General features: G+C 40.7%; 4 protein-coding genes across 4 annotated transcripts; 3 read left to right on the top strand and 1 right to left on the bottom strand.

Moving 5' to 3' along the window:
- The first annotated feature begins 215 nt into the window (after nucleotides 1-215).
- On the top strand, nucleotides 216-13,439 carry LOC139453892 (fucolectin-1-like). The gene is made up of 5 exons (XM_071235341.1): nucleotides 216-267; nucleotides 1,109-1,329; nucleotides 8,467-8,476; nucleotides 12,303-12,548; nucleotides 13,192-13,439. The coding sequence occupies exons 1-5, from the start codon at nucleotides 216-218 to the stop codon at nucleotides 13,437-13,439; spliced, it is 777 nt and encodes a 258-aa protein (XP_071091442.1).
- Nucleotides 13,440-18,471: 5,032 nt separating this feature from the next.
- Nucleotides 18,472-41,204, top strand: LOC139452459 (fucolectin-3-like). Its single transcript, XM_071233951.1, has 4 exons — nucleotides 18,472-18,523; nucleotides 19,308-19,535; nucleotides 36,230-36,475; nucleotides 40,969-41,204. The coding sequence occupies exons 1-4, from the start codon at nucleotides 18,472-18,474 to the stop codon at nucleotides 41,202-41,204; spliced, it is 762 nt and encodes a 253-aa protein (XP_071090052.1).
- On the bottom strand, nucleotides 33,980-35,440 carry LOC139452450 (uncharacterized). The gene has a single exon (XM_071233939.1). It carries the CDS (start codon nucleotides 35,438-35,440, stop codon nucleotides 33,980-33,982), a length of 1,461 nt encoding a protein of 486 aa, XP_071090040.1.
- Nucleotides 41,205-47,877: 6,673 nt separating the features above from the next.
- LOC139452469 (fucolectin-3-like) lies at nucleotides 47,878-57,158 on the top strand. Its single transcript, XM_071233963.1, has 4 exons — nucleotides 47,878-47,929; nucleotides 48,509-48,733; nucleotides 56,191-56,436; nucleotides 56,917-57,158. The coding sequence occupies exons 1-4, from the start codon at nucleotides 47,878-47,880 to the stop codon at nucleotides 57,156-57,158; spliced, it is 765 nt and encodes a 254-aa protein (XP_071090064.1).
- Nucleotides 57,159-58,638: the final 1,480 nt, after the last annotated feature.

Consider the following 58,638-nt stretch of genomic DNA (forward strand, 5'->3'; position numbering starts at 1 on the left):
GACTGATTGGACACGAGATGTGTACGTTACAGTGTGTTCGAAGTATCGATTTAAACTATGTCATTATACTCACTCGTTATCCATTCAGTGTTTGTTGACATCCACCAGTGCATTGTCATTAGGAAACAAGGTCGTCATGGACAACCTCAGACAATTAACCTCAAGATTTGAATCACTTGATTGCAGCATAGTGAAGTAGTTGATTTTGGACGACGATGGCTAAAGCATCGGTGTGTGTGCTGATTGCTACTGTGCTCAGTGCTTCAGGTTTGTTTCTCTTTATGTTTATGTTTAGTGTGTTTATTTATACAGTAAACATCCACAACATGTTTCAGTTCATATGTCGTTATTCTATAAAGAAGGCGATCTGGGGATAGAAGGATAATTACAATGTCTCTTTAAGGTTTCTATCAGATTACCGGAAGTGAGTGAGTGAGTTGGGTTTAACGCCGCTCTTAACAATATTCCAGTTATATCACGGCGTGAGATTACCGGTAGTATCTCAAAACTATCTATATGTATATATCTATATCGCTTGTTTTAATGTCGAACAGATCACAGTTCGGTGTTTAGAAAAACTGAAAGAAATATTCGAAACCCTCGGTGCCACATGCATAGCTGCATTAGGGCTAAACTATAAGTTTCATCCAACTGTTTAACCATTTTCACTGATTGAGGTTTTCAAAACTTCATGCAAGTACGACCAATTTTGATACCATCCAACCTTATTTAACGGGCGGATTGATGGGTGGCTCAGTCGTCAAAGGCTCCGCAACTCGCCGTGCAGAGTTGCGTCCCTTGGGCGCACCAGAAACATCTGATTGTGGGTTCGAATCCCGGTTCGACCCGATAATGTTTCTAGGTTTGTCAGCACCATACCCGTGCTCGTGCGTTTCAACAAAGCGGTAAACTTCGAACTTTCCTCCCACATTATAACGGGAATACTCTTCGAAGCGGCGTTGAACCCAGCTTACTCACTAACTCATTATTTCACACACAGACAGAGAGATGAAAGGCGTCGTATAACACAAGTCACAGGCTTGTTTCGGGACCTTAAAGTCTAATATTTCTTAAAATAATTTTCAACAACCACATTCTCTCGATCCAGGTTTGGATCTGCCGAACCTTGCACTGAACAAGCCCACAGAACAAAGCTCAGTATATTATGGATGGACATCTGATCTGGCTGTTGACGGCCAAAACGGCACTGACAGTGGAGCCAGACAATGTGCCCATGTGGTGGAAGCAAAGGGTGTGGTAGAGTGGTGGCAAGTAGACCTCCAGCAGACCTTCTCGGTCCTAACTGTCTCCATCACCAACAGGGACCAAGTCCGTAAGTAAAATAAACAATAATATCCAGATCGCATGTATAGTGAGGCTGAAACACGAACTGAAACTCAAATTAAACACACACGCACACACACGCACGCACAGACACACACACACACACACACACACACACACTTAGCAATAATCGATGTATTTAATTCCGCGTCTGACATTTCTGAGCGCTAAGACGTTCTTTGAAGATGTTTCACCGTTTTTTGTACTTTTCTTTGAACATATGCCATCGTGAGGCAGAATACGCTCACCTTTACGCATGAATGTGTGTCTTGCATTGGGTGTTAGCAGGGTGTTAGTCTTTCTAATTTACTGTTTGGTTTTTAGATTCAATACTTAAAATTATCTTAATTATTGGAGTACCTGCAACGACTTTCCACAGACGCAGGGAACACAAATTGGTTACTGCTTATATTTTATGTCCGACTGATATACAATAATATCACTCTTTCATCACGTCATCAAGGAGGATGATCCGGCCAAATTGTTACATTTATCTATGGCTATCATACACAGCAAACCATTCGATCACTTGTAACTTCCAGGCAAACCAAACTAACTTCAGTCATTACTTTATATACATAATATAATATACTAGATTTGAAGGTGATATGAATAATAATACAGTTAATCTGAATTCGAAAGGTATGACGTTCAGTTAAATTCTGTCATAAGCATGCATCTAGAATGCGACAACAGAGTATTGATATAGGAAACATGTACTTTTCACTCATATAATAAACTTCATATATATCAACACTTGAAAGGGCAATATATTTAATAGAATCATTTCCATTTAGAACGAGGAACACAGACTAAAAGCATAACTATTGTCATAATAATAATCCATTACATCTTTACTGATATTGGTGTAGAAAAACTTATCAATACCAAATCTGCCTTTAACATTTCGTAATATGAATGACTGGACCGCGGTCCAGTGGAAAAAGCATCTGCCTGGAGAGCAGAAGGTCGGTGGGTCGAACCCGGACCGCGTCTTATCAAAAGATGGTGCTTGGTTTCGGGATGACATCTCAGTGGGCTAGCATTATAAAATCGGCATTAGTCCGGACGAGTACAAGCGGTTCTATCCCGTGAAGATCCGGGGTAGAATAGGTCTTTAACAACCCATGCTTGCCGTGAAAGTCGACCACGCTTGTCGTGAGAGGCGACTAACGGGATCGGGTGGTCAGGCTCGCTGGCTTGGTTGATGCATGTCATCGATCCCAATTGCGTGGATCGATGCTTATGATGTCAATCACTGGATTGTCTGGTCCAGACTCGATTATCTACAGACCGCCGTCATATAGCTGGAATATTGCTGAGTGCGGCGTTAAAGAACAAACCAACTCCGGAATGTGGTAAAGGAATGGCTACATAGACCATGTAAATTACTATTATTAGCAAGGTTCTATAATAACGATTGGAACTCAATAACAAAAGGTGAGATGAGGTTAGGTGAAATGGGGTTTAACGTCGCGTCCAAGATTATTGCACTTATATAGCGACGTCCATGTACGTGTGTGTGTTTGTGTGGCTGCTTGTACTTGTCCGGACTGATGCCGATTTATAGTGCTAGCTATGATGACACTTATACTGAGATACCATGCCGCAGTTTAACATGAATACCCCACTCAGACACAGTATATTGACTCCGAGCCGACCAGTCCTTGTTTTAGCCCCTTAATGCCGAGCGCCAGACAGGGTAACAACAACTACCATCTTTTAACGTCTTGACGCGGCCGGGAATCGAACCGCTCTCCGGGCGGACGCTCTACCACTAGACCACGGAGGCGGTTCAATAACAAAAGGATCTATTTTGTGCTCACATTGCTACCAACGCTATTGTCAATATTAGCCGCCCAGTAATAATATGCAACATCCTTATATACTGCTAAACAATGTTATAAGACAACTATATCAAAGAGTATAGTGATAGTGGTTCATTCCCAACTAAATCGGCTGGGCCAGCTATTGTAATCAGACGTCTATCAGAGAATGAACAATACATTTGAAGAGAGAGACCAGCACACACACCAGATCTTTTACGGTACGAGGGCCGTTCAATATATAACCAGCCTAACCTATTTGCTACTGCTCCTCACTTCTTCTTTTTCCACATAATCACCATCAAGGTCTATGCACTTTGTCCAGCGACAACTGCTGTCGTGAGTTCATCATCGGACCGGAAATGACTGCTTAGGCTGGTTATATATTGAATGGCCCTCGTACCCTCAAATCATAACTCTTTCAAACGCATGTTCGTTGTAATGTTATACATCTCTATCCACATGTAAGACGACCTCTGACATTTAAGTCTGACAGAAAACATTTCTTTCCATGTCTGCTTGATAAACTTGATGTATATGTGAAAATAGATATGCTTGACGATGATGGCACGCCTTTGTTGTTTCTCGGTGCAGATGTTCATGACTTAAATGACGAAATTGATTATGATACTTGGGGACACATCTTTCTGTCATTTTGCCACTTTATATGGAATTTCAAGAAATATCTTATGTATATCTACTAGACACATATACCCTACTCCTCACAAATTGTACATTGTAAATTGTGTATTCATAGCACTATATATATATATCAAGTAATCAAAATAATGTATTGTGAATAACGTATTTGCCTGTGTAAGATCTTCGGATTCAAATCTGGAGGATAAAAAGATATTCATTTATTCATCAGCAAAGAATATTTCTTGCTATGGGTACAATGTGTGAAGTCGTGATATTGCTGGAATATTGCCAAAAGCGGCGTTAAACAATACACACTCATTCCCATTTCTAGGTATAGGTTTCATATGATTTATTTAGTAAAACCTTTTCATGCACTGAAGTGAAGCGTAATTTATATAACGATTCTAGTTGACAACGCACATCTGTGGTTTGCTTGAGGAATTCCAGATGAATAAATTATATCGTCAACTTGAACACAAATGTGCAGTGGACAAACAATACAATGCTACATATTGGCCGTAAAGGGAATATTTGTTGTGACAGCTATATCTGTATCTACGTTCCAACCGGATACAAGTTTCCTGAAGTTGATTTGTAATTGTGAATAACCATGAAGATCGTTAAGTGCTAGCTTTTCTTACTCTGAATATTATAGTTGACAGCTGATATAGCGTTTGATTCCACCATCAGACGAGGCCATGCTACGTTGGTTGTTTGCCTCTCTGGGTTACACTTGTAGCGCGTGCGCTCGTGCATACGTGAATCAGTGGAATAAAACCTATGCATTTTATTATCATGTTGGTACACTCATATCAACCGAAGCATATATCGATTTATCATCACTTAATATATAATCGAAGTTATATTTACTAAGATGTTTCAGAACAGATAGGGGAAAAGTCACACACACACTTCATAATCAAAATACTTCAAATAGACAGCGTGTGTGTTTTGTGCATAAAAAAAACATATTTGACTGTTTGTAGCTTCATACACTGTAATTACAAAACATTTTCACGAAACCTATCTGTTCAATGAAGAACAAACAGATCTTTGTTTACTGGATAAACAGATGACCCTTGTTCAGTTATATAACTAATTAAAATAATGCAGCTACATGGCTGCCCATGGCTTCGAGGTTTTTGTTTTGTGCTTAACAAATATGTATGAATATATATTTGTATGCTGCTTATTTTGGTGTGTCTTTAATAATGCGCTTGGACAAACTAGATGTCTAACGAGTGATACATGACTACACAGGTGCGTGAGGACCTACTCACGCTTGCTGATGGGATACAAATTAACCCTGATCATGATGATTTGTTTTGTTTATATAAACTGACGTCCAAAAGAAACTTTACCAGAGTTTGAAATTACTCTTGCTCAAAAACAACAAAACATACATGTATGAAGTAAAGTGTATTGAGAAGATCAATATATCAACATAATCAACACTGAAAATGACAATTATACCGTGACCGAGAATGACGTCAGAGCCCCCCAAAGTTGGGTGTGGTACAAAACTCGAGCTTTCAGAATCATGGACAATAGGCAGAGTACATAAACAATCGCTCATTTTCAATAACAAGTCATTAGTAGCGTGTGTGACCACCAAATGCCTCAATACACGCAAAAACTCTTCGACGCACAGAAAAAGGCAGTCGTCTGAGGAGGTCACGTGGGATTTGACGCCATTCGTCTTGGAGGGCCAAGATCAGTTCTTGCCAGTTGGCTGGAGAGTGTGGTCGTTGTCGAACACGACGATCCATCAAGTCCCAGAGGTGTTCAATGGGGGACATTTCGGGTGAGCGTGCAGGCCACGGCAGGACGTTGACGTTGTTGGCGGCGAGGAAGTGACAATTCTGGCTGCATGGGCTCTGGCGTTGTGCCATGCTGATAAATGACACCACGTGGCTACTGTTGGAGAAATGGTAGGACAACTGGACGAAGAATGTTATCCATGTAACGCTGAGCTGTCAAGTTTCTGTCAACGATGACCAGCGGTGTCCTCTCCTGCCCACAGATCCCTCCCCACACCATGACACTCCCTCCACCATATGGTACGACCTCCTGCACCACTTCGGCGGTAAACACGTTGTCTTCCATCAGCCCTAAACATACAGAATCGACTTTCGTCAGTGAAGACAACCCTCTGCCAGATACGTCGTTGCCAACGTCGTACAGTCCGGGCCCATCTCAATCGCAGACGACGATGTTGCGCTGTCAATAGCTGTACTCTGTATGGCCTAAAAGCCCTGATTACATGAGCCCTGAGTCTCCTGGCCACTGTCTGTCGACTAACCCTGTGACCTAAGGCATTTGTCGCCGATGACGTCACTGTCAGGAAGCGATTTCGGAGGTGCAAGGTACGCAAGTACCGGTCATCATGGGGCGTGGTCACCCTGGGTCTGCCTGTTCTTGGCCTGTCAGCGGTCCGCCCTGTCTGTCTGTAACGTTGCATCAAGTTGGTAACGGCAACACGGGGAGCAACCGAAGGTTCCTGCAATTTGGGCGTGGGTGGCTCCCATCTGTACCATACCCAAGGCTCGTTCACGTTGTTCGACTGTGAGTCGTGGCATTTCTTTTATCACTGTGGATGTGCATTTGCAGTTGTCCGTGGTGCACGTGTTTTTAACTTTTTCGCGTTTTACCTCGCAAACATGTAACAGACGATTAACATTTTCTGCATACACTATTGTTGTATTTAGGTTATGTGTTTTAGATAGACTTCATCGAAAAAAATTATACTTTGTCTGAAATTTATATTTTCAGTTGGTAAAGTTAATTTTGGACGTCAGTTTACCAGCACTGTATCCATTTCACACACACCAAGACCATACACTTACTTTAATATTAACAATAGTACATGAATGTTCCTGGGTTATTTTTGTACTTACACTTAATCAGCAATATTGATGCTATTCACGTATATTGCAGTATTTTAAACAATAGAGTTAGCTTTCCTTTCTAGGACTATATTAAAGTGGCGATGTAGATGCAGTTTTTCCCCCAAGGGTGGACTAAAATCGACTTCGTTATTCCAAATGAAAGCTTTCATATTGTACGAGCCATATTCGCTCTGCACAGTTGGTTTTTTAGACATACCAGACATCAATAACCATGGGTCGAAACATGCCTCGGTTTCGCCTATTGGTTTGTCAGCACAAAACCCACAGTTGTGAATGTCTCCCACACGAGACAATAACTGTGACACTGACTGAGAAACCGTTAGCCCTTTATGAGCTTTTGCACTCTGTGTCACCATACACACTTTACTTTGGTTGTTGTGTATCGTTGCAGAATAAAACGATATATTTGTGACTACAACAGGAGTAGGTAATAGGCAATTCCCTATTTGGACTTGTACCATTATATTCCCGTTTACACCTGTTGTCACCTTTGTTTGTTTATTTTTTGTTTGTTTGTTTGTTTAACGGCGCACCCAACAATATTCCACCTAGCTGGCGACGGTCTGTAAATAATCGAGTCTGCACCAGATAATCCAGTGATTGACATCATGAGCATCGATCCACGCAATTGGGATACAATGACATGCATCAACCATGTCAGCGGGCCTGACCACCCGATCCCGTTAGTTGCCTCTTACGACAAGCATAGTCACCTTTTACAGCAAGCATGGGTTGCTGAAGACCTATTCTATCCCGGATCTTCACGAGTCGATAAAAGGGTATCAGCATATGTGAAAATATAGTAACGTGAACCCAATATTTCAAATGTTGGAAACATACATCTTGTTTTAGTACCGGTAATATGATCATGTCAAAACTATTCAAACACGTACCCGTGATATCTGGAATGAAACATAACATTCTGAGGCATGAAAACATTTGAAAATTAAACATTTACCAATGTTTTCCTACCAAGGGAAATGTCCATATTTTAAACCCTAGTAAACTTAGAAATGAGTCGGAAATTTCAGCTTTAAACCCTAGTAAACTTAGAAATGAGTCGGAAATTTCAGCACTCATTACAATTAAAAGGAATGCATTGCAAATACTCTATGATCAAGTATTTACTGCAGTAGCAACTTTTGAATTCATACTTTGAAATGTATGTAAATACGGTCGCAGCATTTATGACAATGGTGCTTGTGCATACGACAATACACGGTGATCATACATTTCTAAAGTATATATAGCTTCATATGAAATAAACGCCCAAAGACAGCTTATATCGGTGTAAAATCCGACTTTTGGTCCTGTTTTCTAGTTTCTTTATGATAGTAAATCCCTCAGTTCATTGAGTCTATACCGTGCACGATCTGAATTAAATACTATCGCGCGGACTCTACGTGATAATGAGTAAGGGACACTGTTTTTGTGTTTGAGGTATTTTTTAGAATCGGTTGATTTGTAAGATACATCTGTTCAATGTTACTGGATGATATTGTACCCATTACATCTAGTAACAAAATACTTTTATCTTTCATCGCTAAAGTAAACGTTGAACTTAGATGGAGTGTCTGTACAATATCTCTCAGACACTGTCAATCTTGTCCACTCCGATTCCAAGGATAAAAAAAACAATCATCTAAAAATCATTTTCCATATGTTTTGAAATCCCTGTCGAAATTCAATGCGAATTGTTCACCAAATGTGGAGTACAATTTTTCCTCCAAATAGCCAAGTACAAGTGTTGCATAAGTAATATAAAAGTATTATTGCTAAGAATAAATCGATAATGGATTCCAAGGTAATGTCATGCTTGAACGGTGTTTAATTATCCAGTATTCAATACCTTTTATGCCAAGATCATGAGGAATGTTTCAATATAAACTAACTGCGTCAACACTGACTTACTGAGTAACATTTTCGAATGAGGCGGGAAGCTGGTTCAGAAAGTCTTTGGTATCTTTTATGTATCTTTTGACACGTTTGGTGATTGGTGTTAGCGCTCTATCCATAAGGTCACTGATTCTGTGTGGGGGACAATTGGGTGCAGCAATTATTGGTCGTAATCTTAAATCATATACAGGGGGTATTCTTGCATAAGCAGAATTCAATATTTGACATTATTCTTGAATTTGTGCACTTATGAACTGGGAGGCCATAAAAATTACTTTCTTTTGATTCATAATTAACTAAATAATCCTCTTCGCTTTTAGTTAGGCATTAAGAATGTGAATGTAATTATCTTTTATGATTAAGTAATTCAGATTTCTCCGAACTGTCTGAAAGTTTCCTGTAACGAGATTCATCTTTTAAGACATCTAATTAGAGCGCTTGGTAATAATTGTTGTCCATATTGTAGCGCCTCCCTTATTAGCTTCTTTAATAACAATTTAATCATTTATTGAAAATATGTTCCGAGCCACTGGTTCATTTTTTTAAATGTTTGTTTGACCTCTTTATGGGTTTACAGTAAGGGTAATCTTGGAGGTGGTTAATTACTTTTCCAACACTTTGTTATTACCAGGTTTTGGAGTAAAGGTGCTTTTGTGTTTAATAATGATAATAATCTTAATTTCTGGGATCAATATCAAAATGACTTTGGCATCTCAATCCTCTCAGTCTATGGTCAGATATTGGCGCATACTCAAATTTATGGCATATTATCATACAATATTAAAAATTATCACATAATTATAACAATATCTATAGCGCTAAACGTCGCATATATTCGTGTATAGCGGCAGATCAATATTGTGATTTCTCTATTTTTACCATTTCCCCTTCCGGAACAGCATCGTCGGTGCAGGGACTGCATATCGGTACTTTTCTTGAAAACGTATATGACATATTTCCATCCGCACCATCATATCGTTTCCCGGAGTTGATAAAATCCTGAATATTTTCACTTCTTCCTCACTGGATTTTTGAAAATCATGAAAAATGATTCGGCATTGGGGGGTTTTGATAATGGTTTCTTCCTCTGTCTGCATGAATCCGCCAAAAGCAAACCATGCCTTATTTGTTAGGAGAATATTACTTAGGGACATGGGTACATTGGGATGAGTAATCGTTGAAGGACGTAAACAAAATTTGTGTCATGATATGTGTAAATACCTTGACACAGTTTCAGTGTAGGGAGATATTAGCACTTTTGGACAGTGTGACTAATTTATGTGTCAGGCTACAGGAGTAAACATGTTACCATTAGGGAGGTTAAATATAACAAACGCACTCACAACGTTGTGGGTTTCAGTTTTAGCAACATCTGCATGTCTCCACAGATCTACTTCATTTTAAAGTAATACTACAGCAATGTAGCTATTAATTATTATGAATCATGTATACCATTATGATTGTTTAACTTAAAACCCCAAATTCATTAAAGACAATAACAAATGTTTCAGGAAGACATTGTTATGAAAACATATTCCTAGTTTTGTTTTCATATATTTGTTTTCTACTTTTATATTACATAAATATTTAAATTGAATTGTGCCGTATTCCTATTCTGATTCGGAAGGTACCACATCCAATCCATTATATACTTCAGTGTGAAAGACTGAGTCGTCCAAAGTTGAGAAAAGTGATATTATCATAACACTTAATGTTTCACACCTAACACTTTGACGGTGCTATAGTCATACAAGAGTTACCTCCCCTCAACTTGTCTCCCTTTATCGTAAGTGTCTGGCCCGTACACAAAGTGTTGACCTTTTTACGTAATTCCAGGTTGATAAGGCAAAATAATGACAGATAGTAATTTATGGAGTTAATGTCGCTTCATGCCATTTGTTATTCTCTTGAAAATGTTTCGTTATAAACTGTAATTTTCGCAATTAACTCGTCAATCGAGGCTTTTCGTTTTGCAAAGCGCCATTTTTGTTACTTTACCAGCGTGTTTTCTTTCGCTTCCAACAGCTGTCTCGTACCTTTCAAGAATATTTTTGTTAAAGTTGATTTTGTATATAATCATATCTATTTGTATGATAAAGAATTTTCGTGACCCTAAAATATATTTTGTTACTTTTGTTTATATTGTTTACGATTTTGCAACCACGAAACTATTTCTTTAGTCGCAAATACCAGAGGTGGTGAACCGTCCCTATGATAGGTAGGGAGAATATACGATTCAAGGTTTTTCATTTGTAATGAAATAATTCAATTTTCCGCTAGACAATTACACAAAAGGTATATAATAAATAGGACATTCCATGTCTTTTGAAACATCATGTTTCTCTCATCTCGTCATGGGGGAAATAGAGAATATTTCACGTGTCGAGTGAAATACCATGTGAAAAAACATGATTATTATTGGGACTCATGGAAAATCCTATTTATTATATATTTTTGTTACTTTTTCATATATTGTTTAAGATTTTTCAACCACGAAACTACTTTTTTAGTCGCAAATACCAGTGGTGGTGAGCCGTCCCTATGTGATAGGTCGGGAGAATTAACGTTTCAAGGTTTCACATTTGCAATGAAATAATTTAATTTTCCGCTAGACAACTTCACAAAATGAAAATAATAAATAGCATATTCCATGTTTCTCTCATCTCGTGATCGGGGAAATAGTGGCTATTTCATGTCATATTACGCCACCCGTGAAAATATCTCGAAAGCAGAACCCTGTGTACGATTCCGACTGATGTGATGTTACTAGGTGTTCGCAGGAAGGTGAGCGTAAGCAGCACCACCAGTGGCATCCGTCACAAACACCTGCAAAGGCGAATCAATCAAATTGTCACCTAAGCAAACACAGGAACATATAGTACGAATAAAAGTAGGGAATTGCATCAGACCTTGTTCTTGTCACTGATGTGTCCAGTTTGGATATGTCCTCCACATGTCTACCATAGAGCTTTTTGAGAGCCTTATTGATCTTGAGTGTTGCAACCTTGTTCAAACAACTTTTGAGCAAGAGTCGTATGACGCTCTTTGAAAACTTAGTAGAAAGAGCATGTTACATTATACCATAGGATTGAGAAATGTAAACACCAAAGGCAGGAGGTGCTGGAATATTGCTCGACATAAAGGGAAATTTGATTTTTACATTGTTGAAATCATCCCTCTTGTTATACAGTCGGCATACTTGTCTTGTGGAAAGTGTTTCACTCTCAATCTCAATGTACAGATCGAGATTGAGATTGCTTGTCAGTATACATCATTTCTATTACCCTTTGAACCTCACCCTTTTTCGCGAACACCTGGTGTTATCTCGGATCTCAGTGATCCATTCTTATAGGTACTTGCCCTTTACGCCAAGTGGAATCTGTTTCGGCAGAAAATCTAGGATGTTTTTTCTCTTGCATTGACAATTTATATATAATATAGTTGGCTTGCGATGAACAGCAGTGAATTGTCTGTAGGCTACATTTTGATCACATTTGCTTTTCACCCAGACACCAGATTTGGAGTTAATGGTCCATCCTCATATGCACATTTAAAAACGTGTGTCTTGCCATGTTTTCCCAGTCCGTGGGTGTCTTTTTAATGCACAACATGCACCTCACGTTGAACAGGAGTGTGTATCTTAGACTTCAGACTATATTATTACCATATGCTTTCTTCCATCCAGCCGAAAGATTAACCAACTTCACTGTGGAAGTCCATACTTCTGACCCGATGACCTGCAACAACACCGGCCTACAAGTCTGCTATTTGCATGAAGGCACGGTGGGCAAGGGTCTGACGGTAGACTTGACCTGCGCCGTCAACACCATTGGACGTTACGTCAGAATCGTCAAGTACAACTCCGGTGATGCGCCCTTGACCTTGTGTGAAGTGGAGGTGAGGGGAGCCCCAGTTCGCAACACGGGCGGAGGTAAGGGAGTTCCGGTGACCTAACACAGTTGAGGGAAGTGGATTACCAACATTACAGCACCCCTGTCAAATTCTCTAGTCACTTCACTCCTCGAACACAGTTTCAGCTATCTGTCTGTAACTTGGCGTTATGTCATCACAGAGATGATGTTCTTCAGGAACCTGTTGATACCGCACATTACACAAAGCAATGTCTATGGTGCCACGAACTCTCTGAATTACCTTTGTAGAACAAAGTGTTGATAGGGATATGTTGGAACCTTAAGGTATGTCGTCTGAAAGAAAGTAATTCGAGTAAACGAGGTACAGTAAACTACGTTTATAACAAACATGCTTATAACGAACTGACGGATATAACGAACATATTTTTAGTTCCGGCCATTTGCTGTACATATGCTTTATATATGCTTATAACGAACTACGGTATTACGAACTAAAATTAGTGGCCCCTTTGATTTCGTCATAACCGTAGTATACTGTATCTGAATCGTGACTGTTATTATTGAGCATGCTCGTGAAACTGGAGGCGCCAATGTCACTTGAGTGTCACAGTAACACACACAATGGGAGTGTAACATGTTTTATGAAAAAAATATATATTTCAAACTGCACTCATATAGTATACATCCCTTAATATGTTTCAGTATCATATGCCGTGTTCGGTCGTCACTGCACAGGAGCCAGGGAGTCTCACAACATCATCGCCAGCCATGAAAACATCGGGAAGCCCGACTGTGCCAAGATGTGTCTCCGTAAGGCGACTTGCAACGCCTTCAACACCAGGTCTCCCTCAATGGGCGTGGTCAGTTGCGAGCTGCTGGCCGTGGCCCTTGACCCCGTCACTAATCCACCATGGGATGTATATGAGATCATCATGAAAAAAATAATGTGATAGAAAAAGTTATAGTCCTCGCACGATTATATTTAGCAGTGTGTGCATCTCCAACTAGATCAATAGCGCTTTTTAAATACATCATGTAAACCTTTATCTTCCAGTCGGTTCTGGTAATGAGCGTACGCTTACTTACTTACTTTAACGTGCGCTTTCCGACATTATGCGTATTTCGTACACGGCTGAACGTACGTTGCACACTCTGCTAAATATAGCCGCTCGCAGTCACCTGACTGTTGACCTTTGCCCGGATTGTAGTCACGTGATGAGAACTCAATGATAACAAAAAGGATATTTCTAGAAAAATCGCACAATGCGTTTTTTGTCATTACTGAAGGTAATATTTCTTGTCGCTTGAACGGCGTTTTTTCGCTTTAAATGTATTAACCCACATGCAGCTATCGTCTTTCATTAATAATAACGATATTCTATTTCAAGAGGCGAGGGCTATAGGTTCAACAGTTTGCCTTCAACTTAAGGTCTCCGTATTTGGGCGTGGTCAGAAGCGAGTTGCTAGCCATGGCCCCTCGTTCCGCCGCCAATGCAACATGGGATGTGTATACGATGAATGGTGTTGAGTGTATAGCAGAGTGAGTGAGTGAGTGAGTTGGGGTTTACCCCGCTGTTACCAGTTTACCAGCTCTATCACAGCAGTAGATACCACAAATGGTCTCCACTGCTCTCATGCAACGAATCAACCCCGGCCTTCTGCGTGACGAGCGAGCACTTTGATAATTAGGCTAGGCCTGGGAATCATTAGGCATACGCCTGGAAAGTTACTGACTGCGGCGGTGAACAACATTCACTTTGGTAAACTTTAAAATTCTGAAAAAGGGCAGTTTCTAAATTAATTAATATCATTATTATATAATAGGGGCGGTCGGGAAGCCTAGTGGTTAAAGCATTCAAGCGTCACGCTGAAGACCTGGGTTCGATTCCCCACATGGGCACAATGTGTGAAGCCCATTTCTGGTGTCCCCCGCCGTGATATTGCTGGAATATTTGCTAAAAGCGGCGCAAAACCATAATCACTCACTCACGATCATATAACAATATTACATTATAATTTAAATGGCGTATTTTTTAGCTTTCATAGATTTTTAAACGGAGAAAGTTTCACTTCTTTTTAAATAAGGGATATCATGGTATTTGATGTTCTAAAACAAATGTATGGAACCGTCAAGGATGTGTTTAGTGTAACAGCACCCTTTTTTGCAACTTCTTTCAGAGTACGCTGAGGGTGTATTTTGAGCTCTATTCTGTTTTGTTTCTTTACACTGAACTTGTAAATGGTGGGTATGCTGCATGTTGTTTGTTTGTTGTTTAACGCTATATTCAAGCTATATGACGGCGGTCTGTACCCTGACAATCCAATGATTGATATCATAAGCATTAGTCCAGGCAATTGGGATACGATTACATGCATCAACCAAATCAGCGAGCCTGATCACCGCCTCGAACGACAAGCATGGGTTTACTCGAATTTTGATGGGTTGTATGCTCCATTTAGTCATGACATTTTTGTTACTGGGGCAATTGAAGGTATATTTAGTGTGATGATGATGATGATGTTACATTTTCTTATTCTATTTTTTTTATCTTCAGAGACAACTTGATTGTATTTCACCTTATTGTGATCATTGGGATTAGAGCTATTTATTTAAGGAATGGTGGCATCATGTCACATAATGACTAAAATTGTTGTTTCCGGTTTGTTTTGGGACAGTTCGCCCAAACACACCTGTCGCTCAATGTTTTGCAACTTCTTTTGAGAATCTCGGGATTTTCTTGTTCAGTGTATGCAAACAGACTACGTCCAACAACTTCACATCAGGAGTCGACATATTCTCTGGTCGGGGATCCTGAAATATGAACGTTATGAAGAAAGATCAGCTTTGAAAAATAACAGCCAGAGACAGAATAGTTTCGGCACCAAGACCTAACGCCCGAACACACCCGAGCCATCACAATTGGACCTTGCAATTACCCCGTGCACGTGAATGGCAATTTTGACAGTTGAATGAAAGGCTGTCAAATTGCTCTGTTATAGTGCGCCATTTGCTCGAGTATTCCTTGAGGATGTGATATTTCATAAAATACCATATGTAATTATGCTTAACATATTTGGTCTGTAAATAATCGAGTCTGGGCCAATCAATCCAGCGGTCGATATCATGAGCATCGAATCATCGGGATATGATGACATGCATCAACCAAATCAGCGAGCCTGACCACCAGATCCCGTCAGTCGGCTCTTACAACAAGCATGGGTTGCTTACAGTCATGTCATGTCATGTCATGTCATGTCATGACATGTCTCATGTCTCATGTCATGTCATGTCATGTCACTAGGGTCTAACGGATTTCATTACTTAAGCAAATGGGCACCAAAATTAGAATAACCGGTGGCGCAATGCCCTTATGTTTCTTTGTACAATATGTGAAGCCCATTTCTGGTGTCCCCCGCCGTGATATTGCTAAAAGCGGCGTAAAACCATACTCACTCACTCTACCACGTCAAAAGTTTGGTTAATGTAACCGCAGGGCAGAGTCATCCAAATCACTCTGCCTCTGTTATAAATTTGGGGGGGCGGTGGGGTAGCCTAGTGGTTAAAGCGTTCGCTCGTCACGCTGAAGAGCTGGGTTCGATTCCCCACATGGGCACAATGTGTGAAGCCCATGAGGTTGGTGGGGGGAGAGCGTTGTCCAAGGGGTAGTATGTTGCAGGCAGTAAACTCTACACTGAGAGAAGATTTTGATAATTTGGACCCCTCCCTCTTCGCAATTCTGTGAGGTAAGCTCCTTTCAGGTGCTGTTACCTGAATAACATTTGAGTTTTTGTTGTAAATGTGGGATTCTTGCTACTGGTGACGCCAGATACTTGTAGTTGCTTCGTTTATATGTTGATGTATATGTAATCTCTGCAGACATGTTCCATTTACTTAAACCTATGTATGTTATTAATAGCTGCAATACTGTATTATTCCATCTGTGTACAACTTATCATTATCTATATAGGTATCACATATATACTCCGCTCCTGGAATAAACTCTATAACGCACAAGTTGCTTTTTGTCTTTTGTATCTGCATTATTCTTACTATAAGGACGAGAAAGCTTGAGACGAACGCGATCTCAGTTCTGGGCTAGTATTGTTGATTTTCATTATACATTTACACGCAAGTTCTCAACTCTTGCTTCAGACCGCCTCTGTGGTCTAGTGGTAGAGTATCTGCCTGGGAAGGGAAAGTCGAGGACCCCATCCCCCAAGAAAAGACGGTACTTGATGTTACCCTGCCTGGCGCTCGGGATTAAGGGGCTAAAACAAAGGCTGGCCGGCTCGGAGTCATTCTACTGTGTCAGAGTGGGGTATTCATGTTACATTGCAGCATGGTATCTCAGTGGGCTGCTATATAACAACACACGCACGCACGCACGCACGCACGCACGCACGCACGCACGCACACACACACACACACACAACAGGCTTTACGTAATCAAGCCCAAACAGCCAATCAAAAAGTTCTTCACTGTGCCAGGCCGTCGGAGTTCAAGTTCTTGACCAGACAATTAGACATCGCCTGCATGCTCGGCGACCACGTCTTGTACCACTGTTAACAAATTGGCACATTCTTGCCAGACTCCAGATGAGACCAGTGTCAGTCTGGACAGGCGTGGGCGTGTGTGGTGGCGTCCTGACAGACGTCGTGCGAGGGTCAACGTCTGGCATCATGTCAGATTTGGGGTGAGTGTGTAATGAAATGAGGCTTGATCTTCATGATAACCAGAAGGCCACTGTGTAGTGTCCACACACTTACACAGACACCTCCCCCTTGCCACCCTCCCCACGTGTACACACGTCCTGGGACTAGGAGACACACACACACACACACACACACACACACACACACACACACACACACACACACACACACACACACACACACACACACACACACACCTCACCCTTGCCACCCTCCCCACGTCCTGGGACTTGGAGACATACACTCATACAACCCACCCACTTGCCACCCTCCCACGTCCTGGGACTTGGAGACATACACTCATACAACCCACCCCCTTGCCACCCTCCCACGTCCTGGGACTTCGAGACATACATTCATACAACCCACCCCCTTGCCACCCTCTCCACGTCCTGGGACTAGGACACATACACTCATACAACCCTACCCCTTGCCACCCTCACAACGTCCTGGGACTAGGAGACATACACTCATACAACCCACCCCCTGGCCATCCTCCCCACGTCAACTTTCCCTTTATGTTGAGAAATATTCCTGCATCTAGAGCCTTTGGTGTTTATCACAAGATTTCAAAGAGCGTCATAAGACTCTTGCAGAGAATCAAGGTTACAACTTCCAAGGCTCAGTAAAGCTTTCAAAAAGTACAAAATTTGATGCTACAGTGACAAAAATGATGCCCGATGTTCTCGTGTGGTTTTCTTGGGGGTGATCAAATGACTTGCCTTTGCATGTGTTTGTGACGGTTGTCATCGTGGGGGCATGATACGATCACCTTGTCGCGAACATCTAGTATCACTATGGGTTAATGTTGAGGCGCGATTCCACGATACTATCGCATTGCTTTCGACTAAATAAAATAAAACAAAGGTGACAATTTAGTGTTTGCGCACTACGTCATACGGATCAAATACCAAGTTCATGGACAATAGAAAATGCTATAAAGTCTTGTTTACAATAACTTGTATTTCTAAGCTTTTGTGAACTAACTTCTCCATAACAAGACTTTCAAAAGAACTTCAGATGAGTGGGATTTTGAAAAAGGAGTGCGTCAGACTGATTGGACACGAGATGTGTATGTTACAGTGTGTTCGAAGTATCGATTAAAACGTTATCATTATACTCACTCGTTATCCATTCAGTGTTTGTTGACATCCACCAATGCATTGTCATCAGAAAACAGGGTCGTCATGGATACCCTCAGACAAATTACCTTGATTGCTTTGAATCACTTGATTGCAGTATAGTGAAGTAGTTGATTTAGGAGGACGATGGCTAAAGCATCGGTGTGTGTGCTGATTGCTACTGTGCTCGGTGCTTCAGGTTTGTTTCTCTTTATGTTTATGTTTAGAGTGTTTATTTATACAGTAAACATCCACTACATGTTTCAATTCATATGTCGTTATTCTATAAAGAAGGCGATCTAAGGATAATTTTAATGTCTCTTATTTTAAAGTTTTCTATCAGATTACCGGAAGTATTTCCAAACGATCTAAATGTATATATGTATCTATATGTATATATCTATATTGCTTGTTTTAATGTCGAACAGATCACAGTTTGGTGTTTAGAAAACCTGAAAGAAATATTCGAAACCCTCGGTGCCACATACATAGCTGCATTAAGGCTAAACTATAAGTTTCATCCAACTGTTTAACCATTTCCACTGATTGAGGTTTTCAAAACTTCATGCAAGTACGACCAATTTTGATACCATCCAACCTTATTTAACGGGCGGATTGATGGGTGGCTCAGTCGTCAAAGGCGCCGCAACTCGCCGTGCAGAGTTGCGTCCCTTGGGCGCACCAGAAACATCTGATTGTGGGTTCGAATCCCGGTTCGCCCCGATAATGTTTCTAGGTTTGTCAGCACCATGCCCGTGCTCGTGCGTTGCAACAAAGTGGTAAACATCGAACTTTCCTCCCACATTATAACGGGAATACTCTTCGAAGCGGTGTTGAACCCAGCTTACTCACTAACTCATTATTTAACACACAGACAGAGAGATGAAAGGCGCCATATAACACAAGTCACAGGCTTGTTTCGGGACGCTAAAGTCTAATATTTCTTAAAATTGTTTTTCAACAACCACATTCTCTCGATCCAGGTCGGGATCTGCCGAACCTTGCACTGAACAAGCCCACAGAACAAAGCTCATTATATAAAACATGGACATCTGATCTGGCTGTTGACGGCCAAAACGGCACAAACAGTGAAGCCAGACAATGTGCCCATGTGGCGGAAGCAAAGGGTGTGGTAGAGTGGTGGCAAGTAGACCTCCAGCAGACCTTCTCGGTCCTAACTGTCTCCATCACCAACAGGGGGGACTGTTGCCGTAAGTAAAATAAACAATAATATCTATTATCGTAGATCGCATGTATAGTGAGGCTGAAACACGAACTGAAACTCAAATTAAACACACACGCACACGCACACGCACACGCACACGCACACGCGCACGCTCGCACAGACAGACAGACACACACACTTAGCAATAATCGATGTATTTAATTCCGCGTCTGACATTTCTGAGTGCTAAGACGTCTTTGAAGATGTTTCACCGTTTTTTGTAGTTTTCTTTGAACATATGCCACCGTGAGGCAGAATACGCTCACCTTTACGCATGAATGTGTGTCTTGCATTGGGTGTTAGCAGGTTGTTAGTCTTTCTAATTTACTGTTTGGTTTTTATATTCAATACTTAGAATGATCTTAATTATTGAAGTACCTGTAACAACTTTCCACAGACGCAGGGAACACAAACTGGTTACTGCTTATATTTTATGTCCGACTGATATACAATAATATCACTCTTTCATCACGTCATCAAGGAGGATGATCCGGCCAAATTGTTACATTCATCTATGGCTATCATACACAGCAAACCATTCCGATCACATGTGACTTCCAGGCAAACCAAACTAACATTACCTTTAACATTTCGTAATATGAATGACTGGAATGATCCAGTGGAAAAAGCATCTGCCTGGAGAGCAGAAGGTCGGTGGGTCGAACCCGGGCCGCGTCTTATCAAAAGATGGTGCTTGGTTTCGGGATGACATCTCAGTGGGCTAGCATTATAAAATCGGCGTTAGTCCGGACGAGTACAAGCGGTTCTGGCCCGTGAAGATCCGGGGTAGAATAGGTCTTCAGCAACCCATGCTTGCTGCAAAAGGCGACTACGCTTGTCGTGAGAGGCGACTAACAGGATCGGGTGGTCAGGCTCGCTGGCTTGGTCGATGCATGTCATCGATCCCAATTGCGTGGATCGATGCTCAAAATGTCAATCACTGGATTGTCTGGTCCAGACTCGATTATTTACAGACCGCCGTCATATAGCTGGAATATTGCTTAGTGCGGCGTTAAAGAACAAACCAACTCCGGAATATGGTAAATGAATGGCTACATAGACCATGTAAATTACTTTTATTGGAACTCAATAACAAAAGGTGAGGTGAGGTTAGGTGAAATGGGGTTTAACGTCGCGTCCAAGATTATTGCACTTATATAGCGGCGTGCATGTACGTGTGTGTGTTTGTGTGGCTGCTTGTACTTGTCCGGACTGATGCCGATTAATAGTGCTAGCTCACTGAGATACCATGCAGCAGTTTAACATGAATACCCCACTCAGACAAAGTATATTGACTCCGAGCCGACCAGTCCTTGTTTTAGCCCCTTAATGCCGAGCGCCAGACAGGGTAACAACAAGTACCATCTTAAAACGTCTTTTGGTATGACGCGGCCGGGAATCGAACCCCGGACCTTCCGCTCTCCGGGCGGACGCTCTACCACTAGACCACGGAGGCGGTCGGACAAACTAGATGTCTAACGAGTGATACATGACTACACAGGTGTGTGAGGACCTGTTTCACACTTGCTGATGGAATACAAATTAACCCTGATCATAATACATTTGTTTGGTCTCCATACTAGCATTGTATCCATGTCACACACACACACCAAGACCATACACTTACTTTAATATTAACAATAGTACATGAAGGTTCCTGTGCCAGACAGGGTAACAACAAGTACCATCTTTTAACGTCTTGACGCGGCCGGGAATCGAACCCCGGACCTTCCGCCCTCCGGGCGGACGCTCTACCATTGGACCACGGAGGCGGTCCAATAACAAAAGGATCTATTTTGTGCTCACATTGCTACCAACGCTATTGTCAATATTAGTCGCCAAGTAATCATATGCAACATCCTTATATACTGCTAAACAATGTTATAAGACAACTATATCAATGAGTATAGTGATAGTGGTTCATTCCCGACTAAATCGGCTGGGCCAGTTATTGTAATCAGACGTCTATCAGAGAATGAACAATTCATTTGAAAAGAGAGACCAGCACACAGACCTGATTCTTCAATATTATAATAGTTAATCTCTCATGCCATGACAGATTAACATTACCAATATGAAAGAATCGGGTGGTCCTTAACTTCTTTTAAGTAGTATATATCGTCAACTTGAACACAAATGTGCAGTGGACAAACAATACAATGCTACATATTGGCCGTAAAGGGAATATTTTGTTGTGACAGCTATATCTGTATCTACGTTCCAACCGGATTCAAGTTTCCTGATATTGATTTGTAATTGTGAATAACCATGAACACAACACCGCAATATAACATAAAATAATTATTGCACATTATTCTACTGCTTTACTGTAAGATCATATAACACTACAGCATTAATTAATCACCTCCAGTCAAGTAAATGATACTTCGCATAAATGACACGATCGTTAAGTGTTTGCTTTTCTTACTCTGAATATTATAGTTGACAGCTGATATAGCGTTTGATTCCACCATCAGACGAGGCTATGCTACGTTGGTTGTTTGCCTCTCTGGGTTACACGTGTAGCGTGTGCTCGTGCATACGTGAATCAGTGGAATAAAACTTTAGCATTTTATTATCATGTTGGTAGACTCATAACAACCGAAGTATATCGATTTATCCTCACTTAAATATACTGAACCAAATTAAAAACTTCACAATCCTAAAATTTTAACATTTTGACTGGTTATCATTGTGGGCCCTTATTGTGAGTGAGTGAGTGAGTATGGTTTTACGCCGCTTTTAGCAATATTCCAGCAACATCACGGCGGGGGACACCAGAAATGGGCTTCATTATTGTGTATTTAAACAGTAATGGCCACGTATTGCCTTCAGATAACACCCGGTTTTGTGCAGCATTATAGTAGCAAAAGTGTGTTTTTCACGTGCAACTGGTCACATGACCATAATACCGCACGTGTTTTAAGCCATACTTGTTAGCAGTCATTAACAAAAAAACACAAAAAAAACACAAGAAAACAAAAGTCTTTTCAGCCATTTGTCATGCCACGCCTTTCAAATGTGCAACGTGAACGTGCCATCGGCATGTTGCAGGCGGGAACGTCCGTAGCTGAAGTCGCAAGGACGATGGGTTGTAGTCGACGGACTGTTTATGATTTACAGACGCGTCTACATGTACAGCAAACGGGTACCACCGCTGATCGCCCTCGGCCAGGTCGACCACGTGTGACATCACATGCAGCGGATCGTCAGATTGTCTTACGTCACCTCCGTAACCGATTTTTGACGGCTACATCAACCAGAAATGAACTGTTTAGGGGTAGAGTGAGTGCGCAAACTGTTCGAAACCGTCTGAGAACTGCTCACCTTCAAGCACGACGGCCATACTGCGGGCCGATTCTGACTCAATTACACAGACGTCAACGTCAATTGTGGGCACAGCGACACTTACGATGGACTCAGAGGATTTGGAATCAAGTCGTCTTCAGTGATGAATCTCGATTTAATCTTCGATTTGCTGATGGTAGGGCGAGGGTGTGGATGCGCCGTCATGAACGTTACGCCCAGTGTTGTGTACAGGAAGTTGACAGATTTCGACGCGGAAGTGTCATGGTGCGGGATGCTTTCTTCGGCAATGCACGTTCCAGGTTTCTTGTCATCCGTGGCAACCTCAACGCTGCTGCTTACCGCGACCAGGTACTGGCACCAGAACTCCTGCCTTTTATGGCAGCACATGGACCCGGTTTGATCGTCCAAAACGACAATGCCAGACACCACACAGCAATTGTGACATGAATTTCAGAATGCGGGCGTCAACGTCATGGACTGGCCGTCGAGGTCTCCCGATCTCAATCCCATCGAACACGTCTGGGATGCTCTTGGCAGAAGTCTGCGCACTCTCCAGAACCAACCACAGAATTTGCAAGATCTTGGCACCATTTTGCAGCTACAATGGCGTCGTCTCCCCAATCATGTGATCACAGGCATCACAAGGTCCATGCGGAGGCGTTGTGTGGTAGTTGTCAACGAACATGGTGGCCATACACTCTACTGAACTTGTGTGCCATCGTGCTTCGGACTTATGATTTAACCTGTTGATGTTATTACCGAATACCGTAGGTGCTTGGAACAAATTATGGTTACAACCGTTAATTAAAATCCTTCTTTGGACATTAATGATTAAAAATTACCTTCTCTGATACATTTGTCCGTTGTGTATCATATATGGGATAACTTTTTAAATGTGAAGTATTTAATTTGACTCAATTATATAGCAGAAGTTATATTTACAAAGATGTTTCAGAACAGGGAGGGGGAAAGTCACATGCAAACTGCATACTCAAAAAAGCTTTCAAATAGACAGCGTGTGTATTTTGTGCATAAAAAACATATTTGACTGTTTGTACTTTCATACACTGTAATTACAAAACATGTTAGATAGCTTTGACTATCATATCTGACTCATTCGTACGAGATGTATGACAATTACGGTAAATTAACCCTAGTAAATACAGAAAAAGAGTCAACAATTACTAACAATACTGAACCAATGGCCCATTCAGGAGTCAATTGGATTCTAGCCCATTCACTTGTGGTTAAGGAAGTCCGGGTTGAGCGAGAGACAAGATTACATGTCTTCACGAAACCTACGATCTGTTCGATGAAGGAGAAACAGATCTTTGTTTACTGGATAAACAGATGACCCTTGTTCAGTTATATAACTAATTAAAATAATGTAACTACATGACTGCCCATGGCTTCGAGGTTTTTGTTTTGTGCTTAACAAACATATATGAATATATATTTGTATGCTGCTTTTTTTGGTGTGTCTTTAATAATGCGCTTGGACAAACTAGATGTCTAACGAGTGATACATGACTACACAAGTGCGTGAGGACCTACTCACGCTTGCTGATGGGATACAAATTAACCCTGATCATGATGATTTGTTTTGTTTATATAAACTGACGTCCAAAAGAAACTTTACCAGAGTTTGAAATCACTCTTGCTCAAAAAAACAACAACATACATGCATGAAGTAAAGTGTATTGAGAAGATCAATATATCAACATAATCAACACTGAAAATGACAATCATCCCGCGACCGAGAATCACGTCACAGCCCCCAAAAGTTGGGTGTGGTACAAAACTCGAGCTTTCAGAATCATGGACAATAGGCAGAGTACATAAACAATCGCTCACGTTCAAAAACAAGTCATTAGTAGCGTGTGTGACCACCAAATGCCTCAATACACGCAAAAACTCTTCGACGCACAGAAAAAGTCAGTGGTCTGAGGAGGTCACGTGGGATTTGACGCCATTCGTCTTGGAGGGCCAAGATCAGTTCTTGCCAGTTGGCTGGAGAGTGTGGTCGTTGTCGAACACGACGATCCATCAAGTCCCAGAGGTGTTCTTTGGGGGACATGTCGGGTGAGCGTGCAGGCCACGGCAGGACGTTAACGTTGTTGGCGGCGAGGAAATGACATTTCTGGCTGCATGGGCTCTGGCGTTGTCATGCTGATAAATGACACCACGTGGCTACTGTTGGAGAAATGGTAGGTGTTATGTTAGTTATTCCTTCAAAATCAGGACGGACGCAGGAGTGTGTTTGAGACACGTTTATTCGTGAGGGCTACATCATGACAACTGTGGTTGTCTCCCTTTGTGCAGGATACTTTCAACTGTGCCTTGACAATGAAACATTATAATGCATAGAAACAAAACAAATCAAGATTCACTCACACAACATTTTGAACACAGCTTTAGCATACCCAAGACCTCAGGGTTACAGAATAATAAATCTCTCAACCATACACAATGAATACTGACTCACTTGTCAAACTTTAAATGAGAGAAAGTCTTAGTATCTATCTGGCTTTCTTGAGACTCTGCCAGATCGTGTTATGTAAACTGAGGAGTCATTTGTTTGTTTCAGACATGGATGAGGATTTGGTTCAGGTGAGTGTTCTTTTTCAGGCACATTCGGAACTTGCTTTTCAGGAACATTTGGTAACAAGTTAATGTCACGTCTATTCCGCCTATAGGTTCCATCGTCAGTCTTTACGAGGTAAGACCGAGGACTTAGCTGTTTGAGCACAGTACCTGTTTCTTTCCTGTCTGGTACCCATACATTTGGTAACAAGTTAATGTCACGTCTATTCCGCCTATAGGTTCCATCGTCAGTCTTTACGAGGTAAGACCGAGGACTTAGCTGTTTGAGCACAGTACCTGTTTCTTTCCTGTCTGGTACCCATGCATTATCCCCCCTTTGCAAAACAGGAAGTAAGCGCACAGCATGGCGACGATTGAAGTTATATTCCTGCTTTTGCCGTTGATTTTTCTCAAAGTTTACAAACTTTTGTTTCACAGGTGGATGAACTTCAAGTTTCATTTTCATGATTGACAGTTTTGTGCGCAGTTTCCTTGACATCAGCAGTTCAGCTGGGCTGTAACCACAACTGAGTGGGGTTGATCGGTAGCTGAGAAGAGCTGAATATGGATCTTCTGCTGAATGTAACAGTGTCTTTATAGTGCGCACAGCGCGTTCAGCTTTCTTCATTCCCAGATGCATGTCCAGGACTGCTGGTAACATGAGAGAAACCATAGTCTCGACTGAAGTTGTCAAACTCTGAAGAACTGTACTGAGGACCGTTGTCAGAAACTAGAGTCTCTGGCACACCATGTCTTGCAAAGATACTTTTAAGCGAGTTGATTACTTCTTTTGAAGTTGTACTTGACAGTCTGACAATTTCTATGAAACGGGAGTAATAGTCCACCACAAGAACATACTGGTTCTTTTAAACTCAAAGAGATCGGAGGCAACTTTTTGCCAAGGTCTTTCAGGAGTTTCAGAAGTCATCAATGGTTCAGGGTGGTTGTCCATTTTCTTACAGCACACATGACACTTTGACACAAATTCAGCGATCTGTTTGCTTAAATTTGGCCACCAAACACATTGCTTTGCACGTTCACGAGTCTTTGTGATGCCTTGATGTCCATCATGAAGCTTTTCCAGGATGGTTGGCCTTAGTGTTTCAGGAATCACAAGCCTTTCACCACAGAGCAAGACATCATCTTGAATGGTAAGTTCAGCTTGATAAGGCCAATAGTGTTTAGCAATGCCTTTGATCATGTGTTTTTCCGGCCATCCTTCCAGACAATATCGAGTGATCTCCCTGCAGATGTCATCCTCTTTCTGATGATGTCTGATTTCTTCCAGTCTCCGATCTGAAGCTGGAAAAGAGTGAAGAATGTGTTCAACATACACTTGTCCATCTGCTTCAAGAGTCTTGTCTGAACTAGATTGAGATGCTACTGGAGCTCGAGATAGAGCATCAGCTGTATAGAGATCACGACCAGGCACATGTTCGACGGTAAAGGAGAACCTCATTAGTTTCATCCTGAATCTTTGGATCCTTGGAGGGAGTTGATCAAGATCCTTCAGACCTAGCAGAGGGACGAGAGGTTTGTGATCTGTTTCGAGAAGAAAGTCTATACCAACAAGAAAGTCCTGAAATCGTTCACACGCCCATCGTTCTTTTTCTATCTGGGCATAGCGTGATTCGGTTTCAGAGAGGGACCTTGATGCATATATGACTGGTCTCCAGCCACTTGTGGTCTTCTGAGTGAGGACTGCACCAAGACCAAACGAAGATGCATCAGCTGTAACCTTGGTTGGTAAGTTCGGATTGAAGAGTGCTAGCACTGGACTGCTACTGAGGGCCTGCTTGATCCGAGAGAATGATTCTTGTCGAGGCTTATCCCATGCCCAGACAGATTTCTTGTTGAGAAGATCTCTGAGTGGCTTTGTCATATCAGCTAGATTGACGACAAACTTTCCAAGTTGATTGACTATTCCAAGAAAGCGCCTGACATCGCCTACATTCTTAGGTTCTGGCATGTCTTTGATTTGACTTTGTCCTCACTGACTTCGATTCCCTTGGCACTCACAGTTTGTCCTAGGAACTGGATCTGTGACTTTCCATATTCACACTTATCCTGTTTGAGTGTGATGCCAGCTTCACGAAAAGCTGTCAGAGTGTTCTTAAAACGTATATCATGCTCCTCTCCAGAAGCACCATATATTATCACATCATCCATGATGCCAGCTGTTCCATCCAAACCATCAAGAGTTTTCGTCACTTGCTTCTGGTAGTATTCTGGAGCAGAAGTTATCCTGAATAGGAGTCTCTTATAGCAATATCTCCCGAAAGGAGTCATGAAGGTTGTCAACAGTGCGGATCTCTCAGTCAGCTTCACTTGATGAAATCCTGAGTTAGCGTCTATCTTCGAAAAGATCTTTGCACCAGCTAACTGACCTAGAGTGTGATCAACTGTGGGAGGCATGTGACGTTCCCGCTGCACAGACTGATTCAAACGACGTAAGTCCACACATATCCTGACATCCCCTCGAGGCTTAGGCACTACTACCATAGGAGCACACCAGTCTGTAGGCACATCGACTTTGGTGATGACACCCAATTCTTCCAATTTCTGCAGACTTTCCTTGACCTTAGGGAGAACTGGAATTGGAACACGCCTTGGTGTGGTGACTGCGTCAGGTATGGCACCTTCACGTAGTTTGATGTTGTACTCGCCATTCATTTCACCTAGACCTCGGAAGAGTTCTGGGAACTGAGACTTCACCTCTTCAGTTGTGATACTCCTACAAAACTTCACTAGACCAGCTGTTCACTTGCATTGCAGCTGAGAAGTGAGTGTGTCTTTCCACAGAGAACATACACCTTGTCCTCTAAGGTGTTATCTCTCCACTCGAGCTTGACACTGAAGTAACCAAGAACGTAGAGTTCTCTCTGAATTTCATGAAGGATCCTCTTGGTTTGTATTAGAGGTTTGTCGGGGAAGTACTTGTTATATAGTTGTTCAGATACAACGTTCACGTCAGCACCTGTATCCACTTTGACTGTGACCTTTGTTTTGTCCATGAGTATATCGACAAAGTGGTTTTCTCTTCGGTTTGAACTGGTACCATCAACCGAACCCAAGAACAGTGATTGTTGACTTGATGCATCCCTTGAGTAGGTGACGTCATCATCTACAGTTCTGACGTAACTATGATATGAGTAGTGATGAGTAGTGTCCACGCTTCTTGCACGAATTGAGGATAGCATTCCTAGGTGGACAGGCTCTTCTATCATGTGCGTCTTTGCCACAATACGAACAGCTGTCGTTTCGTCGCCTATCATTCCAGTTAGGAGCCTGGCGAGCATGACTAGGAGGTTGACGAGAGGGCTTAACTCTACCGTGGCCTTTGACTTGTGACCTTGAGAATGGCCTGTAGTCTTCTTCTTGAGAAAGCCAACAGCAGCAGGAGTTTCTTCTTGTAGAGATTTAGCATGTAGCTCACTCATTTCAGCAGTTCGACAAATATCAAGGGCTTTCTCCAGCGTCAGATCATGTTCTCTAAGAAGTCTAGATCGAACTTCATCACTTAAAATCCCTAGAACAATCCGGTCTTTAACAAGTGAATCACGTAACTTACCAAATTCACAAGTTGCACTTTTGTTTCTAATATCAGTGTAGAAAGTATCAAATTTCTCTCCTGGAGCCTGGTTTTGACTTCCATACACAAATCATTCATATGTAATGTTCTTTCTTGGATTACAATAATCCGTGAATTTCTGCAGAAGAACTCCGACTGATTCATGATCTGTCTCGTTTTCAAATTCAAAAGTATTATACACTTGTCTGGCTTCTTTTCCAATAACATGTAGAAATGTATTAGCTTGAATTTTCTCAGGTTTCTTATCCAATCCGCTGGCAATCGAATAAATTTCAAATTCTTGTTTAAATGTTCTGAAGTTTTCAGCAATATTTCCTGTCAATTCAAGTTCACAAGGTGGTTTCAAATTATTCATTATAACTCAAAACAGCACAAGTTAACAGTCTATAAAATATGCCTGGTGAGAGAGCACTTCAAAGAGACCGCAAGATGACGAGTGAGACAAGTTGAAAACAATGTTGGAAGTCTAGCGAGAAAAGAGTGCAAAACGTGAGCCAGTGAAGCCTTGCGCCAGGACGATGACTGCATGCGAGAGAGGCGATCCACATAAGGCAAACTCCAGGACGATTGTTCACGTAGTATTATGTCCTGTTAAATACTTGAGTGTGCTGAAGGACGATGATTGGCAAGCCACTTGAAATATTGAAACAGTTCGTTTTGAGTTCAAAATAAAGTTTCTGACATAGAACTTTCGAGTACCTTTTTGGTATGATGTCCGTTAGGACCTGTTTTGACACCATCCCACTTCTGACACCAGGTTATGTTAGTTATTCCTTCAAAATCAGGACGGACGCAGGAGTGTGTTTGAGACACGTTTATTCGTGAGGGCTACATCATGACAACTGTGGTTGTCTCCCTTTGTGCATACCACTACAGTAGGACAACTAGACGAAGAATGTTATCCATGTAACGCTGAGCTGTCAAGTTTCTGTCAACGATGACCCCTCGGTGTCCTCTCCTGCCCGCAGATCCCTCCCCACACCATGACACTCCCTCCACCATATGGTACGACCTCCTGCACGCAACACGCCGCCGTTCGTTCACCACTTCTGCGGTAAACACGTTGTCGTCCATCATCCCTAAACATACAGAATCGACTTTCGTCAGTGAAGACAACCCTCTGCCAGTCACGTCGTTGCCAACGTCGTACAGTCCGGGACCAATCTCGATCGCAGACGACGATGTTGCGCTGTCAATAGCTGTCCTCTGTATGGTCTAAAAGCCCTGATTCCATGAGCCCTGAGTCTCCTGGCCACTGTCTGTCGACTAACCCTGTGACCTAAGGCATTTGTCGCCGATGACGTCACTGTCAGGAAGCGATTTTGGAGGTGCAAGGTACGCAAGTACCGGTCATCATGGGGCGTGGTCACCCTGGGTATGCCTGTTCTTGGCCTGTCAGCGGTCCGCCCTGTCTGTCTGTAACGTTGCATCAAGTTGGTAACGGCAACACGGGGAGCAACCGAAGGTTCGTGCAATATGGGTGTGGGTGGCTCCCATCTGTACCATACCCAAGGCTCGTTCACGTTGTTCGACTGTGAGTCGTGGCATTTCTTTTGTGTGTTTTTTATCACTGTGGATTTCTGACTTGCCGTTGCAATCGTTTTATACCCTTACCCGCACGTGCATTTGCAGTTGTCCGTGGTGGACGTGTTTTTCACTTTTTCGCGTTTTATCTCGCAAACATGTAACAGACGATTAACATGTTCTGCATACACTATTGTTGTATTTAGGTTATGTGTTTTAGATAGACTTCATCGGAAAAAAAATTATACTTTCTGAAATTTATATTTTCAGTTTACCAGCATTGTATCCATTTCACACACACCAAGACCATACACTTACTTTAATATTAACAATAGTACATGAATGTTCCTGGGTTATTTTTGTACTTACACTTAATCAGCAATATTGATGCTATTCACGTATATTGCAGTATTTTAAACAATAGAGTTAGCTTTCCTTTCTAGGACTATATTGGAGTGGCGATGTAGATGCAGATTTTCCCTCAAGGGTGGACTAAAATCGACTTCGTTATTCCAAATGAAAGCTTTCATACTGTGCGAGTCATATTCGCTCTACACAGTTGGTTTTTTTTAGACATACCAGACATCAATAACCATGGGTCGAAACATGCCCCGGTTTTGCTTATTGGTTTGTCAGCACTATACCCACAGTTGTGAATGTCTCCCACACGAGACAATAACTGTACGACTTACGACAAGCATAGTCACTTTTTACGGCAAGCATGGGTTGCTGAAGACCTATTCTATCCCGGATCTTCACGAGTCGATAAAAGATTATCAGCATATGTGAAAATATAGTAACGTAAACCCAATATTTCAAATGTTGGAAACATACATCTTGTTTTAGTACCGGTAATATGATCATGTCAAAACTATTCAAACACGTACCCGTGATATCTGGAATGATACATAACATTCTGAGGCATGACAACATTTGAAAATTAAACATTTACCAATGTTTTCCTACCAAAGGAAATGTCCATATTTCAAACCCTAGTAAACTTAGAAATGAGTCGGAAATTTCAGCACTCATTACAATTAAAAGGAATGCATTGCAAATACTCTATGATCAAGTATTTACTGCAGTAGCAACTTTTGAATTCATACTTTGAAATGTATGTAAATTGGTCGCAGCATTTATGACAATGGTGCTTTTGCATACGACAATACACGATGATCATACATTTCTTAAGTATATGCAGCTTCATGTGAAATAAACGCCCAAAGACGTCCATTGAATGCATATCCTACTGTATTTGCGTTTGTTTAAGTGGTGTAAAATCCTACTTTTGGTCCTGTTTTCTAGGCTAGTTTCTTTCTGATAGTAAACCCCTCATTGCATTGAGTCTATGTTGTGCACGATCTGAATTAATACTATCGCGCGGACTCTACGTGATAATGAGTAAGGGACACTGTTTTTGTGTTTGAGGTATTTTTTAGAATCGGTTGATCTGTTAGATACATCTGTTCAATGTTACTGGATGGTATTGTACCCATTACATCTAGTAACAAAATACTTTTATCTTTCATCGCTAAAGTAAACGTTGAACTTAGATGGAGTGTCTGTACAATATCTCTCAGACACTGTCAATCTTGTTCACTCCGATTCCACAGATAAAAAAAACAATCATCTAAAAATCATTTTCCATTTGTTTTGAAATCCCTGTCGAAATTCAATGCGAATTGTTCACCAAATGTTGAGTACATTTTTAACTCCAAATAGCCAAGTACAAGTGTTGCCTAAGCAATATAAAAGTATTATTGTTAAGAATAAATCGATAATGGATTCCAAGGTAATGTCATGCTTGAACGATGTTTAATTATCCAGTATTCAATAACTTTTATGCCGAGATCATGAGGAATGTTTGAATATAAACTAACTGCATCAACACTGACTAACAGAGTTACATTTTCGACTGAGTCGGATAGCTGGTTCAGAAAGTCTTTGGTATGTTTTATGTATCTTTTGACACGTTTGGTCACTGATTCTGCGTGAGGGACATTTGGGTGCAGCAATTATTGGTCGTAAGCTTAAATCATATACAGGGGGTATTCTTGCATAAACAGAATTCAATATTTGACATTATTCTTGAATTTGTGCACTTATGAACTGGGAGGCCATAAAAATTACTTTCTTTTGATTCCTAATTAACTAAATAATCCTCTTCGTTTTTAGTAAGGCATTAGGAATGTGAATATACTAATCTTTTATGATTAAGTAATTCAGATTTCTCCGAACTGTCTTAAAGTTTTCTATAACGAGATTCATCTTTTAAGACATCTAATTAGAGTTCTTGGTAATAATTGTTGTCCATATTATATCGCCTCCCTTATCAGCTTCTTTAATAACAATTTAATCATTTATTGAAAATATGTTCCGAGCCACTGGTTCATTTTTTTTAAATGTTTGTTTGAGCTCTTTATGGGTTTACAGTAAGGGTAATCTTTGAGATGGTAAATAACTTTGTCCAACACTTTGTTATTACCAGGTTTTGGCGTAAAGGTGCTTTTGTGTTTAATAATGAAGTATCTTCATTTCTGGCATCAATATCAAAATGATTTTGGCATCTCAATTTTCTCAGTCTATGGGCAGATATTGGTGCATACTCAGATTTATGGCAGATTATCATACAATATTAAAAATTATCAAATAATAATAACAATATCTATAGCGCTAAACGTCGCATATATTCGTGTATAGCGACAGATCAATATTGTGATTTCTCTATTTTTACCATTTCCCCTTCCGGAACAGCATCATCGGTGCAGGGACTGCATATCGGTACTTTTCTTTAAAAAACGTATATGACATATATGACATCATATCGTTTCCCGGAGTTGATAAAATCCTGAATATTTTCACTTTTTCCTCACTGGATTGTTGAAAAATCATGTAAAATGATTCGGCATTGGGGGGTTTTGATAATGGTTTCTTCCTCTGTCTGCATGAATCCGCCAAAAGAAAACCATGCCTTATTTGTTAGGAGAATATTACTTAGGGACATGGGTACATTGGGATGAGTAATCGTTGGAAAGACGTTAACAAAATTTGTGTCATGATATGCGTAAATACCTTGACACAGTTTCCGTGTAGGGAGATATTAGCACTTTTGGACAGTGTGACTAATTTATGTGTCAGGCTACAGGAGTAAACATATTACCATTAGGGAGGTTAAATATAGCAAACACACTCACAACGTTGTGGGTTTCAGTTTTAGCAATATCTGCATGTCTCCACAGATCTACTTCATTTTAAAGTAATACAACAGCAATGTAGCTATTAATTATTATGAATCTAATCTGTTTATTCAGTACATGAGTGGGCCAGCGGCCCATAGTACAATTCGGTTCACCAGACATGTATAAAAATACAACTGTGTACACCTAAATACACAACAGCAAGGCATTCATAGATAAAGAATATTACTTCTGCAAAAATGAATTCCTTAACTTTAAAGCGTGGTAAATATAACAAGCCAGACTTCTAATTGTTGACTGATGCAGAGATGACATAAGTATGTAAAATTGTTCTATTGATGGATTTGCATAATATTTTTGAGGAATATATGTCACTCGGAGAGCATAATATTTTTCACAAACCAATACAAAATGGTATTCAGACTCAACATAGCCTGTTTTACAAACCATACATAACCTTCGCTGTCTTGGGATACCAAAATATCTCCCGGTTTCTATATGGAGCGAGTGGGAGCTAGCTCTAAAACGTGCCAGTGCAACGCGAAACTTATTGATTGTAATAGCCGATAAATAAAATTCCCTGCTAAACCTAAATTTATAACAAAGATATGATGAATACTTGGGGCTATTGGTCAAAGCAAAATGCCAATCTTGTTCATAAGAGCATTTTAATCTTTGTATGAACTCATCAATAAATGAAATAGAAATAACAAGATGCTGATTTTCCCATACGTAGCCTAAGCCATAGGCGTACAAAAGTAATTTAACTCTAGAGGCCCAATTAGTCTTACCTGCTATGGCCTGCTGCACAAGCATATTGTAACTTTTTCGTGTATAACGCGAATAGGGCATCTTTAAAATCTTACACCAATAATTCAAGCATCTTTTGAAAGCATAGATATACAAAGGGTATCTCCCACACTCTCCACGCACAACATGATTGGAAGTTGCTGACTTAACTCCTAAAATACGTTTACAAGCAAGTGTATGAACAACTTCAATCTCCTCGCAAAACGATAAAGATAAACCCCAAACTTCTGCACCGTAAAGAAGTACTGGCACAACTTTAGCATCAAAAATTTTAAAGAAAATATTCATAGGAGTAGGTTTAATTAACTGTAGGGACTTCAAAAGCTTAAACAAAACCTTTTTAGCTTGATTAACAACATTAGATATATGAGCACTCCAAGATAGATTTCGAAAAAATAATACACCAAGGTATTTATATGTAGTTACACATTCCAACAATTTTCCATCGTAAACCCATTTTTCATATTTTGAAAGAACACTCCCATTTTTAAAAACTACTACTTTAGTTTTATCAATATTGACTGTTAATGAATAATCTTTACAATAACATTCTAACACATTGATTCTTTTCTGGAGACCATAAACAGTATCTGCTATGAGAATGACATCATCTGCGAAAAGTAATAAAAACAATTGAACTACATCTGGATGAAATTGGATACCATGTGCGCAACTGGATTCAATATCTATGGCAAGATCATTTATGAACAAGGCAAACAAAATGGGACTAAGGACACATCCTTGACGAACTCCCTTACTGCAGCTAAACATATCAGAAAATAAGTTATTGTATTTGACCAATGCCAAAACTTGTTTATAAATTGACTGTATACAACAGAACATTTTCGGAGAAATACCATTTTTGTATAGTACCATACGCAATTTGGATCTATCTATGGAATCAAAGGCTTTGGCAAAATCAACAAACAAGGCATAAATCACACCTCGTTTCTTAGCCAAATATTTCTCTAATGTTTCGTTATAAACTGTAATTTTTTCTCAATTAACTCGTCAATCGAGGCTGTTCGTTTTGCAAAGCGCCATTTTTGTTACTTGACCAGCGTGTTTTCTTTTGCTTCCAACAGCTGTCTCGTACTTTTCAAGAATATTTTTTGTTAAAGTTGATTTTGTATATACAGTAATCATATCTATTTGTATGATACAGAATTTTCGTGACCCTAAAATATATTTTGTTACTTTTGTTTATATTGTTTAAGATTTTGCAACCACGAAACTATTCCTTTAGTCGCAAATACCAGAGGTGGTGAACCGTCCCTATGTGATAGGTAGGGAGAATATACGATTCAAGGTTTTTTATTTGTAATGAAATAATTCAAAACTATACAAAAGGTATATAATAAATAGGATATTCCATGTCTTTTGAAACATCATATTTCTCTCATCTCGTGACGGGGGAAATAGAGAACATGTCATGTGTCGAGTGAAATACCATGAGAAAAAACATATTACCACATTTGCTTTTCACCCAGTCACCAGATTTGGAGTTAATGGTCCATCCTCATATGTACATTAAAAACGTGTGTCTTGCGATGTTTTCCCAGTCCGTGGGTGTCTTTTTAATGCACTACATGCACCTCACCTTGAACATGAGTGTGTATCTTAGACTTCAGACTATATTATTACCATATGCTTTCTTCCATCCAGACGAAAGATTAACCAACTTCACTGTGGAGGTCCATACTTCTGACCCGATGACCAGCAACAACACCGGCCTACAAGTCTGCTATTTGCATGAAGGCACGTTTGGCAGCGGTCTGACGGTAGACTTGACCTGCGCCGTCAACACCATTGGACGTTACGTCAGAATTGTCAAGTACAACTCCGGTGATGACCCTTTGACCTTGTGTGAAGTGGCGGTGAAGGGAGCCCCAGTGCGCAACACAGGCGGAGGTAAGGGAGTTCAGGTGACCTGAACCACAGTTGAGGGAGAGAGAGAGAGATTACCAACATTACAGCACCCCTGTCAAATTCTCTAGTTACTTCACTCCTCAAACACATTCAGCTATCTGTCTGTAACTATTTTTTCTTTTTTTCACCATCTTTTTTTGTTATTATTCCATTTTATGTATATTGTTACAAGTGTAGGTATCAACATGTATATATATGACAGTATTAACACAAGTTATAGTTTTCATAGGTGAGGACAGGCAGATTGTGTAGGATATGTCGTTTTCTCAAACTGAGAGGGAGATTATAAATATTTGTTTACAAGAAATAGATGCCATTTCTGAGCATATTGGTTAAATTGATTATTTTTTTTTTTGCGATAAAACTTTCCAAACAAATTGTGTCTTTTAGTAGTGAAAGAAATTGCTCGAAAGATAAATCTTGTTGTTTTATGTTTGATATGTAGATGAATCTTTTTGCTAGTATAATAATATGATTTGTTACATGGTTTTGAGTGGAAATACCAAAAAAGATAACAAGTTTCGAAAGGATAAAATTTGTTTGCAGGTTGTTATTTAGGAAGTTTTCAACTTTAAGCCAGAATTGTTGAACAGATTGGCAATCGAAATATACATGAGACATATCTTCAGAAGCAGTTTTAGAGAAAGTACAAATATCTTCATCGACAAGTTTCATCTTGAGTAACTCTTCTTTGTGTAAATTATTCTGTTTATAAATCGATATTGAAAATCTAAAAGTTTACAATCGCGCGTGCATTTTCTATAACATAGAAGTATATCTTGCCAATCCAAACCTTGAGGAAAAAACGTATTCCAGTGGTCTAATGATTTCAGTACTGTATCATTCCTAATTAGTTCATCATAAAGAGTCCTTGATTTGTTAACGTTATTAAAAAAGTGTTTACATATATTGTTCAGCTGAACTACATTAACATCAAGGGTTTTGTCTCTGATTTGAAATCTCCAACTCTTTGGAATATTGTTCAGTAATTTTTGAAAGTCTAGAAAAGTTCCCTGGATCTTATATTTTTGTTTGAAATTTTCAAAACTAAGAAAACTGTTGTTGTCGCAAAGGTCTCTAACACTCTGGACACCTTGATTAAACCGTTTTTTATAATATAAGATGATTTAAATAAATGATTCAGCCAGAGTGGTTGATTTAGAATGTGGTCTAAATCATATTCACAAAAACTCATTTTTTGGTAAAATATCTTCCAAGCAGACAATACATCTCTCCAATAAGGGTTGTCATGTTTAGATAAACATTCTACAGCATTAGAACCAAGTTTGAAAAGATATTTTACAGGAAAGATTGTTGTAGAATCTTCATGCTTTTTTATATACTTTTGTAATGAAGATAGTTTGAGAGCATTAATAAGACATTCAATATCAATCATCCTTAGACCTCCATCTTCATAATTTCTTCTAATAGTTGATCTCTTAATTTTTTCGTTTTTGTTATTCCAAAAGAATCTAAAAATTAATGTGTTTAGGTCGGTAATAAAAGCTTTAGGTGGATTGGGTAGAGCCGAGAAGATGTGTACCAGACTTGATATAGCAAGAGTTTTGATAACCGTAATTTTTCCAATAAGAGTTAAGGTTCTTCTACGCCAATTAGCTAGTAGTCTATTAATATGTTCTAGTCTTTTTCTAGTTTTGATTACCCAAAGGTCGTCCAATGATTTCCTAAAATTTCGAAATCTCCCTTATGCCAATCAAGTTTAAAGTCTTGTGCTAAAACTAGATTACTTTCAGACAATGATCCTATCCAAATTGCTTTTGTTTTTTCTACATTTATTTTAAGTCCTGACATTTGATATAATTTGTTGAGGGTATCCATTGAAGTATTAAGGCTTTTTTCAGATCCATCTAGAAATAATTGAGCATCGTCCGCATACTGACCTAGTTTACTTTCCTTATCGTTAAGTGTTATACCTTTTATATCTGGGTTTGTTCTTATCATAATACCTAGAATTTCTACAGTGATAATAAATAAATAGGGTGAAATTGGATCTCCTTGTCTACATCCCCTCTCAAGCCTAAAAAATGATGATAGATGTCCATTTTGAATAACAAATGCAGTGGTATTAGAAGTCAAAATACCTACCCATTTAATGATATTCAGTCCAAAACCAAATTTTGTCATTACTTGTATTATAAAAGGTTTAGAAATTGTATCAAAAGCCTTTTCAAAATCTATTAATAGGAGTAGGCCAGGTTTGTTAAGTCTTTTAGTTTCAAAGATAATATCATAGAGCTTCCTAGTGTTTTCGCTTATACATCTACCTGGAATAAATTCTGTTTGGTTATGGTGTATGATTCTATTTAAGGTTTTTTAATTCTATTAGCAATACATGAGCTTATAATTTTATATAAAGCATTTAGTAATAAGATTGGGCGCCAGTTGTTTAACAATTTTCTGTCTTTGTTTGGTTTTGGAAGACAGGTGATAACTCCCCTGTTCAATGTACATCAAAGGTTTCCTGTATGAACCTAAATATCCATTCTCCTAAATCATTCCAGAAAAAATTGAAAAACTCAATAGGGTAACCGTCTATTCCTGGACTTTTATCATTTTTCATAGATAAGATAAGATAAGTTTTTTTAATTTCCTCTTTTGAGAGATCTTTTTCTAGGTCATGATTTTCTTTTGCATTAATTTTTGATGTGTTTATTTCTTCTAACAGGTTGTTATTAACATTATTATTTTTGTAGGTCTGTTTATATAGTTTAGAATAAAAATCCTTTAATTCATCTAAGATTGTTTTACCATCTGTAATAATTTCACCCTTTTCTGTTTTAATGCTATAAATTAGTTTAGTGATATAATGTCTATTTTCAAGGTGACAGAAATAACTTGTAGGTTTCTCTCCTTCTTCATACCAGGTTATTCTTTTCCTAATTAGGGATACTTTTACCTCCTCTTCATGGTATTTTTCTAACTGTTTTTCAATTGTTGATAAATCGGAAAATATTTTTTCATCTACATTTTGGAAATCATTTCTTATTTTATCTTCCAGAACCCTAATATATTATCTGTCTGTAACTTGGCGTTATGTCATTCCAGAGATGATGTTCTTCAGGAACCTGTTGATACCGCAGATTACACAAAGCAATGTCTATGGTGCCACGAACTCTTTGAATTACCTTTGTAGAACATAGCGTTGATAGGGATCTGTTGGAACTTTAAGATATATCGTCTGAAAGAAAGTAATTTGAGTAAATGAGGTACAGTAAACTGCGTTTATAACAAACATGCTTGTAACGAACTGACGTATATAACGAACTTATTTTTAGTTCCGGCCATTGGAGTGAGTGAGTAGGGTTTTACGCCACTTTTAGCAATATTCCAGCAATATCACGGCGGGGAACAGCAGAAATGGGCTTCACATATTGTACCCATGTCGGGAATCGAACCCGGGTCTTCGGCGTGACGAGCGAACGCTTAAACCACCAGGCTACCCGACCGTCCCTCCGGCCATTGGCTGTACATATGCTGTATATATGCTAATAACGAACTACGGTATTACGAACTAAAATAAGAGTTCGTCATAACCGTAGTTTACTGTATCTGAATCGTGACTGTTATTATTTAGCATGCTCGTGAAACTAGAGACGCCTATGTCACTTAAGTGTCTCACTGACACATACAATGGGAGTGAAACATGTTTTATAAATAAAATAATTAAAAATTCATCATCATTTATTGTATTCAGGCCCTAGGTCCATATACATACATTAATATTATATATATACAATTTTGTACATGTACAAGTATAAACATGCAGACTTATATGCACAGAGATGTGCACGTGTACAATTTTGTGAAAAATAAATCGCATCACAACACAACAGGAAGAGATTACAGCATTTGATTAATAAAGGCAAATAACCTCAAGAATAATTAAACATCATTTGTACAGAGACGGTTGCGAGGTCGTAAACCATAATTAGTGTATAGGGTAGTATTCTTTTGTTGCTCGTTAGATATTTCATCAAAACGGAGGAGCTTGATTAATGTATTGATGTTTTGGGGTAAACCTTGGAAATATTTTGTTCTGAACGATTCATAACATGGACAGATAAGCATAAAATGGTTTTCGTTTTCAATAAATGTGGGGCAAAAAGGTCAAAAACGCATATTTAATCTATTTAATCTAAAACGTGTAAAACACACTCTAAGTTTTCTGTCTGTTATTTCTGTTAAGTACTGTTCTGGAGATAAGCAGAATTTAAATGTTTTATATCGGTCGTATCTTGAACTATTTTCCAATGTAGCTCTCCATTCTTGGATAAACATATCAGATGCAATTTGTTTAAATGCTGTCTTATCTCCAACACCTTGGTAAATCCAAACATATTCAAATCCATGAAGAAATAAAAGTTGTCTGATTTTAGTGACCCATGTTATAAAATAATATATATTTTAAACTGCACTCATACATCTTATAGTATACATCCCTTAATATGTTTCAGTATCATATGCCGGGTTCAGTCGTCACAGCACAGGAGCCAGGGAGTCTCACAACATCATCACCAGCCATGAAAACATCCGGAAGCTCGACTGTGCCAAGATGTGTCTCCGTAAGGCGACTTGCAACGCCTTCAACACCAGGTCTCCCTCAATGGGCGTGGTCAGTTGCGAGCTGCTGGCCGTGGCCCTTGACCCCGTCGCTAATGCAGCATGGAATGTATATAAGATCAGTGTGTAAACGTGGTGTTATAGAAAAAGGCAGTCCTCGCACGATTATATTTAGCAGTGTGTGCATCTCCAACTAGATCAATAGCGATTTTTAAATACATCATGCGCACGTTTATCTTTCAGTCGGTTCTGGTAATGAGCGTACGCTTACTTACTTACTTTAACGTGCGCTTTCCGACATTATGCGTTTGCACACCCTGATAAATATAGTCGCTCGCAGTCACCTGACTGTTGATCTTTGCCCGGATTGTAGTCACGTGATGAGAACTCATTGATGACGTCTATCGCTAACAAAAAGGATATTTCTAGAAAAACAATGCATTTTTTGTCATTACTGAAGGTAATATTTCTTGTCGCTTGAACGGCGTTTTTTCGCTTTAAATGTATTAACCCACATGCAGCTATCGGCTTTCATTGATAATAACGATATTCTATTTCAAGAGGCGAGGACTATATGTTCAACAGTTTGCTTTCAACTCGAGGTCTCCGTATATGGGCGTGGTCAGAAGCGAGTTGCTAGCCAATGCAACATGGGATGTGTATACGATGAATGGTGTTGAGTGTATAGCAGAGTGAGTGAGTGAGTGAGTTGGGGTTTACCCCGCTGTTACCAGTCTACCAGCAGCTTTATCACAGCAGTAGATACCACAAATGGTCTCCGCTGCTCCCATGCAACGAATCAACCCCGACCTTCTGCGTGACGAGCGAGCACTTTGATAATTAGGCTAGGTAATCATTAGGCATACGCCTGGAAAGTTACTGACTGCGGCGGTGAACAACATTCACTTTGGTAAACTTTAAAATTCTGAAAAAGGGCAGTTTCTAAAGTAATTAATATCATTATTATATAATAGGGGCGGTCGGGAAGCCCAGTGGTTAAAGCGTTCAAGCGTCACGCTGAAGACCTGGGTTCGATTCCCCACATGGGCACAATGTGTGAAGCCCATTTCTGGTGTCCCCCGCCGTGATATCGCTGGAATATTGCTAAAAGTAAAACCACACTCACTCACTCACTATCATATAATAATATCACATTATAATTAAAATGGCGTATTTTTTAGCTTTCATAGATTTTTAAACGGAGAAAAGTTTCAATTCTTTTTACTTAAGGGATATCATGCTATTAAATGTTCTAAAACAAATGTATGGAACCGCCAAGGATGTGTTTAGACTCAGTGTAACAGCACCCTATTTTGCAACTTCTTTCAGAGTACCCTGAGGGTGTATTTTGAGCCCTCTTCTGTTTTTTTTCTTTACACTGAACTTGTAAATGGTGGGTATGCTGCATGTTGTTTGTTTGTTAGTTGTTTAACGCCACACTACGTCAGTATTCAAGCTATATGACGGCGGTCTGTACCCTGACAATCCAATGATTGATATCATAAGCATTAGTCCACGCAATTGGGATACGATGACATGCATCAACCAAGTCAGCGAGCCTGTGCACCCAATCCCGTCAGTCGCCTCTTACGACAAGCATGAGTTAACCCGAATTTTGGTGGGTTATATGCTACATTTAGTCATGACATTTTGTTACTGGGGCAATTGAAGGTATATTTATGATGATGACGATGTAACATTTTCTTACTCTATTTCTTTTTATCTTCAGAGACAACTTGAATGTATTTCACCTTATTGTGATCATTGGGACTAGAGCTACATTTCGAGAATACAATGTATTTAAGGAATGGTGGCATCATGACACGTAATGACTAAAATTGTTGTCCCCGGTTTGTTTTGGGACAGCTCGCCCAAACACACCTGTCGCTCAACGTTTTGCAACTTCTTTTGAGAATCTCGGGATTTTCTTGTTCAGTGTATGCTACGTCCAACAACTTCACATCAGGAGTCGACATATTCTCCGGTCGGGGATCCTGAAATATGAACGTTATGAAGAAAGATCAGCTTTGAAAAATAACTGCCAGAGACAGAATAGTTTCGGCACCAAGACCTAACGCCCCAACATCCCCGAGCCATCACAATTGGACCTTGCAATTACCCCGTGCACGTGAATGTCAATTTTGACAGTTGTATGAAAGGCTGTCAAATTGCTCTGTTATAGTGCGCCATTTGCTCGAGTATTCCTTGAGGATGTGATATTTCATAAAATACCATATGTAATTATGCTTAACATATTTGGTCTGTAAATAATCGAGTCTGGGCCAATCAATCCAGCGGTCGATATCATGAGCATCGAATCATCGGGATACGATGACATGCATCAACCAAATCAGCGAGCCTGACCACCAGATCCCGTCAGTCGGCTCTTACAACAAGCATGGGTTGCTTACAGTCATGTCATGTCATGTCATGACATGTCTCATGTCTCATGTCATGTCATGTCATGTCACTAGGGTCTCACGGATTTCATTACTTAGCAAATGGGCACCAAAATTAGAATAACCGGTGGCGCAATGCCCTTATTTTTCTTTGTTTAAATTAGTTTAAGTCACCTTTCAATATACATTTATTAGGTTAGCTATGCGAGCCTTGTTAAATCCAAGAACAACATATGAAAATATATTATGGCAAGTCAATCTTAGTAATAAACCTGAAACAATAATGACTCAGTTCGACCTGTGCAATCTACCACGTCAAAAGTTTAGTCAGTGTAACCGCAGGGCAGAGTTATCCAAACCCCCTGCTTCTGTTATAAATTTTGGGGGGCGGTGGGGTAGCCTAGCTAGTGGTTAAAGCGTTCGCTCGTCACGCTGAAGACCTGGGTTCGATTCCCCACATGGGCACAATATATGAAGCCCATTTCTGGCGTCCCCCGCCGTGATGTTGCTGGAATATTGCTAAAAGCGGCGTAAAACCATACTCACCCACTCACTCACTCACTCACTATACATTTTGGAACGCACAAGCAGCTCTACGTCAGCATCTACGTCTCTACGTCTGCATCTACACATTCTTACTGCTACTGTAACATAGGCGGATCCAGAGGGGAAGGGAACGGAGGGAGTAGTCCAGGGGTAGTATGTTGCAGGCAGTAAACTCTAGACTGAGAGGATTTTGATATTTTGGACCCCTCCGTTTTAAGAATTCTGTGAGGTAAGCTCCTTTCACGTGTCGTTACCTGAATAACATTTGAGTTTTTGTTGAAAATGTGGGAGTTTTGCTACTGGTGACGCCAGATACTTGTAGTTGCTTGCGCAACGCCAGCAACACCATTTTCGTCTTACTAGCGTTGGCAATACTTGTTTTTCGTTTATATGTTGATGTATGTGTAATCTCTATAGACATTTCCATTTACTTAAACCTATGTATGTTATCAATATCTGCAATACTGTGTACAACTTAACATTATCTATATAGGTATCACATATATACTCTGCTTCTGAAATAAACTCTATAACGCACAATTTCCTTTTTGTCTTTTGTATCTACATTATTCTTGCTTTAAGGACGAGAAAGCTTGAGACGAACGCGATTTCAGTTCTGGGCTAGTATTGTTGATTTTCACTATACATTTAGACGCAAGTTCTCAACTCTTGCTTCAGACCGCCTCTGTGGTTTAGTGGTAGAGTATCTGCCTGGGAGGGGAAAGTCGAGGACCCCATCCCCGGCCGCGTCATACCATAAGACGGTCTTTAATGTTACCCTGCCTCGCGCTCGGGATTAAGGGGCTAAAACAAGGACTGGTCGGCTCGGAGTCATTCTACTGTGTCTGAATGGGGTATTCATGTTACACTGCAGCATTGTATCTCAGTGGGCTGCCATATAACAAAACACGCACGCACGCACGCACGCACGCACGCACGCACACAGGCGTGGGCGTGTGTGGTGGCGTCCTGACAGACGTCGTGCGAGGGTCAACGTCTAGCATTATGTCAAATTTGGGGTGAGTGTGTAATGAAATGAGGCTTGATCTTCATGATAACCAGAAGGCCACTGTGTAGTGTCCACACACTCACACACACCCTCCCCCTTGCCACCCTCCCCACGTGTCCACATGTCCTGGGACTAGGACACATACACTCATACAACCCACCCCCTTGCTACCCTCACCACGTCCTGGAACTAGGACACATACACTCATACAACCCACCCCCTTGCTACCCTCACCACGTCCTGGGACTAGGACACATACACTCATACAACCCACCCCCTTGCCACCCTCCCCACGTGTCCACATGTCCTGGGACTAGGAGACATACACTCATACAACCCACCCCCTTGCTACCCTCACCACGTCCTGGAACTAGGACACATACACTCATACAACCCACCCCCTTGCTACCCTCACCACGTCCTGGGACTAGGACACATACACTCATACAACCCACCCCCTTGCCACCCTCCCCACGTGTCCACATGTCCTGGGACTAGGACACATACACTCATACAACCCTCCCCCTTGCCACCCTCCCCACGTCCTGGGACTAGGACACATACACTCATACAACCCACCCCCTTGCTACCCTCACCACGTCCTGGGACTAGGACACATACACTCATACAACCCACCCCCTTGCCACCCTCCCCACGTGTCCACATGTCCTGGGACTAGGAGACATACACTCATACAACCCTACCCCTTGCCACCCTCCCACGTCCTGGGACTAGGAGACATACACTCATACAACCCACCCCCTTGCCACCCTCCCCACGTCAACTTTCCCTTTATGTCGAGAAATATTCTTGCAACTAGAGCCTTTGGTGTTTATATTTCACAAGATTTCAAAGAGCGTCATAAGACTCTTGCAGAGAAGTTGTTTGATCAAGGTTACAACTTCCAAGGCTCAGTAAAGCTTTCAAAAAGTACAAAATTTGATGCTACAGTGACAAAAATGATGCCCGATGTTCTCGTGTGGTTTTCTTGGGGGTGAACAAATGACTTGCCTTTGCATGTGTTTGTGACGGTTGTCATCGTGGGGGCATGATACGATCACCTTGTCGCGAACACCTAGTATCACTATGGGTTAATGTTGAGGCGCGATTCCACGATACAATCGCATTGCTTTCGACTAAATAAAATAAAACAAAGGCGACAATTTAGTGTTTGCGCACTACGTCATACGGATCAAATACCAAGTTCATGGACAATAGAAAATGCTATAAAATCTTGTTTACAATGCCTTGTATTTCTAAGCTTTTGTGAACTAACTTCTCCATAACAAGACTTTCAAAAGAACTTCTGATGAGTGGGATTTTTAGATTATTTTCTTAAAGCTTCGGCATAAATGATGTAGTGTTTGATGTTGGCAGTTCGTTAATAATGAGACGATAAGCGCCATGAAACACTGTTTGCATATATGGACCATTGAGAAAGCGGGATCTCGTATCGATTGATTGGCATGCCTGCGATACCAGATAAGTACTCCAGGTTTGAGGTGTCGACCGCTTGTTTATTGTGGAATTGCTGTCAGTCTTTCATTCAATAAAAAATCTGTCTGTCTGTCTGTCTGTCTCTCTCTCTGTGTCTGTCTGTATGTGTCTCTCTCTGTTTGTCTGTCTCTCTCTCTGTCTGTCTGTCTCTCTCTGTGTCTGTCTGTCTCTCTCTCTCTCTGTCTCTCTCTGTCTCTTTCTCTGTCTCTCTATGTGTCTGTCTGTCTCTCTCTCTGTCTCTCTCTCTCTGTCTCTGTCTCTCTCTCTCTGTCTCTCTCTGTCTCTTTCTCTGTCTCTGTCTCTCTCTCTCTCTCTGTTTGTCTGTCTCTCTCTCTGTCTGTCTGTCTCTCTCTCTATCTGTCTGTCTGTGTCTCTCTCTGTCTGTCTGTCTGTCTGTCTCTCTCCCTGTCTCTCTCTCTGTCTGTCTCTCTCTCTGTGTCTCTCTCTCTGTCTGTCTGTCTCTCTCTCTGTCTCTCTCTCTATGTCTGTCTCTCTGTCTCTCTCTCTCTTTCTCTCTCTCTCTGTCTGTCTCTCTCTCTGTCTCTCTCTCTGTGTCTCTCTCTGTCTGTCTGTCTGTCTCTCTCTGTGTATCTCTCTCTCTGTCTCTCTCTGTCTCTCTCTCTGTCTGTCTGTCTCTCTCTCTCTCTCTCTCTGTCTCTCTCTCTCTCTCTCTCTCTCTCTCTCTCTCTCTCTCTCTGACCAAGGGACGCAACTCTGCACAGCGAATCGCGGCGCCTTAGACAACTGGGCAAACCGTGCCCCCCTATACACATGAGGACCAATTAGACACAAGGCCTATATGAAAGTAAGATAATATTCCGGATTTCGTAGAAAACAATTAAATTTATGACACCCGTGAAGATCCGGGGTAGAATAGGTCTTCAGCAACCCCTGCTTGCTGTAAAAGGCGACTGTGCATGTCGTAAGAGGCGACTAACGGGATCGGGTGGTCAGGCTCGCTGACTTGGTTGATGCATGTTATCGTATCCCAATTGCGTGGATCGATGCTCATGGTATCAATCACTGGATTGTCTGGTCCAGACTCAATTATTTACAGACCGCCGTCATATAGCTGGAATATTGCTGAGTGCGGCGTTAAACAACAAACAAACACATGTCTGAAAAAGGAGTGCGTCAGACTGATTGGACACGAGATGTGTATGTTACAGTGTGTTCGAAGTATCGATTAAAACGTTATCATTATACTCACTCGTTATCCATTCAGTGTTTGTTGACATCCACCAATGCATTGTCATCAGGAAACAGGGTCGTCATGGATACCCTCTGACAAATTACCTCAAGATTTGAATCACTTGATTGCAGCATAGTGAAGAAGTTGATTTAGGAGGACGATGGCTAAAGCATCGGTGTGTGTGCTGATTGCTACTGTGCTCAGAACTACAGGTTTGTTTCTCTTTATGTTTATGTTTAGTGTGTTTAGTGTGTTTATGTTTCAGTTCATGTGTCGTTATTCTATAAAGAAGGCGATCTAGGGATAGAAGGATAATTTTAATGTCTCTTATTTTTAAGTTTTCTATCAGATTACTGGAAGTATTTCAAAACAATCTTTATGTACAACGCTATTGCTTGTTGAACAGATCACAGTTCGGTGTTTAGAAAACCTGAAAGAAATATTCGAAACCCTCGGTGCCACATACATAGCTGCATTAAGGCTAAACTATCAGAAACATCTGATTGTGGGTTCGAATCCCGGTTCAACCCCGATAATGTTTCTAGGTTTGTCAGCACCATACCCGTGCTCGTGCGTTTCATCAAAGTGGTAAACTTCGAACTTTCCTCCCACATTATAACGGGAATACTCTTCGAAGCGGCGTTGAACCCAGCTTACTCACTAACTCATTATTTAACACACAGACAGAGAGATGAAAGGCGTCGTATAACACAATCCATAGGCTTGTTTCGGGACATTAAAGTCTAATATTTCTTAAAATAATTTTCAACAACGACATTCTCTCGATCCAGGTTTGGATCTGCCGAACCTTGCACTGAACAAGCCCACAGAACAAAGCTCATTACATGAAACATGGACATCTGATCTGGCTGTTGACGGCCAAAACGGCACTAACAATGATGCCAGACAATGTGCCCATGTGGCGGAAGCAAAGGGTGTGGTAGAGTGGTGGCAAGTAGACCTCCAGCAGACCTTCTCGGTCCTAACTGTCTCCATCACCAACAGGAACCAAGTCCGTAAGTAAAATAAACAATAATATCCAGATCGCATGTATAGTGAGGCTAAAACACGAACTGAAACTCAAATTAAACACACACGCACACGCACACGCACGCACGCACAGACACACACACACACACACACACACTTAGCAATAATCGATGTATTTAATTCCGCGTCTGACATTTCTGAGCGCTAAGACGTCTTTGAAGATGTTTCACCTTTTTTGTAGTTTTCTTTGAACATATGCCATCGTGAGGCAGAATACGCTCGCCTTTACGCATGAATGTGTGTCTTGCATTGGGTGTTAGCAGGTTGCTAGTCTTTCTAATTTATTGTGTTGTTTTTAGATTTAACTTAAATTGATCTTAATTATTGAAGTACCTGCAACAACTTTCCACAGACGCAGGGAACACAAACTGGTTACTGCTTATATTTTATGTCCGACTGATATACAATAATATCACACTTTCATCACGTCATCAAGGAGGATGATCCGGCCAAATTGTTACATTTATCTATGGCTATCATACACAGCAAACCATTCGATCACTTGTAACTTCCAGGCAAACCAAACTAACTTCAGTCATTACTTTATATACATAATATAATATACTAGATTTGAAGGTGATATGAATAATAATACAGTTAATCTGAATCCGAAAGGTATGACGTTCAGTTAAATTCTGTCATAAGCATGAATCTAGAATGCGACAACAGAGTATTGATATAGGAAACATGTACTTTTCACTCATATAAAAAACTTCATATATATCAACACTTGAAAGGGCAATATATTTAATAGAATCATTTCCATTTAGAACGAGGAACACAGACTAAAAGCATAACTATTGGCATAATAATAATCCATTACATCTTTACTGATATTGGTGTAGAAAACTTATCAATACCAAATCTGCCTTTAACATTTCGTAATATGAATGACTGGACCGCGGTCCAGTGGAAAAAGCATCTGCCTGGAGAGCAGAAGGTCGGTGGGTCGAACCCGGACCGCGTCTTATCAAATATCGTCTTTCTTGATATTGATGGTGCTTGGTTTCGGGATGACATCTCAGTGGGCTAGCATTATAAAATCGGCATTAGTCCGGACGAGTACAAGCGGTTCTAGCCCGTGAAGATCCGGGGTAGAATAGGTCTTTAACAACCCATGCTTGCCGTGAAAGTCGACCACGCTTGTCGTGAGAGGCGACTAACGGGACCGGGTGGTCAGGCTCGCTGGCTTGGTTGATGCATGTCATCGATCCCAATTGCGTGGATCAATGCTCAAAATGTCAATCACTGGATTGTCTGGTCCAGACTCGATTATTTACAGACCGCCGTCATATAGCTGGAATATTGCTTAGTGCGGCGTTAAAGAACAAACCAACTCCGGAATGTGGTAAATGAATGGCTACATAGACCATGTAAATTGCTATTATTAGGAAGGTTCTATAATAACGATTAGAACTCAATAACAAAAGGTGAGATGAGGTTAGGTGAAATGGGGTTTAACGTCGCGTCCAAGATTATTGCACTTATATAGCGACGTGCATGTACGTGTGTGTGTTTGTGTGGCTGCTTGTACTTGTCCGGACTGATGCCGATTTATAGTGCTAGCTCACAGAGATACCATGCCGCAGTTTAACATGAATACCCCACTCAGACACAGTATATTGACTCCGAGCCGACCAGTCCTTGTTTTAGCCCCTTAATGCCGAGTGCCAGACAGGGTAACAACAACTACCATCTTTTAACGTCTTGACGCGGCCGGGAATCGAACCCCGGACCTTCCGCTCTCCGGGCGGACGCTCTACCACTAGACCACGGAGGCGGTCCAATAACATCTAAGGATCTATTTTGTGCTCACATTGCTACCAACGCTATTGTCAAATTAGCCGCCCAGTAATCATATGCAACATCCTTATATACTGCTAAACAATGTTATAAGACAACTATATCAAAGAGTATAGTGATAGTGGTTCATTCTCAACTAAATCGGCTGGGCCAGCTATTGTAATCAGACGTCTATCAGAGAATGAACAATACATTTGAAGAGAGAGACCAGCACACAGACCACACTTTTACGGTACCATCAAATCATAACTCTTTCCAACGCATGTTCGTTATAATGTAATACATCTCTATCCACATGTAAGACGACCTCAGCCATTTAAGTCTGACAGAAAACATTTCTTTTCATGTCTGATTGATAAATTTGATGTGTATGTGAAAATAGACATGCTTGACGATGATGACACGCTTTTGTTGTTTCCCGGTGCAGATAGTCATGACTTAACTGATGAAATTGATTATGATACTTGGGGACACATCTTTCTCTCGTTTTGCCACTTTATATGGAATTGGGGCGGTGGGATAGCCTAGTGGTTAAAGCGTTCGCTCGTCACGGCAAAGACCCGGGTTCGATTCCCGACATGGGTACAATGTGTGAAGCCCATTTCTGGTGTCCCCCGCCGTGATATTGCTGGAATATTGCTAAAAGCGGCGTAAAACCATACTCACTCACTCATTTATATGAAATTTCAAGAAATATCTTATGTATATCTAATAGACACATATACCCTACTCCTCACAAATTATGCATTGTAAATTGTGAATTCAAAGCACTATATATATCAAGTAATCAAAATAATGTATTGTGAATAACGTATTTGCCTGTGTAAGATCTTCGGATTCAAATCTGGAGGATAAAAAGATATTCATTTATTCATCAGCAAAGACCATTTCTTGATATGGGTACAATGTGTGAAGCCCATTTCTGGTGTCCCCTGCCGTGATATTGCTGGAATATTGCCAAAGGCGACGTTAAACAATACTCACTCACTCCCATTTCTAGGTATAGGTTTCATATGATTTATTTAGTAAAACATTTTCATGCACTGAAGTGAAGCGTAATTTATATAACGATTCTCGTTGACAATGCACATCTGTGGTTTGCTTGAGGAATTCCAGATGAATAAATTATATCGTCAAATTGATCACAAATGTGCAGTGGACAAACAATACAATGCTACATATTGGCCGTAAAGGGAATATTTGTTGTGACAACTATATTTGTATCTACGTTCCAACCGGATACAAGTTTCTTGATATTGATTTGTAATTGTGAATAACCAAGAACACAACACCTGAAAATATCATAAAATAATCATTGCACATTATTCTGCTGCTTTACTGTAAGATCATATAACACTACAGCATGAATTAATCACCTCCAGTCAAGTTAATGATACTTTGCATAAATGACACGATCGTTAAGTGTTTGATTTTCTTACTCTGAATATTATATTTAATAGATGATATAGCGTTTGATTCCACCATCAGACGAGGCTATGCTACGTTGGTTGTTTGCCTCTCTGGGTTACACGTGTAGCGTGTGCGCTCGTGCATACGTGAATCAGTGGAATAAAACTTAAGCATTTTATTATCATGTCGGTAGACATATTAACCGAAGTATATATCGATTTCTCCTCACTCAAATAAACTGACGTCCAAAAGAAACTTTACCAACTGAAAATATAAATTTCAGACAAAGTATAAATATTTTTTCGATGAAGTCTATATAAAACACATAACCTAAATACAACAATAGTGTATGCAGAACATGTTAATCGTCTGTTACATGTTTGCGAGATAAAACGCGAAAAAGTGAAAAACACGTGCACCACGGTCAACTGCAAATGCACGTGCGGGTAAGGGTATAAAACGATTGCAACGGCAAGTCAGACATCCACAGTGATAAAAAACACAAAAGAAATGCCACGACTCACAGTCGAACAACGTGAACGAGCCTTGGGTATGATACAGATGGGAGCCACCCACGCCCATATTGCACGAACCTTCGGTTGCTCCCCGTGTTGCCGTTACCAACTTGATGCAACGATACAGACAGACAGGGCGGACCGCTGACAGGCCATGAACAGACAGACCCAGGGTGACCACGCCCCGTGATGACCGGTACTTGCGTACCTTGCACCTCCGAAATCGCTTCCTGACAGTGGCGTCATAGGCGACAAATGCCGTAGGTCGTAGGGTTAGTCGACAGACAGTGGCCAGGAGACTCAGGGCCCGTGGAATCAGGGTTTTTAGACCATACAGAGGACAGCTATTGACAGCGCAACATCGTCGTCTGCGATTGAGATGGGCCCGCACTGTACGACGTTGGCAACGACGTGACTGGCAGAGGGTTGTCTTCACTGACGAAAGTCGATTCTGTATGTTTAGGGCTGATGGAAGACAACGTGTTTACCGCCGAAGGGGTGAACGAACGGCAGCGTGTTGCGTGCAGGAGGTCGTACCATATGGTGGAGGGAGTGTCATGGTGTGGGGAGGGATCTGCGGGCAGGAGAGGACACCGCTGGTCATCGTTGACGGAAACTTGACAACTCAGCGTTACATGGATAACATTCTTCGCCCAGTTGTCCTACCATTTCTCCAACAGCAGCCACGTGGGGTCATTTATGAGCATGACAACGCTAGAGCCCATGCAGCCAGAATTGTTACTAACTTCCTCGCACCCAACAACGTCAACGTCCTGCCGTGGCCTGCACGCTCACCCGACATGTCCCCCATAGAACACCTCTGTGACTTGATAGATCGTCGTGTTCGACAACGACCACACTCTCCAGCCAACCGGCAAGAACTGATCTTGGCCCTCCAAGACGAATGGCGTCAAATCCCACGTGACCTCCTCAGACCACTGACTTTTTCTGTGCGTCGAAGAGTTTTTGCGTGTATTGAGGCATTTGGTGGTCACACACGCTAGTAATGACTTGTTATTGAACGTGAGCGATTGTTTATGTACTCTGCCTATTGTCCATGATTCTGAAAGCTCGAGTTTTGTACCACACCCGACTTTGAGGGGCTCTGACGTCATTCTCGGTCGCGGTACGATTGTCATTTTCAGTGTTGATTATGTTGATATATTGATCTTCTCAATACACTTTACTTCATGCATGTTTGTTTTGTTGTTTATGAGCAAGAGTGATTTCAAACTCTGGTAAAGTTTCTTTTGAACGTCAGTATATATAGCAGAAGTTATATTTACAAAGATGTTCCAGAACAGGGAGGGGGAAAGTCACATGCAAACTTCATACTCAAAAAAGCCTTCAAATAGACAGCGTGTGTATTTTGTGCATTTGACTGTTTGTAGCTTCAAACACTGTAATTACAAAACATGTTGGATAGCTTTGACTATCATATCTGACTCATTCGTATGAGATGTGTGACCATTACGGAAAATTAGCCCTAGTAAATACAGAAAAAGAGTCAACAATTACTAGCAATACTGAACCGACGGCCCTTAAGGAGTCAATTGGATTCTAGCCCATTCACTTGTGGTTAAGGAAGTCCGGGTTGAGCGAGAGACAACAAGATTACATGTCTTCACGAAACTTATCTGTTCGATGAAGGAGAAACAGATCTTTGTTTACTGGATAAACAGATGACCCATGTTCAGTTATATAACTAATTAAAATAATGCAGCTTCATGGCCGCCCTTCGAGGTCTTTGTTTTGTGCTTAACAAATATATATATGCATATATATGAATATATATTAACAAATATATATAAATATATATTTGTACGCTGCTTATCTTGGTGATTAATAATGCGCTTGGACAAACTAGAGGTGAGGTTAGGTGAAATGGGGTTTAACGTCGCGTCCAAGATTATTGCACTTATATAGCGACGTGCATGTACGTGTGTGTGTACGTGTGGCTGCTTGTACTAGTCCGGACTGATGCCGATTAATAGTGCTAGCCCACTGAGATACTATGACGTAGTTTAACATGAATACCCCACTCAGAAACAGTATATTGACTCCGAGCCGACCAGTCCTTGTTTTAGCCCCTTAATGCCGAGCGCCAGACAGGGTAACAACAAGTACCATCTTTAAACGTCTTTTGGTATGACGCGGCCGGGAATCGAACCCCGGACCTTCCGCTCACCGGGCGGACGCTCTACCACTAGACCACGGAGGCGGTCGGACAAACTAGATGTCTAACGAGTGATACATGACTACACAGGGGTGTGAGGACCTGATTCACACTTGCTGATGGAATACAAATTAACCCTGATCATAATACATTTGTTTGGTCTCTATACTAGCATTGTATCCATGTCACACACACACACACCAAGACCATACACTTACTTTAATATTAACAATAGTACATGAAGGTTCCTGTGTTATTTTTGTATTGATGCTATTCACGTATATTACAGTATTTTAAACAATAGAGTTAACTTTCCTTTCTAGAAGTATATTGGAGTGGCGATGTAGATGCAGTTTTTTCCCCAGGGGTGGACTAAAATCTGCTTCGTTATTTCAAATGAAAGCTTTCATATTGTACGAATATATTGCATGAATCCGCCAAAATAAAACCGTGCCTTAATTGTTGAGTGAGTGAGTGAGTATGGTTTTACGCCGCTTTTAGCAATATTCCAGCAATATCACGGCGGGGGACACCAGAAATAGGCTTCACACATTGTTCCCATGTCGGGAATCGAACCCGGGTCTTTGCCGTGACGAGCGAACGCTTTAACCACTAGGCTACCCGACCGCCCCTTTATTTGTTATGTGAAAATTACTTGGGGACATTGGTACATGGGGATGAGTAATCGTTGGAAAGACGTAAACAAAATTTTAAAAGACACTTTATTTTTGTCTCACATATGTGTCATGATATGCGTAAATACGTTGACCCAGTTTCAGTGTAGGGAGATATAAGCACTTTTGGACAGTGTGACTAATTTATGTGTCAGTCTACAGGAGTAAACATATGACCATTAGGAAGGTTAAATATAACAAACGCACTCACAACGTTGTGGGTTTCAGTTTTAGCAATATATTTTCTTTCGCTTCCAACAGCTGTCTCGTACTTTTCAAGAATCCTTTTTGTTAAAGCTGATTTTGTATATAATCATATCTATTTGTATGATACAGAATTTTCGTGACCCTAAAATATTTTTGGTTACTTTTGTTTATATTAAGATTTTGCAAACACGAAACTATTTCGTTGGTCGCAAATACCAGAGGTGGTGAACCGTCCCTATGTGATAGGTAGTGAGAATATACGATTCAAGGTTTGTCATTTGTAATGAAATAATTCAATTTTCCGCTAGACAACTACACAAAAGGTATATAATAAATAGGATATTCCATGTCTTTTAAAACATCATGTTTCTCTTATCTCGTGACGTGGGAAATAGAGAATGTTACATGTGTCGAGTGAAATACCATGAGAAAAAAACATATTACCACATTTGCTTTTCACCCAGACACAAGATTTGGAGTTAATGGTCCATCCTCATATGTACATTTAAAAACGTGTCTTAACATGTTTTCCCAGTCCGTGGGTGTCTTTTAAATGCACAACATGCACCTCACGTTGAACAGGAGTGTGTATCTTAGACTTCAGACTATATTATTACCATATGCTTTCTTCCATCCAGACGAAAGATTAACCAACTTCACTGTGGAAGTCCATACTTCTGACCCGATGACCAGCAACAACACCGGCCTACAAGTCTGCTATTTGCATGAAGGCACGGTGGGCAAGGGTTTGACGGTAGACTTGACCTGCGCCGTCAACACCATTGGACGTTACGTCAGAATCGTCAAGTACAACTCCGGTGATGCGCCCTTGACCTTGTGTGAAGTGGAGGTGAGGGGAGCCCCAGTGCGCAACACAGGCGGAGGTAAGGGAGTTCCATTACACAAAGCAATGTCTATGGTGCCACGAACTCTCTGAATTACCTTTGTAGAACAAAGTGTTGATAGGGATATGTTGGAACCTTAAGGTATGTCGTCTGAAAGAAAGTAATTCGAGTAAACGAGGTACAGTAAACTACGTTTATAACAAACATGCTTATAACGAACTGACGGATATAACGAACATATTTTTAGTTCCGGCCATTTGCTGTACATATGCTTTTTATATGCTTATAACGAACTACGGTATTACGAACTAAAATTAGTGGTCCCTTTGAGTTCGTCATAACCGTAGTATACTGTATCTGAATCGTGACTGTTATTATTGAGCATGCTCGTGAAACTGGAGGCGCCAATGTCACTTGAGTGTCACAGTAACACACACAATGGGAGTGTAACATGTTTTATGAAAAAAATATATATTTCAAACTGCACTCATATAGTATACATCCCTTAATATGTTTCAGTATCATATGCCGTGTTCGGTCGTCACAGCACAGGAGCCAGGGAGTCTCACAACATCATCGCCAGCCATGAAAACATCGGGAAGCTCGACTGTGCCAAGATGTGTCTCCGTAAGGCGACTTGCAACGCCTTCAACACCAGGTCTCCCTCAATGGGCGTGGTCAGTTGCGAGCTGCTGGCCGTGGCCCTTGACCCCGTCACTAATCCACCATGGGATGTATATGAGATCATCATGAAAAAATAATGTGATAGAAAAAGTTATAGTCCTCGCACGATTATATTTAGCAGTGTGTGCATCTCCAACTAGATCAATAGCGCTTTTTAAATACATCATGTAAACCTTTATCTTCCAGTCGGTTCCGGTAATGAGTGAGTGAGTGAGTTAAATTTTAAGTCACATCGGCAATATTTCAGCCATATCGTGACTATCAATAGTTAAACATAATACATATATTTAAACATTTTATAAAAAACCTGTCAACGAAGGACAGTAAAATCACTAGACTTATCACAGAAAAAGATATAAAACTAGGAAGGAATTATAAATGAGCATAGCACAATGCATGACGATACAATATAAAAATGGGCTACAGATCGCCAGCAGCTGAAGGTAGATCACCATGCCAGGGTCCATGGGGACTTACAGTACTTTTGCTACCTGCATGGACCCCAGCCGGATTTAAATCATCCCTTCAGCTGTTGGCGATTATTGACAAGGTTAGCCAAAGTTAAACGAACATATATACTACGAATAAAAACGTGGCTGAAATAAATATACTGTGAAAGGCGTGGTCTTACATTTCTGGTAATGAGCGTACGCTTACTTACTTACTTACTTACTTACTTACTTACTTACTTTAACGTGCGCTTTCCGACATTATTCGTATTTCGTACACGGCTGAACGTACGTTGCACACTCTGCTAAATATAGCCGCTCGCAGTCACCTGACTGTTGACCTTTGCCCGGATTGTAGTCACGTGATGAGAACTCATTGATGACGTCTATCGCTAACAAAAAGGATATTTCTAGAAAAACAATGCATTTTTTGTCATTACTGAAGGTAATATTTCTTGTCGCTTGAACGGCGTTTTTTCGCTTTAAATGTATTAACCCACATGCAGCTATCGTCTTTCATTAATAATAACGATATTCTATTTCAAGAGGCGAGGGCTATAGGTTCAACAGTTTGCCTTCAACTTAAGGTCTCCGTATTTGGGCGTGGTCAGAAGCGAGTTGCTAGCCATGGCCCCTCGTTCCGCCGCCAATGCAACATGGGATGTGTATACGATGAATGGTGTTGAGTGTATAGCAGAGTGAGTGAGTGAGTGAGTGAGTGAGTTGGGGTTTACCCCGCTGTTACGAGTTTAGCAGCTCTATCACAGCAGTAGATACCACAAATGGTATCCAATGCTCCCATGCAACGAATCAACCCCGGCCTTCTGCGTGACGAGCGAGCACTTTGATAATTAGGCTAGGCCAGGGAATCATTAGGCATACGCCTGGAAAGTTACTGACTGCGGCGGTGAACAACATTCACTTTGGTAAACTTTAAAATTCTGAAAAAGGGCAGTTTCTAAAGTAATTAATATCATTATTATATAATAGGGGCGGTTGGGAAGCCTAGTGGTTAAAGCGTTCACGCATCACGCTGAAGACCTGGGTTCGATTCCCCACATGGGCACAATGTGTGAAGCCCATTTCTGGTGTCCCCCGCCGTGATATT

Source organism: Haliotis cracherodii, unplaced genomic scaffold, assembly GCF_022045235.1.
Source record: "Haliotis cracherodii isolate W230 unplaced genomic scaffold, xgHalCrac1.p SCAF_10, whole genome shotgun sequence".
Taxonomy (NCBI): domain Eukaryota; kingdom Metazoa; phylum Mollusca; class Gastropoda; order Lepetellida; family Haliotidae; genus Haliotis; species Haliotis cracherodii.

Excerpts from the sequence above, each read along its gene's own strand:
- LOC139453892 (XM_071235341.1), top strand. The coding sequence starts at position 216 with ATGGCTAAAGCATCGGTGTGTGTGCTGATTGCTACTGTGCTCAGTGCT. Across the intron at positions 268-1,108 it reads TACTGTGCTCAGTGCTTCAG|GTTTGGATCTGCCGAACCTT; the intron begins GTTTGTTTCTCT and ends CTCTCGATCCAG. Across the intron at positions 12,549-13,191 it reads AGTTCGCAACACGGGCGGAG|TATCATATGCCGTGTTCGGT; the intron begins GTAAGGGAGTTC and ends AATATGTTTCAG.
- LOC139452459 (XM_071233951.1), top strand. The coding sequence starts at position 18,472 with ATGGCTAAAGCATCGGTGTGTGTGCTGATTGCTACTGTGCTCGGTGCT. Across the intron at positions 18,524-19,307 it reads TACTGTGCTCGGTGCTTCAG|GTCGGGATCTGCCGAACCTT; the intron begins GTTTGTTTCTCT and ends CTCTCGATCCAG. Across the intron at positions 19,536-36,229 it reads CAACAGGGGGGACTGTTGCC|ACGAAAGATTAACCAACTTC; the intron begins GTAAGTAAAATA and ends TCTTCCATCCAG.
- LOC139452450 (XM_071233939.1), bottom strand. The coding sequence starts at position 35,440 with ATGGTACTATACAAAAATGGTATTTCTCCGAAAATGTTCTGTTGTATA.
- LOC139452469 (XM_071233963.1), top strand. The coding sequence starts at position 47,878 with ATGGCTAAAGCATCGGTGTGTGTGCTGATTGCTACTGTGCTCAGAACT. Across the intron at positions 47,930-48,508 it reads TACTGTGCTCAGAACTACAG|GTTTGGATCTGCCGAACCTT; the intron begins GTTTGTTTCTCT and ends CTCTCGATCCAG. Across the intron at positions 48,734-56,190 it reads CACCAACAGGAACCAAGTCC|ACGAAAGATTAACCAACTTC; the intron begins GTAAGTAAAATA and ends TCTTCCATCCAG.